This window comes from Triturus cristatus, chromosome 6 (genome assembly GCF_964204655.1).
Source record: "Triturus cristatus chromosome 6, aTriCri1.1, whole genome shotgun sequence".
Lineage (NCBI taxonomy): Eukaryota > Metazoa > Chordata > Amphibia > Caudata > Salamandridae > Triturus > Triturus cristatus.
The window spans coordinates 627,064,342-627,136,430 of NC_140589.1; positions in this window are offsets into that span (position 1 = coordinate 627,064,342).

A 72,089-nucleotide genomic window follows, 5' to 3' on the forward strand; every position below is an offset into this window, starting at 1 on the left:
CCATTTCCTTCCATGATCCAATGTACCATACTTGCGGACATTTTGAACTTGGTAAGAGGGAGATTTTGAAAAAAAATGGGGTATTGATGTTCCCCTTTGAGTTACATTGAAAAAGAGGAGATTGTAGACAGGAGACAGATCAAATAAAGCCCATTTGAGCTTAAAAACATTGGACGTTTCCTGGCTGAATCGGGTCTGTTGGCATGCATGGTTGTACTACCATTGCCTCCTCCTTCTGCCCACAATGGTCTATTACATTGCCACAGCCTCTCTTGCAAGTCCTGTATTGTTGGTTTGTTGCCCCTGCCCCCCTTTCCACTGTCCTCCATAGTCTGTTGTGCTGCCACGGCCCTTCCTGCCTGCTCAGTGGGGTTAAATTGTTGCCTTTGCACCCTCCTACCTGCCTTCAATTTTCAGAGTCCGTGCCCCTGGCCTCTGCCTCTCAACAGTATCCTAATGAACAACTAGATTGCTAACATTCTATATTTATTACAAAAGTGTGAAACGCCTGACGTCATCTTGATGTAATCAAAACTGTAATACCTAGAGCATTTCCTTTAGAAATTACATATATGAGAGGGTCTTATTGGCATCAAAATTATGGTTAGTGCTCTAAAAGACTAAAATAAGGACATATTTTCTGAGTTTTCAAATAGCGACAAAGCACTTTTAAATTATTTGTTATCTTTATGTTTTTTTATCCAGTTGACCACTTGATTAAATGTTGCACTTAGGGGAGAGGATTTGGTGTTACTTCCAGAACTGCAGACTTTGCAACTGGGGAACCAGGTTGGAGTTTCTGCTTCAGCTCGACATTCTGTGATTCTGGTCAAATCACTTAGTCTCCCCATGTCTACAACCAAAATGAATTTGTTCTTGTGTGATGTAACCAATGCTCATGTAAAGCACTCCAATACCTGACAAGTCTGCACTATATAACACTGCAAAAACACAAAATATTAAGTGTTTTGCACACTTCTGTCATTGGGCTATATTTGGGCTACATCTGGGTGATTTTGGGCTATATTTGGGCTCTTTTGTCTCCGGTGGCCATCTTTGGAGATTTATTTGTTATGAAGTTTTCTAATTTCCTCATGTACTGCAGTCTCCTCAGTAGGAAATGCTTTCAGTTTTTTACTTTGATTCCATCATGAAGGTATTCAGATATGTCACACATTTGCCATAAATTCTGAAAGTTAGCACTCTAGTTGCTCATTAGATCACTGTAGTAAAACTACTGTTCACCATGGAAGTCTGCTCCTGGTATTAAAAGTGCATGTTTCAGTCTGCATGTCAGAATTTTTTTAATGAAATAAAAGAGGATTTCAGAAGTCAAAATGTGCCCTATTTTTTCTTTCTGCAGCACTAATCATACTTGTTATGGAAAAATGAACCCCCTCATTTTGTTCCTTTTTAAATTAAATGTTTTAAGAGTTACCACTTTAATCCAAGCAAGATGGCTTCAGGTGTGCCATACGTTTATCATAAGTAGGACTGTTAGCGCTCTAGTTGTTCTTTGGAACACTCTGGGAAGCTGCAGTAGAACACAAAGGAATCAACTGACAGTCTCTGCCCTTGTTGGATGTACATGTTTTACTGAGAATGTCAGACTTCATTCTCACATGACTGAGAAAGATAATGTGAATTTACAGAAAATAAGCTATCAGTTTAGCTTATAGATCACCTTCCAAACCTCTGTGGGAAAAGCATGAGAAAATATTTTTCTCTCAATCATGATATCCCAGCAGAAGGCTTTTTCACATGGTGAAATCACCTTAAAACATACCACAATTCCTAAAATGAGTATGGTACCATCAACAAATGATTTATAATGTAACTAAAGTCTTAAAACCTTCTATTAACTGCAATGCTTTTTAATGAGGTGCTATCATGTATATTGGTCCCAAGATGGCTGCCAACACTTCTTGGATGAAGTGCTGACAGCCAATCAGATCTCAGGATGAGATGTGTGGTTAGGCTCCGCCCACATATATATATGATTTTACTTTTGATTTTCTCAGGAACTACTGAACAGATTGACACCAGACCTGCAAAAGGCACTTCCCTGAGCTGAGGACTACCTCTCTGCCAAATTTCAAGTAATTCTGTTCAGCCGTTCGGGCTGTACCTTGGACTAAAGGTCCCTATGGAAAATTGCATGGGGAATACGCGTTTTGGGACCCCCCTTTTTTCTCAGCCCCCGCTTGACGAATCCCCCCAAGACTTTCAGGGTAGGAGCGGAGCGGAGCCGGGCCCCACCTATTTTAAAAATTTTGCGAGGATTCGTCAACCGGCGCCAAAGTTATTCCAAATAGAATGTTGCGGATTTCCTATGGAAACACGGTCCTAACTATAACTATCTACTGGCGACCGCCAGTAGATAATATATATATATATATATATATATATATATATATATATATATATATATATACTCGCATATGATATGTATGATAGCCGGTTAAAGCCGGTTGCTGAAATGATTGGTCAGGTTATTTGTTGCATTGTTGTGGACCGCACGCATTTTGCACAATCATTACAAAATTAATAAGAAAAATAAAACCGTCATTGTCAAGTATCCTTGGGAGTACGGAATCAGCTTTCTCCGTTTGTGCCACTGCATGGTGGACTGATCAAATTGTGCCGCTTTTCGATTGGATCTATCTATCTATCTATCTATCTATCTATCTATCTATCTATCTATCTATCTATCTATCTATCTATCTATCTATCTATCTATCTATCTATGTGTCCTATACTTGTCTGTTACAATTTTACCACGCATATGCCTTTGCCATACATGCCATTGTATTTGGAGTTTATTACAAAAGTGCATAGTTAAATAGAACCATTACACTATTAATAAAAACTGAAAAATTATTCAACAATAAAATGCATTTGCATTCATTAGAACCATTACATTAATAATAAGATCAGAAAAAAATCATACCTGTCCCACTTCTTACCATACATGCCTTTACAACAAAATGTTTTTAAAGGCATGCTTGGTAAATAGGCCTGGGCGGTAAATTCCGTTCCGCTCGTGGAATTTATGGAATTTGGGTAATTTCGCGTTCCGCGGAGTACGCGGAATTGCCAAAAATTCCGAGATCCGCAGCTTCGCGAAATTTTTTGCTTGTTTGCGCTTTCAAAATGCGTGTTTGCGAGATATTTCCCCCGAGCACGCAAGCAGTGTTCGCGAACAGGAAAAAAGCATCGCGAACGGGTGGAACAAGCAATTTCCGCATGTTCGCGGAATTTCTGCATGCTCACGGAGATTTTTTACCGTTTCGTGGAGCTTTATGTAGCGTGACTACGCAAATTCCGCCAACCACAAGTGGTAAAGGCATATTCGTAATAAAGACTTGTGTTGTAAAGGCATGCCTGGTAAATACGTATGCATTGTAATGATGGTGTGGTAAAGGCATGCCTGGTAATGGAATGCATGGCTCCTCCATCATGCAACCACTCTGGAGTCCATCTGGTATTTCACAACTCCCTTGTAAAGTCTGTCACTAATGGAAAACATCTGCCACTGTACCCACCTCCCTTTTTAGTAGACAATCAGCTTGATTATGAGGTATGAGAAATTCTGAACTTGAAACAAGACTGGAATGGTTGTTTTGTTTGCAGGACTGGAGGGATATGATCTGGAAGACTGAACTTGGGAATTTGGTTTCTACCTGCATTCGCCACACTTCCTGTGACAATTTCACCATCAAAACCCTTCCACGCCAAAATCTGTGAGAGGAATCATCCTAGATTCTGTTCCTACTATATGTATCGTGCCCCTCACTTGAGATTTCAAAGCCCATTCTGTCTCCCATGACAATTCCAAGCGCAAAACCCAAAGGCTTTCATCCAGGACCCTGAAACCAATCTCCGGAGTCATCTCCAAAACAAGTATGCAAGAGCCCAGACCTCAAAATTCTATGTCCACATGCCACTGTTGAGGTTTCTGGGACTAGCTCTACTCCCTCACCACAATCTCACTTGTGGAGCCTGCCTCAAAGGTCTGGTTCTGCTAACAATGCTCTTCCTATAAGAGGTGCTGTTCTGAAAGGATCAGCAGGCATCTTGAACATGGCTTTTGCTTGGGTCGCACACATGACCACACCCATTGCTTGTCTTCAACTTGCTTTGCTTGGTGGTACTCCTGTATTGGATCCCTTGTTCCTGTAATAGGTTGGCATACTTCAGCATCAGGTGTTCTCTGGAACATGTGCATTTTCATATGAGACTGAGCTCATAGGAGCATTTGATTTAAAATCGATCTCAGTTCTTTTGGTTGAAGTGAAGTGCACAAGTGACACATCCTTTTAGGGGATCTTCCATCAACCAGCCCTGGAATGACTGCTTGTATGCACCCAACTGACTAAAACTGTGAATAGCAGTGCATTAATCTAAGCAAAACAATTCAGGTGTATTTACTCATTAGAGGAGGTAGAAAAATACTATTGTAGGAACAGACTGTGCAAATTAGCTGATGAGTGTGTAATCACCACCCTCTGTTTATATTGTTGTATTGAGGGGGAGAGGGGATTCAAAAGATTCCTGCAAGGAAAACAAAGCAGTTCCTGTGACATGCTTCTGCTTTTAATCTTGGCTGGTGCAATCAAGTCAACATGATAACATGCAATATGCCCTATTGTTGAAAATGACCCTTTCTGCAGGACCACCCCAACATTTTTACCTTCCTCCTCCCCTTTTTGCTGAATTAGTTTTTGTTGGCTTTTGGACTCTGAGCACTTTACCACTGTTAACCAGTGCTAAAGTGCATATGCTCTCTCCTCTAAACATGGTCAGATTGACTTATCCACAATTGGCATATTTAATTTATATGTACGTCCATAGCAAAGTACCCTGCTTGTGCCCAGGGCCTGTAAATTAAATACTACTAGTGGGCCTGCACGACTGATTGTGCCACTCACTTCAATAGCCCTTAAACATATCTCAGGCCTGCCATTGCAGAGCCTGTGTGTGCAGTTCGATACTGCCATGTTGACCAGGCAAGTTAACCCTCTTACCAGGCTGAAACGTTTCTTTTTAATACATAAAAGTCTCCCCTAAGGTAGGTCCTGGGCATCCCAAGGGCAGAGTGAAGTGTGCTCAAAAGTTGGACATGCACGTTTAAGTTTTAGATGTCCTAGTTATGAATAACTCTTAAATCCATTTTCACTACTGCAAGGCCTACCACTCCCCTAGGATAGCATTGTGAGTACCTAATTACATCTTATAAGTGTCATTTCGAATTGGGAAGAGATGGAATCCCCATGTTTGGTGTCTCAGGAATCACAACTTAAAATCCCAACTCATGGTGAAGTTAGATTTTAGATTTAATTCTGAAAATTCCACTTTTAGGAAGTTGACATTTTCTTACTCTAACTATTTGGCACCTTCTGCCTGTCTCTGAAAACATGTCTGGGGTGAGTGAGCTGGGCTTTCTGCATTCCCTCTAGATAGCCACACACAAAATGAGCGTGGGTGTGTTTGAAAGGCATCCACATCCTGATAGGCCATCCTTGGCAGGATGGGAGGTAGGAGCCCACAGATCGGTATATGCCGTGTTCTGTCCCCAAACAAAGGGGCGCATACCCCTGGCATTGTGAGTACCTAATTACATCTTATAAGTGTCATTTCGAATTGGGAAGAGATGGAATCCCCATGTTTGGTGTCTCAGGAATCTAAGCAAAACAATTCAGGTGTATTTACTCATTAGAGGAGGTAGAAAAATACTATTGTAGGAACAGACTGTGCAAATTAGCTGATGAGTGTGTAATCACCACCCTCTGTTTATATTGTTGTATTGAGGGGGAGAGGGGATTCAAAAGATTCCTGCAAGGAAAACAAAGCAGTTCCTGTGACATGCTTCTGCTTTTAATCTTGGCTGGTGCAATCAAGTCAACATGATAACATGCAATATGCCCTATTGTTGAAAATGACCCTTTCTGCAGGACCACCCCAACATGTTTACCTTCCTCCTCCCCTTTTTGCTGAATTAGTTTTTGTTGGCTTTTGGACTCTGAGCACTTTACCACTGTTAACCAGTGCTAAAGTGCATATGCTCTCTCCTCTAAACATGGTCAGATTGACTTATCCACAATTGGCATATTTAATTTATATGTACGTCCATAGCAAAGTACCCTGCTTGTGCCCAGGGCCTGTAAATTAAATACTACTAGTGGGCCTGCACGACTGATTGTGCCACTCACTTCAATAGCCCTTAAACATATCTCAGGCCTGCCATTGCAGAGCCTGTGTGTGCAGTTCGATACTGCCATGTTGACCAGGCAAGTTAACCCTCTTACCAGGCTGAAACGTTTCTTTTTAATACATAAAAGTCTCCCCTAAGGTAGGTCCTGGGCATCCCAAGGGCAGAGTGAAGTGTGCTCAAAAGTTGGACATGCACGTTTAAGTTTTAGATGTCCTAGTTATGAATAACTCTTAAATCCATTTTCACTACTGCAAGGCCTACCACTCCCCTAGGATAGCATTGTGAGTACCTAATTACATCTTATAAGTGTCATTTCGAATTGGGAAGAGATGGAATCCCCATGTTTGGTGTCTCAGGAATCACAACTTAAAATCCCAACTCATGGTGAAGTTAGATTTTAGATTTAATTCTGAAAATTCCACTTTTAGGAAGTTGACATTTTCTTACTCTAACTATTTGGCACCTTCTGCCTGTCTCTGAAAACATGTCTGGGGTGAGTGAGCTGGGCTTTCTGCATTCCCTCTAGATAGCCACACACAAAATGAGCGTGGGTGTGTTTGAAAGGCATCCACATCCTGATAGGCCATCCTTGGCAGGATGGGAGGTAGGAGCCCACAGATCGGTATATGCCGTGTTCTGTCCCCAAACAAAGGGGCGCATACCCCTGGCATTGTGAGTACCTAATTACATCTTATAAGTGTCATTTCGAATTGGGAAGAGATGGAATCCCCATGTTTGGTGTCTCAGGAATCTAAGCAAAACAATTCAGGTGTATTTACTCATTAGAGGAGGTAGAAAAATACTATTGTAGGAACAGACTGTGCAAATTAGCTGATGAGTGTGTAATCACCACCCTCTGTTTATATTGTTGTATTGAGGGGGAGAGGGGATTCAAAAGATTCCTGCAAGGAAAACAAAGCAGTTCCTGTGACATGCTTCTGCTTTTAATCTTGGCTGGTGCAATCAAGTCAACATGATAACATGCAATATGCCCTATTGTTGAAAATGACCCTTTCTGCAGGACCACCCCAACATTTTTACCTTCCTCCTCCCCTTTTTGCTGAATTAGTTTTTGTTGGCTTTTGGACTCTGAGCACTTTACCACTGTTAACCAGTGCTAAAGTGCATATGCTCTCTCCTCTAAACATGGTCAGATTGACTTATCCACAATTGGCATATTTAATTTATATGTACGTCCATAGCAAAGTACCCTGCTTGTGCCCAGGGCCTGTAAATTAAATACTACTAGTGGGCCTGCACGACTGATTGTGCCACTCACTTCAATAGCCCTTAAACATATCTCAGGCCTGCCATTGCAGAGCCTGTGTGTGCAGTTCGATACTGCCATGTTGACCAGGCAAGTTAACCCTCTTACCAGGCTGAAACGTTTCTTTTTAATACATAAAAGTCTCCCCTAAGGTAGGTCCTGGGCATCCCAAGGGCAGAGTGAAGTGTGCTCAAAAGTTGGACATGCACGTTTAAGTTTTAGATGTCCTAGTTATGAATAACTCTTAAATCCATTTTCACTACTGCAAGGCCTACCACTCCCCTAGGATAGCATTGTGAGTACCTAATTACATCTTATAAGTGTCATTTCGAATTGGGAAGAGATGGAATCCCCATGTTTGGTGTCTCAGGAATCACAACTTAAAATCCCAACTCATGGTGAAGTTAGATTTTAGATTTAATTCTGAAAATTCCACTTTTAGGAAGTTGACATTTTCTTACTCTAACTATTTGGCACCTTCTGCCTGTCTCTGAAAACATGTCTGGGGTGAGTGAGCTGGGCTTTCTGCATTCCCTCTAGATAGCCACACACAAAATGAGCGTGGGTGTGTTTGAAAGGCATCCACATCCTGATAGGCCATCCTTGGCAGGATGGGAGGTAGGAGCCCACAGATCGGTATATGCCGTGTTCTGTCCCCAAACAAAGGGGCGCATACCCCTGGCCCCTGTAGTGAGTCTGGAGCCAGGGAAGGAAGAGAAGGAACTCTGTGCACTTCAAAGGCCACTCTCTGAAGTCGCCCTCACTTCAAAGGCAGGACTTGGTATAAGTACTGGTCCTCTGACACCACCAAATCAGTACACTTCTGGACCACTGGATACTCTGCGAGGAAGAAGGACAGCTGTGTGGCTGAAAGGACTGTCACTCTGCTGGACAATGACTCCTGCTCGGCAGTGTTGACCTGCTCCCTGCTGCCCTCCTTGCCTGGGAGTGAGAAGGAATGGACCTGCATCTCTCCAAACCAGAACCAGAGTGACTCCAATGGCTTGATGGCTGTTAGAAGTCTTAGTGACATCAAATACTTCCAATCACCCATCTACCTAGAGCACCTAGACTCTGTCAACGGAGAGCCTTGTCCTGCAAATTGGTGCCAATTGAGTCCTGAGCCATTGGAAGTGGGTATAAAGTGCTGCAACTGCCAAAATCCAAGCACAGCTGTCGTTGCGCCACTCGGAACCAGTATACCTCCTTTGATAACAACACATCGCAACTGCTGAGAGGACCGTGTACAGCGCTTCACCATCGGTGATGCGCATCACCTACACCTACCGTCTTTCAGCTCATCTTCAACTTGGTGCGGTTTGGGAAAAACACATCGCCTCCATCCAAAGGTCGACTACGATGCATCACATTCTCTGCTCTCTGCTCCATGAATCGGATCTTCATTGACGACACAAACAAGGTACTTTGCAGCAGGACAAGTTTGGTCCCTGGATCTGACGCACGCTCCATTCTGATTGGCCTGAACGTTTGCTTTTTAGCACTCCAATTCAGTGTATTCTTTAAAAATTAATAACTACAGTTATACTTATTGAGTTTTTGTCATTTTGGCCTTGTTTTGTTCAATACATTAAGCTATATTTGTCTAACTAGGTGTTGTATCTTTTTGTGTGGTGTTTTCACTGTTTTACTGTTTAAAGTGTTGCAAAAATACTTTACACGTTACCTATTAGATTAAGCATGGCCGCTCTGCCAAGCTACCAGAGGGTGAGCACAGGTCAATTTAGGGTGTGTATCTGAATTACTCTGACTTGGATTGTGGTTCCTGGTTCGACAGGGTTCATGCATACCTCAGTCAACCGGAAATCCAGTTTCTAACACCAATGAAATTACCAGTGGTTTGGATTAAATCCAGCTTTTCCACCCAATATTATTTCTTTCTAAATTTGTTTAAGTTTTATTTTCATACAAGCATTTACTGCTCGTTATGTCATAACAGCACTTGCCCACTGTGCCCTAAGGGCTCATGTTTCAGCTCCCTTATTAAGCCAAGCTTTTCTGCACCTGGGTAGATGTTCTGCTCTCTCACATGCACCACTACCTGGCCTGTGGTGAATCACCATGGCAAAATAGGTGATAACAGTTTACTGAAGTGCCCGAGGAATACTAGGGGCCTCTGCTTGCTTTTGGGGCCCTGTCTGTCCTGCTTTTGGAGGCAAAGTGCCAAAAAGCCTAGAAGACAATACATTATTTAGTGTAGCAGAATAGAAGGAAAATAAACTATTGATTCCTACATGTGGTCAGAAGAAGAATATTACATGCAGGCAATTAATGATCAATGACCTTTTTTAGCATCCACTTCCATATGTCCTGAAGGGTAAAGGTGAGCTTCCACCAAATACAAGATGCTTAACATGATTGACAATGCATGTAATACTAGGAGCACATAAAAAAGGACTCTCAAGCTCGGCCCACCGAATTAAAGCCAATGCCATTGCTTTATAATTTAACCAGTTCACTCCTCAGACTCAAGTGACAAATGTATTTTGTCTACAATCTACCGAACATTAGTGTTCATTTAAAAAAAAGAAAATGTGTGGAGGTGGCATACACTATATTTTGTTTGGTATTGGGACCGAGGAATAAACATAAAGTGAAAATATGAAAAAGAAAAACAGAGAAATATAGCAGAATAACTAGATGAAGAGAAACCAAGGGAGAATGAGAAAATAAATCATAATTTAAGTGACCAGAACACAGGAATAGAAATTATTAATTGTTGAGATGAGAAAGATCATAGCTCTACGGAGCTGGAGCTTTGTTTCCAATTGATCTTCCATTATTGTTGCCACCTTAATTCTTTTGTCTAGTCCCCAAATTCTATCCTCACACAGTTTGAATTTCTAGTGGCAATGAAGACAGTCAAGAAAAGGGACAGAGTTTGGGTTTGTGAACCACCATGTGATTGTTAAAACTAACTTGGCCTCTGGAGTGGAATAACGTGGCTGCTGTTGAATAAACTATTGCATTACAGTACTTTGGCATCAATAATTAACATTGGAACATTGAAATGTTGGCAGTTTCTAATGGCTGATAAAAGCCCGGAGCTCTAACATTCCAATGTTTGTTTTTCACATTTATTGCTGTGAACAAAAGCCTGATTGAGGGATTTAAATCTCCCGGGCTCACTGAGGACTTTGTTTTATTAGTTAGAACATTCTGCCTTCTATTGGTGGAATGTTCAAATAGCCTTATAGCCCACAGTACGTGGGCTATACCGTCAAATAAAGGCCTTCGGCTCATGCCTTTAACCGTGGAGCAGACTTTTATTGGCCTGTATAGCCCGCTATGACAGGCTTTAAGGCTGGTTTAATGCTCTTTTGCCTCTCCCTCAATGTTCACCCTCATGAAAAGGGGTGGTGGTTGGCTGTGTGAGCCATACTGTTGAGCCAACTACCAAGACAGCTAGTGGGTGGAACTCTCCATCAAACTGCCGATTTGGATTCAAAAGGTGTTCCGTTCATCTACAATTGTTTGCCATTCAAAGAGGTTGTCTGTGGTATCTAACAGATGGCATTTTTCTAGGGGCTATCCTGGGGTTCTGGGGGTAATGCTTTGAGGGTGGGTGGTCCTGAGTGCCCCACTAATACCCTTGATTGCCTTTTTTTGACACCATAGCTCAGTCGCCTTCTGACTCATATATTTTTCTGTAACCAACTTATAATAGCAATACAATGGAATAGTTATCCATCAACCCTCATTGGTTTCGTATCAGTCTAATCTGCAATAGGTATGTGAGCCCATATCTATAGCTGTTAGCCCTGCCAGGATGCCTGATCTCTATCCTCTCTTGGAATTCTTGTTTCTTGAATCTCCCAAAGCAATTTGAGTGAAAGCCTTGAACACTCCCATTAGTACACACAGGTACTCAATTGATAATCAAGCTCTGTCTGGTAATCCTCCTCTTTCAGTAGGCTTGGCAGTCTCATCAGTCCAGATCATACAGAATTTTATCCATACAATTATGATACTAAAGCCCCTTTCAAAGGCACAAACTTGTTCTCATTTTCTCACAGAACAAAGGGGGTACAGTGGGTGCAGGGAAGGGAACATCACTATTAACCAAAATTATCACTCTTCAGTACCATGTACTCAGTCATCGGGTGATTCTCTCCACCCACCTTGCCATAAGTAACTGGTTCCTCAATTGTATCTTGTAGGCTGGAGACCACAGATTTCTCCCTTCCAAGGGCCTTCAGTCATTATCTTCCTTTATCCTTCCTCGTAAGGCCACTAACATATTTAAATGCACCCAGGCTATCCATTGTGAAAGTTGGTTAACAAAATCTGTGGTTCAACTTCTTTGTAAGATCCCTGGTCTCCACTCTTTAAACCTTCAAACCACAGAAGTTCCTACCAAGTTTCATCCTACATTTCTGGCCTCTCTGGATATTCTTGTTGATTTGACACATAGTCCTTTCTTAGCTGGTTTTAATGAGACCCCATCAGCTAGCTCTAACTGGTCATGGGTGTTGAGCCAGTTCCAGGTCCCGAAAAACATTCCTTCACTCAAGAGTGCTATGCTGCTGCTTCTTCCTGTATTGACTGTTTGGACCCAAAATGTATTCCTGCAAATGTTGTGCATGATCTTAAGGAGAATATTTCATCAATTTTGGTGCAGAATTCCCCTCTCAAAACCAATAAAGGATATACAGATTGAGAGACTAAAGCCCAATTGAAATAAGAAAGTTTAAATAAGAAAAAGGGGAGGTTTGAGAGTTTCTGCCACCGGAGTTTCTGTTGTTTCTACCGTATTCTTCTAAGGGCCTCCACCATGTGGTAAACAGAGGTAATATCTTCAAGCTTTGCAGGTCACTTATGATGACCCATATTTTTTGCCCTGATTTGGACTATATGCATGTTGTGTCTCCACCCTCAAACTGCTTAATGGAATCAACCAAAATTCTGTTTTCCTCAGCTTCTCATGTAGAGTGTGTCTGGGACCATAGAGATTCGACAAGAAGGAAACACAGTTTTTAACTTCTTACATGCACTTAACTGAAGGGCTTTGAATGACAGCTTTTAACATGGCAAGTCTATTTCCTACATTCTTGATTTATCTGCAAGCTCTCATTTACATTGTGTGGAGAGCAGTTAAGCATCCCAGCACATGACTACAGGTCTTTACCTTGATCCTGCCAATAGGTTCCCTATGATGTGTGACCTGGTGGGCCTTGAAGACACTAAGGGCCAGATGTACAAATCTTTTTTGAGGTTGCTAACAGCCTGATTTGCAGAATTTTGCTCTTTGGGACTGCAAAATAATGTTTTTTAATATACAAAACCCTATTTGCAAGTTCTCAATCAAAATTAAGTTCCTTCCCCTTTTCTGGTGAGTTCAATCCAACATCCAGTTTAAAAGACTACATTTTAATTATCATGTGATTGCTTTACTCGACATCAAAGCAAATATTTTTCAAACCCCATCTAACAGAACTTGAGACTTAGGCAGAGAGGCAAAACATGATTCCATTCAATTAGACAGGTTTAGAACAGGTCTCCGCTCTGGCTCAAGCTAAGGAACGGGCATCTCACCCACTTTACTAAATGTCATTGTGACATTATATACCAACAGACTGGCTAGGTTTAAGCTGGACCAAAACTCACAAGTTTTTTAAAAATTATGCACTAATGCTGACCTATAACAAGGTTGTGCGCAGGCCCTACACTCTTCAGTCTTTCGACTCCTGATATGGGGCTTGTCTTAGCCTCAGCTCACTAAAGTGAAGAATTGAAACTATATTATTGGACCAACCACCAATTGGTTTGATATTCTCCTTGATGGCTCTTCAGGGATATAATGGTGCTAATCACTTCATGGTTAATTACTGTAATTCTGCTGTGGTTGCGTTTGGGTACTGGGTCTGTTGTAGAAAATCATGGAGGATAGGTAATTGAGTCCTTGTATGCAAGTCTTGTCATAATCATTGAAGGATGTGTTTGCAAAATTGGGGTCACCAATTCCACAGCTGTAAACCAAAATTCAGCTCTGTGGCATATCGACTGAAGGGGTTACAAGATTCCCCTGTATACTCTTGTAACTCTCCCATCACGACAGTTTTCCTTGCAAAATTTCTCTCCTCACTACTATACGGACACACCCTTTCCGTTTGAAAGTAAAATCTGTTACTGAACAGAATTGCAACGGAATTTTAAACAATAAGAGAGAAAGGTAAGGTAGGGAGTACTTTGTACCACATATAATACTCTATCTGAGAAAATGTAGTGCATGAATTTCTTCTACAGAAGCCACTGAACAGAGATGTTATAGTGACTATTCCTTGAAAAGTGTCCAGTTTCATTGCAATGGGTTTACTCAAAGTTTCATTACTGGACAGCGTTGCGAAAGAGTAAATCTCTTGTATTGCATTGATCAAACCTCCATTGCAGACAGCATCAGATCTCACAGCTACCTCTAACGAGAAACAGTGAAAAAGTTTGTATTGTCTAATTGATACAGCTTTTATTCAAGGTGCATCCTTTCATGGACAGAATTTGATCAATGCCTTTCAGTTGGCAAAGATGTTAGCGAAATTCTCCCAGGTACATTTGATTAGAAATATAAAAGACTGTGATTGTTTGTTCTTGCAGTGTGGAGGATGATTAACATACTACCAGGATTGCAATATGTACCTGGGTAAGATGTTTCAGTGGAATCAACTACATTTTCATAGAAGGCAGTATTGTTTCATGGCCAGTTGTCATGAGATTCAGTAGATTTCAAATCACAACTATGGTTTCAGTTCATGTAACGTATTAGTGCATACCTCAGGAACATTTTTGGAAGTAATATGCCTCTGTTACAAACATGATTTTTACTAAGCCTGGCTTTGTTTGTTTTTGGATTTGTATTTTTGTAGAAAGTGTAGGTGCTCCCTTTTTCATCTTAAAATATGTTAGGCAAATAAGGATCTCTAATGTATTTTACTCTGGCTTAATTTATTTTTCTTAGTCAAACTTGAATAGGATTATGACATCACTTTTTTGTAAGATTTAAGCATCACACTATTATTTTTATATCTAACTCTGTTTTTGTTTCTTTTCACAGGACTCTCATAATTTTATTTTGTTGTTCAAAATTAGCAGCAGATACATTTAGATTTTTCTCATAACTCTTTTTTTTCAGTGTCAGATGGCCTCCAGGACAAACAGACACCTTGAAAAAGAATTGCTAAAATGTCTACAGCAGCCAGAGACTGCTCTGCTCAATGTATTCCTTGAAAAAATCTGCTTGGACTCAGATTGTATATTAAACACCAATTCATCAGAATGTAAAATAGACAGTTCAAGAATCCAACAGCGCTTTATCAATTTCCAGCAGTAATTTAGCATGATTCGAGAGAAGACTAACTACTAAAGTAATTACTAAATAAGATCTAGTCTAGCAAATATAATCTAGTCTGGCATCTTGTTTGAGCATCTCACACCAGAACATGGGCTTCTATGAGAATTCTCTGCGGCATATTATCAAGCCCATTATCGCCGCTTTAGTGGCAGTTTTCTGCCGCTAAAGCGGCGATATTTTTAATGCCGAACCTTGATAATATGCCCCCTTGTACCTCAACCATGCGTTTAAGCACAATTGATCTTTTATAACAGGTTCTTAACACTTGTGAGTGAGAATCTCCCTAGAAGTCAGGAGTCAAAGTCAGATTTCTAGTATCCCTGCAGATTGGCCTAGTTCTATATTTTTTGTGATTAAATTAGCATTTAAATATTGGTTACCTTAGCCTCAATAATCCATTAAATAAGGTTTATTTTATGTGGTAAATTGTATAGTAATAATATCCAGTCTGCTGACCAAATTCGCAACAAGATGAGAAGCAAGCGCCTAGCCAAACTCAGAAAGAATTAGTAGATGACTTTCATTAAGAGCTAAACAGCTTTGGCTGAGCATGCTGAGCATGCTGATTTGCTGTTGAAAATGGTGCTTTGAAGCCTCCTTGGTGGGCACATCAGGTAGGCTAACTTAGAATAGGCAAGAGAACACTCCTGTAGCAGTTTACAGTTACCCTAAAATTTAGCAACACATTTAAACTGACCACATCCAACTTGGATACACCTAAACAATGTATCAGACTGTCTGCTATTCTAAGTTATTAATTTCAGCCCAAATAATTACTTATAACCTCTGTAGTCATGGACGTAATTAGTGGTCACCAGGGAATGCCTCTGCAAACCCTGGCTTGTCCCTTGCTACCCCTGGCATTGCTTTTGCGACCCCTGGCCTCAGAGGTGGCAAAATCAGTACCTTCAACACAGCGGAAGCTCTTCCTAATGGATGCTGGTTGGAGCTCCACTTGCATGGTTTCTGTCAATTATTTTTATTATTATTATTATTGTTCACTATTAGTGTAATACAAACATAGAGGTCATTAACTGGAATATGACCCTATCTGGTAACTAAGGTAAGGAAAACTTGCTGTTAAATGTATCTTGTATGCATGCTTGCGGGTGAGGGTGTTTTTATGTGCGAGAGTGTGTGAATGTGTTCGTATGTGTAAGCATGCATGTGTTTGAGTCAAAGTAAAGGTCACATGGCATGCGATATCACTCCCGCTACCCCTGGCATTTGATCTGTAGTCTCGGAACCTGCCACTAGATATTCCGTCTTAGTTTCCCAGCGTTATATTCTGTGATCCAAAGATATCAAGTTTAAAATGCAATTTTTATCATGCCTCATTCACCCACATGGTGGCCATATCAGAATGCCTCCTCGTGATATTTTTCAATTCTTAGTCTCATGTGCACACAAGTTGCACAATCGAAATTTCTTTACTCACTATTATTTTATTTTTACATTTTATCAACTTATCTTTTTCCTACGAATATTCCACTATCTCAGAGCATTCCCTAGTGGTTTTAACCACCTCTTACGGAACAAAATGTAACTATTCAATATATTTTGCTTTTCTTTTTTCCTTTTAATTATTTTCAAGAGTGAAAAAAACATCCTTTAAAAATGCATCAGCATAAAGAAAGAAAGAAAGGAAATGAAAGGAAAAGGGGTAATTACAAATCAATAATTATTTGCATACATGTTCTCCAAAGTACTGAGTTGTAATCCTTGCCATTCTATAATATACTTTTTCCCAACTCATTAAGTGTTTCACTGTGGGACACCATTCCTGGATTACCTGAGGGTTCTCATCTTTCCCATGTTTGGCAATTATCTTTCTCCCCACCGGTGTTGTAATCTAAATTATATTGTCTCTGATGTTATTGTTTTTCTTCACATGAGGGACATGCCACTAAGGGCAGTCTAAACATATACATTGAATTGTCTTGCACCAAAACCCATATTGCTTGGATCTTCTGACACTCCACAAAAAGATGTTCCCAAGAACCTACTTACCCTCAGTTACCGCAGCCGCACCTGGATACCATTCTTTAATTTTATCTGGTGTGTAATAGAGTCCAAACCGTGTGAAACGTAATAAACACCTATAATTGGGGACTTTTAGTAATTTCTCACTGGATTGAACCAATTCTGACTCTGTTGACATAATGCCATCTCCGGTCATTTTCCTGAGTGGCACAGAATGGATCTAACTCCTCAATCATTATTTTGTATTTTGATTAAACACGCTCTGTCTTGCCCATTTCTCTAACGCCTCCCTTTTGACAAATAGAAGCATATTTCAATTTATTTGTTGGAATACTATCCCCTACTTGTAGATATTTACAAAAACACCCTTTGGGTGACAAGTTGCTCCAAGTTGTGGAAAGGATTTTATTTTGGATCTTTCAAATGTGCCTCCTAGGGGGGAGATGTCACTGAGTTTCGGAGACCTTACCTCCTTCTCGATTTTCTACATTAATATTTGGATTATCGAACATAGGAGTAAGCATATGGAAGATCAGGATTTTTCTTAAAACATACATGAATAATCGTATGTAAGTAAGTAGAATTTGAAGTCTGATTATTTAAAGCAAATAGGACGACCATATTTAAATAAAAAAACATACAGCTACTCCAGGCCAAACTTTGCTCACCGAATAGTATTATCCTGGTGTTCACACCCTGGTAGGATAAGACACTTCAGATGCCCAAGTGAAGCAGCAATTTAAGATTCATTCAGAAAAGTGCGGCACAGCTTGTGTCTCCTGATTCTTCTATGTTTATTGGCCCAAATTAATTAAATTATAATCAAGTTCAATTCTGTATAGTATACTTTCTATAGCCTTTATGGGATTGCTGGAAAAACAAACAAGCACTGTGGTAGTATTGTCATTTTTATTACATTAATTTGACTAATTAGATAGAATCTCAATTGATCCCACCTCTGAAGTAGATTGCTCGTAGCACAACTATATAGATTGTTCAAATTGCTTTATGAATACCAGACCGCTTTGCTTACTGGTATAGTCTTAAGCGGGGGTGGGGTTGATCACGGTTAGTACCAAATTGCAATAACTCTATTTTTCCTTGGTTTATCTTATATCCAAATACCTGCATATATTGTTAAACAACATAAAAAGTTGGCTGTGTGACGTTTCCAGACGTTTAATGATATAGTCATGTATGGGCCGCTGAATGTTCACACGCAATTTGACATTAAGTTTGATCATTTTCACACGTGTTTATTTGATGAACCTCAATCAAAAACTTTAGAAGCTATTTTTTTCAGTTCATCGTTAACGAACTTTAGAAAAGAACATCCAGATAAAATGTTATCCCACTGTCTTGAGAACTTGCAATAATTGTCAGATGATGCATAAGTTATACTTAAACGATCAATCTGTTGCAGTTTTATGGCAAATATGTAGCTAATTTCCCCAACTGTACTAAGCAAGCAAAGAATTCCCACCAGATAAGATTGCACAGACCTAAACTTAATTATGCCCATTTAACATGCAATGTCAAGACGAATCATAATTGCCAGTGAGCAGCCTTTAGGGAACAGCACAAGACACTGTGGCGCTAACTAGCTTAGAGTCCAGATTCGCAGTGAGGTGGATGGAAGTGCTGAATCAGCGCCAAGCAAAGCTAAGCACTCAGGGCTGAATGCTGTGTGACCATTCTGTATGTCACCTGTGGCAATTCAAAGAAGAACATGGATAAACCATCTGTAAATGACTGTTAATCCATCATAAACTGCTAGCCCACACCCTCTCCGGACAGGACCCCAATCAACTCAGAAGTGTTGATGCCCTATTACAAAGCATTGTAGTTGCAGAGTTGCATCACTCTTACACATTTTGACCTAGGCATTATTGGGGAGATCAGTTTCAACACATGGATGGGGCCATGTCTCACTACAATGTGAGCAAAAGAAACCCTCCATGTGTGCGGGGGGTCTGTAGGCCAGTGTGCCGCTGAGTGTGGAGTTCGGGCTGTACTGGACCTGGAAGTGCGTGTCTTCCGTGGCGGCAAATATGTTGCTGGAGGTGGAGAGGTAGAGGGACTTTTTCATGCGCGATAGTGAGGACTCCTGCCGGGTGTTTGGGGCAGTCCTCTCTCTAGATCTTGTAGCCGTCCGGGATTGTGAGGGCGATGTCAGGGGCAGAGGAGTTGGTGGTCCATTGTCCATAAAGAAGGCGATGTTGGGTGATAGTGTGTCCCGGAGGTACTAGATGTCCATGGTGTGTCTGTGGAGGGAGTGCATGGTGATGAGGATGCATCTAGGTGCATTGGCGGTGTTGGCTACCATGGCAGTGGTGAAGGTCATGCGGCAGTGGAGGCAGGATAACTGGCCGTGGGTGGTGTTCATTCTGGCCTGTTGTCAGTTGTACTTCCTTCTGGGGTTGAGTGCGATGATGGTGGATGAGTCGTAGAGGTAGACGTAATGAGATCCAGGGTCCCTGGCGCCGGTTGTGTTTGGGTCACAGACGGACGCAGACGTGCTTGCATTTTGTGTGCCTTTGTTGCACCAATGGTGGTAATGTGCAGCCACCGCTCAAGGCAGCACACATGGAAAAATCAGCTGCGATGAGAAATGCATTGCTTCTCCTCCTTTGGACCAGGATTATTAAGGTCTTATTTCTGGAGCTACCTCATATGTAGGCCACCCTTGCACATAGGGAGCAGCGTCAAATACAATGGGTGTTGCGCTGGAACGATCCAGACAACTCACCTACTGGGCGACCCTTTCACACTAACCATCGTGTGATAGAGTGCCTGACGTACAAGGCAGCGTTAAGCCACGTTACATGTCTTAACGTTGCCTTGTACATACGGTGCAGCCCCTTTCTCCACAATAATGTCACTGAAAGTGACATTATGTTGGCGATATGGGGCTAGTACATATGCCCCTGACAGTCTCATTGGGTTGTGACACTACCAGTCACATGCAATGCACTGTCATGTCAGTGTTGCCACATCTTGTAATTGATCATTGATTCTACATTGCATTGTACATGTTATTTTCAAACTTTACAATCTTTTGTTAGAGTGTAGGCTCCCATGTTTCACTGACCTAGTGTTTCTGTGTTAAATGGAGAGATTTGACATAGTCTTCATGACTTCACATTCAGTCATTGCTCTTATTTAACAGACAACATGTCAACAGAGGAGGCCCATGCATTCAAGGTCAGGAAGGACCGGTATCTCCACATCCGCAAGGTGGCAAAGGGACACCGCAACATGTGAAGGAGGTATAAAGCTGACCATGCAGCTGGTAGATGGAAGTCGGTGCCCAATGTAGGCGAAGGACACAGCCAGAGTGAGACACAGGCCAGACCGGGCACTTCTGGCGACTGGTGTGGGATCTGCACATCCCCCTGGAAGGTCATCGAGACGAGCTGCAGCCTCAGTATACGAAACACAATCTGGTGCCCCCTCACAGACTCAAGGACAAGCTACAATGGCAGCTGCAGGATCTGATCAGGTGGTCCCATTTACCATGCAGGACCATTGTGCTATAATGGACATGAATGTCAGGTTGGGACATTTAAAACGTGAGATGTCGGAGCAGACCACCCACATGCAGGACATAAAGGCTGCCCTGGGTCTCCCATTTCAAACTGGCCAATGGAGACCCATCCTCCTTTTCTACGTTCCCAAAATATTATTTATACTTTTGAGTTAGTAATAGGTTAGTGTTTTTATTGTTAGGTAGTGTAGTTGTAGTGTATTAATAGGTAGTGTTAGATTTTAGCATAGTTTTTTATTTATTATCTTGTAGTATTTGTGGATAAGTTTCCTTTTCCTTTGGGTGGGGGGTTGTTGTATTTGATCTTCTAAGAAATGTATATGTGTAGTTAGTTTATGTTTAGATAAGATGCATCTGTCCTGTCTTCTGAAGTGCTTTAACCCCTTTGCTGCTAAGCCATTTCCCCCGTGCTAAGCCTTTTTTGGCTATTTGGGGTTGTTCGCGCTTAGGCCCCTGTAACTTTCTGACTACATAAGGTGCCAAATTTGCATCCTTTTTTTCCAACATCATGGGAATTCAAAAGGTACCAAGGGATTGTGGATTCCCTGGAGGGGACCAAGAAATTAGCCAAAATACAGCTACATTTTGGAGTTTTTTTGAAAAATAGGAAAAAAGGGCTACAGATGAAAACGTCTGCTTTTTTCCCTGCAAATGGTATAAAAATAGGGGTTGTGGTGCCGAAATCACCATCTTCCCAGCTTTCAGGGACAAGCAGACTTTTGTCAGAAAACCAAAATGTTTTACACAGTTTCGGCATTTTTCTGGGACATAGCCTATTTTTGCTATTTTTGTGCTTTCAACATATTTCCAGTTAATGGTAGAAATGGGTATGAAAGCAATAATGTATCCTGGACAGCTATACATTTTAGAAAAGTAGACAAAATTCTATATTCAGCAAGGGGTCATTTGTGTAGATACTTCAAAGTTTCTTCATAGAAACTTACTGTTGAATATAGGAAAAATTGAAAATTAGTTGAAAAAAGCAGCAACTTGTGTCAACATTTTCACCTGTAACTTCTTCTAATTATGACAACTGTTTGAAAACAACATGCCGTTACATCCGCTGGACCTTTCTGGATGTGGGGATATATAGCACTTGGAGGTTCACCAAGAACCCGACGAACCCAGAGCCAATAAGTGAGCAGCATCTTGCAATGGTTTTTTATTATGTACCAGGTAAATAGCAATTTATTTGGTAAATTATATACATGGAAAAATCGGTATGAAAGACACCAATGTATTTCTGAATTTGTAACAAAATATAGAATTTAGAAACAGTAGATATTTGAGCATTTCCCAAATGGCGAGTACCCATACTAGCATGAGAATGATAGGTCATTTTTCAAAATGACTTCTTTTTTACACATTGTCTTTCATTTAGAAGGCTAAACTGCATCAAGAGTCAATAGGTAATAAAAGTTGCTCTACAAATCTATGTTACCCTAAGTCTCCTGATAAAAATGGTACCTCACTTGTGTGGGTAGGCCTAGAGCCCGCAACAGGAAACTTTTCAAAACCCAACGTAGACACACTTTATTTTTACAGTGAAAACTGTCCCTTTTTTTGTAAAGTGCCTAGCTGTAGATTTTCAACCCTAGCTCTTGCGGCACCTAGGGAAACCGAGCAAACTTATACATTTTTGTAAACTAGACACCCAGGGAAATCCAGTATGGGGTGACATGACTGGCTCTAACCAGGTTCTATTAACCAGTATCCCATACAAACCTAAATCTTTGTAAAGAAACCCACATTTTCCTCACATTTCCGTGGTGGAATGTTCTGGAATCTGCGTGAATCGACAAAATTCCAAACACCCCGCGTTCCCCTAAGTCTTCCGAGAATAATGGTACCTCACTTGTGTGGTTAGGCCTAGTCCCCGCAACAGGAAACCACCCAAAACGCAACATGGACACATCACATTTTCACAGTGAAAAAGGATCCTTTTTTTGCAAAGTGCCTAGCTCTAGATTTTGAACCCTAACTCTGGCAGCACCAAGGGAAACCTAGCAAAATAATACATTTTAGAAAACTAGACACACAGGGAAATCAAGAATGGGGTGACCTGACTGGCTCTCACCAGGTTCTGTTACCCAGAATCCCTTGCAAACTAAAGATTTGTCCAAAAAACACATTTTCCTCACATTTCTGGGGTGGAAAGTTCTGGAATCTGCGTAGATCTACAAAGTTCCACCCACTCGGCGTTCCCCAATGTCTTCCGAGGAAAATGGTACCTCGCTTGTGTTGGTAGGCCTAGTATCCGTTACAGGAAACGGCTCCAAATGCAACGTGGACACATAACATTTTCACAGTGAAAAGGGACCTTTTTTTCCAAAGTGCCTAGCTGTAAATTTTGAACCCTAGCTCTGCCGGCACCTAGGGAAACCTAGCAAACCTATACATTATTGAAAACTAGACATTCAGGGAAATCCAGTATGGGGTGACTTGCCTGGCTCGCACCAGGTTCTGTTACCCAGAATCCCTTGCAAACCTAACAATTTGTTTTAAAAAAACTAATTTTCCTCACATTTCTGTGGTGGAAAGTTCTGGAATATTCGTGAATCCACAAAACTCCACCTACCCCATGTTCCCCAAAGTCTTCAGAGAAAAATGGTACCCCACTTGTGTGGTTGGGCCTAGTGCTCGAGACAGGAAACGGCCCAAAATGCAACGTGGACACACCACATTTTCACAGTGAATATGGACCCTTTTTTTTGCAAAGTACCTAGCTCTAGATTTTGAACCCTAAATCTGCCAGCACCTAGGAAAACCTAGCATACCTATACATTTTTTTAAACTAGACACGCAGGGGAATCTAGGGTGGGGTGACCTGACTGTCTCTCACGAGGTTCTGTTACCCAGAATCCCTTGCAAACCTAAAGAATTGTCCCAAAAACACATTTTCCTCACATTTCTGTGGTGGAAAATTCTGGAATCTGCGTAGATGCACACAATTCCACCCACTCACCATTCCCCTATGTCTTCCCAGAAAAATGGCATCTCACTTGTGTCGGTAGGCCTAGTGCTCGCGACAGGAAACGGCCACAAACGCAACGTGAACACACCACATTTTCACAGTGAAATGGGACCCTTTTTTTGCAAAGTGCCTAGCTCCAGCTTTTGAACCCTAACTCTACCAGCCCCTAGGGAAACCTAGCAAACCTATACATTTTTGTAAACTAGACACCCAGGGGAATCCAGCATGAGGTGACTTGACTGGCTCTCACCAGGTTCTGTTACCCAGAACCCCTTGCAAACTTAAAGATTTGTTCAAGAACACATATTTCCCTCACGTTTCTGTGGTTGAAAGTTCTGGAATCTGTGTAGATCCACAAAATTCCAACTACCCTGCGTCTCGCAAAGTCTTGCAAAAAGAATGATACCTGACTTTTGTGGGTAGGGCTAGGGCCCGCGACAGGAAACCACCCAAAACGCAACGTGAACACACCACATTTTCACAGTGAAATGGGACCCTTTTTTTGCAAAGTGCCTAGCTCTAGATTTTGAACCCTAAATCTGCCAGCATCTAGGGAAACCTAGCAAACCTATACATTTTTGAAAACTAGACACCAAAGGGAATTCAGGATGGGGTGACCTGCCTGGCTTTCACCAGGTTCTGTTACCTAGAATCCCTTGCAAACCTATAAAATTATTAAAAAAACACATTTGCCTCACATTTCGGTGGTGGAAAGTTATGGAATCTTCGTAGATCCACAAAATTCCACTCACTCAGTGTTCCCCAATGTCTTCCGAGAAAAATGGTACCTCACTTGTGTGGGTAGACCTAGTGCCCTCGATAGGAAACGGCCCCAAATGCAACGTGGACACACCACATTTTCACAGTGAAAAGGGACCTTTTTTTTACAAAGTGCCTAGCTGTAAATGTTGACCCTAGCTCTGCCGGCACTTAGGAAAACCTAGCAAACCTATACATTTTTGAAAACTAGACATTCAGGGAAATCCAGGATGGGGTGACTTGACCGGCTCTCACCAGGTTCTGTTACCCAAAATCCCTTGCAAACCTAAAAATTTGTGCAAAAAAATAAATTATCCTCACAATTGGAAAGTTCTGGAATCTGCGTGGAATCACAAAATTCCACCCACTCCGTGTTCCCCATAATCTTCCAAGAAAAATGGCACCTCACTTGTGTGGTTAGGCCTAGTGCTTGTGACAGGAAACGGCCCAAAACGCAACGTGGACACACCACATTTCACAGTGAAAACTGACCCTTTTTTGGCAAAGTGCCTAGCTCTAGATTTTGAACCCTAACTCTGGCAGCACCAAGAGAAACCTAGCAAAACTATAAATTTTAGAAAACTAGACAACCAGGGGAATCCAGGATGGGGTGACTTGACTGGCTTTCACCAGGTTCTGTTACCCAGAATCCTTTGCAAACCTAAATATTTGTAAAAAGAAAATATATTCTCCTCACATTTCTGTGGTGGAATGTACTGGAATCTGCGTGAATCCCTAAAATTCCAGCTAGCCCGCGTTCCCCACAGTCTTCCGAGAAACATGGTACCTCACTTGTGTGGGTACACCTAGGGCCTGCGACAGGAAACCGCCCAAAACGCAACGTGGACACACCACTGTGAAAACTGGCCCTTTTTTTGCAAAGTGCCTAGCTATGGGTTTTGAACCCTAACTCTGCCAGCACCTAGGGAAACCTAGCAAACCTATACATTTTAGAAAACTAGACACCCAGGGGAATCCAGGATGGGGTGACTTGACTGGCTGTCACCAGGTTCTGTTACCCAGAATTCCTTGCAAACCTAAATATTAGTTTAAAAAAATACATTATCCTCACATTTCTGTGGTGGAAAGTTCTGGAATCTGCGTGAATTCACAAAATTCAACCTACCCCGCATTCCCCAAAGTCTTCCGAGAAACATGGGAGCTCACTTGTGTGGGTAGGCCTAGGTCCTGCAACAGGAAACCGCCGAAAACGCAACGTGGATACACCACATTTTTTACAGTGAAAACTGACCTTTTTTATGCAAAGTGCCTAGATCTAGGTTTTGGACCCTAACTCTGCCAGCACCTAGGGAAACCTAGAAAACTTATATATTTTTAAAAACTAGACACCCAGGGGAATACATGATGGGGTAACCTGACTGGCTCTCACCAGGTTCTGTTACCCAGAATCCCTTGCAAACCTAAATATTTGTAAAAAAAAACAAATTTACCTCACACTACTGTGGTGGAAAATTCTGGAATCTGCATAGATCCACAAAATTCCACCCACTCAGCACTCCCCAATGTCTTCTGAGAAAAATGGTACCTCACTTGTGTGGGTAGGCCTAGTGCCCGTGAATGAAACGGCCCCAAACACAACGTGGACACACCACATTTTCACAGTGAAATGGGACCCTTTTTTTTTACAAATGCAGAGTGCCTAGCTCTAGGTTTTGAACCCTAACTCTGCCAGCACCTAGGGAAACCTAGCAAACGTATACATTTTAGAAAACTAGACACCCAGGGGAATCCAGGATGGGGTGACTTGACTGGCTCTCTCCAGGTTCTTTTACCCAGAATCCCTTGCAAACCTAAATATTTGTCCAAAAAAACACTTTTTCCTCACATTTCTGTAGTGGAAAGTTCTGGAATCTGCACGAATCCACAAAGTTAAACTTACCCCGCGTTCCCCAAAGTCTTTCAAGAAACATGGTACTTAACTTGTGTGGGTAGTCCAAGGGCTCATGACAGGAAACAGCCCAAAACACAACGTGGACGCACCACATTTTCATTGTGAAAACTGACCCATTTTTTATAAAGTGCCTAGCTGTAGATTTTGAAACCTAGCTCTGCCAGCACCTAGGGAAACCTAGCAAACCTATATATTTTAGAAAACTAGACACCCAGGGGAATCCAGGATGGGGTGACTTGACTGGCTCTCACCATGTTCTGTTACCCAGAATCCCTAGCACACCTAAATATTTGTAAAAAAAAAAAAACCACATTTTCCTCACATTTCTGTGGTGGAAAGTTCTGGAATCTGCGTCAATCCACAAAGTTCCACCTACCCCGCATTTCTCAAAGTCTTCCGAGAAACATGGTACCTCACTTGTGTGGGTAGGTCTAGGGCCTGCGACAGGAAACAGCCCAAAACGCAACGTGGATCTACCACATTTTCACAGTGAAAACTGACCCTTTTTGTACAAAGTGCCTAGCTGTAGGTTTTGAACCATAACTCTGCCAGCACCTAGGGAAACCTAGCAAACCTATACATTTAAGAAAACTAGACACCCAGGGAAATATAGGATGGGGTGACTTGACTGGCTGTCACCAGGTTCTGTTACCCAGAATCCCTAGCAAACCTAAATATTTGTAAAAAATAACACATTTTCCTCACATTTCTGTGGTGGAAAGTTCTGGAATCTGCGTCAATCCACAACATTCCACCTACCTTGCATTTCTCAAAGTCTTCAGAGAAACATGGTACCTCACTTGGGTTGGTAGGCCTAAGGCATGCGACAGGAAACAACCCAAAACGCAACGTGGACACACTACATTTTCACTGTTAAAACTGACCCTTTTTTTTGCAAAGTGCCTAGCTCTAGCTTTTGAGCCCTAACTCTGCCAGCACCTAGGGAAACCTAGCAAACCTATACATTTGTGAAAACTAGACATCCAGGGGAACTTAGGATCGGGTGACTTGACTGGATCTCACCAGGTTTTGTTACGCAGAATCCCTTGCAAATATAAAAATGTGTCCAAAAAAACACATTTTCCTCAAATATCTGTGGTGCAAAGTTCTGGAATCTGCGTGGATCTACAAAATTCCACCCACCCTGCGTTCCCCAAAATCCTCCAAGAAAAATGGTACCTCACTTGTATGGGTAGGCCTAGTGCTCGAGACAGGAATCGGCCCCAAACGCAACGTGGACGCACCACATTTTCACAGTTAAAACTGACCATTCTTTTGCAAAGTTCCTAGCTGTAGATTTTGAACCCTAGCTCTGCCTGCACCTAGGTTAACCTAGCAAACCTCTACATTTTTTAAAACTAGACACTCAGGGAAATTCAAGATGGGGTGACTTCACTGGCTCTCACCAGGTTCTGTTACCCAGAATCCCTTGCAAACCTGAAAATTTGTTTTAAAGAAATCCCATTTTCCTCAAATTTCTGTGATGGAAAGTTCTAGAATCTGCGTGGATCCACAAAATTCCACCCACCCCGTGTTCCGCAAAGTCTTCCAAGAAAAATGGTGCCTCACTTGTGTGGTTAGGCCTAGTACCCGCGACAGGAAACGGCCCAAAATGCAACGTGGAAACACCACATTTTCACCGTGAAAACGGACCCTTTTTTTGCAAAGTGCCTAGCTCTAGATTTTGAGCCCTAAATCTGCCAGCACCTAGGGAAACCTAGCAAACCTATATATTTTAGAAAACTAAACACCCAGGGAAATCCAGGATGGGGTGACCTGTCTGTCTCTCACCAGGTTCTGTTACCCAGAATTCTTTGCACACCTAAATATTTGTAAAAAAAAAAAAAAACATTATCCTCACATTTCTGTGGTGGAAAGTTCTAGAATCTGCGTGAATCCACAAAATTCAACCTACCCTGCATTCCCCAAAGCCTTCCGAGAAACACGGGACCTCACTTGTGTCGATAGGCCTAGGTCCTGTGTAATAAAGTATCGGTCCGCTTGATGAAGTTGAGATAGATAATTTATTGGTAATACAGCGGGATCAATAGGACAGCACCAACTCTTCAGCCGTTGCTTCTCTCTCTCTGGAATGAATGATACATCACCTGATGCATCACTCCATTCCATGACATAGAGAGTATTCTACAGCATAGATCACAACACATCCCCTCCCCAATAAAACAGACAACAACACATGTTAACAATAAGGTTCAACCCATAAAGCACAACAAAACAACTACACAAAATAACACACTACAAGAAAACAAAAATTAAAAACATAGCAGGTAAATATGTGCAACACACAGTTTCCATTATAGCCACAATGCGGCACCTGTAAGAACATGAACAATGAACATAAACACTAGTACAACACATAGTCTTTCATTTTGACAGGCACCTTCCTGCACCTTGGAGAATAAGAATTAGATTCCCCTCTGACAAAAGTACTCTCTCCATTCGAGCTATCCGCATCAGTCAAAACAGGTTTAGGAACCCCCCCATTCTGGAAACCACCTGAGTGTTTGACCAACCTAGACATACTCCACCAGCAATCAGTGTCAACCTTTACCACATTCTTCCTGATGGCCACAATGGTAAAAGGACCCAGAAAACCAGATCTACCTTTGAGAGGATGTCTAGGATTCTTCACAAGCACTCGATCACCAACGCGCCACTTCTTGTACTTCACATTCATCCTAGAATCATAACTAGACTTATATCTTCCCTGATAATCAGTAACTCTGGTTCGTCTTGTGGCTGCAGATATACCACTACCATCACTCGGAGGCAGCCAACTAGGATTCAGCTTAGAAAAAGCTTTCCTTCCTCTCAAATCTTCAAAAGGAGACTTTAGTGTAACAGCATTCGGTGTAGTGCGATGAGCCCACCAAGTGTCCCTCAACACAGTACTAAAAGGTATCTTCAATTCCAGAGCTCTCTGAGCACAACCTTTAACCATCCTGTTCATCCTCTCAGCTAGTCCATTGGCCTGAGGCGAATATAAAGCTGTCTTCTGATGAACAATGTTAAAATCCTTAAGGAAATTGCCCATTTCATGAGAGACAAACTGAACCCCATTATCAGTGACTAAAAACATTGGAACTCCTTCCGAAACAAAGACATCCTTAAGAAAATCCATCACCGTTTTTGTGTTAGCCACCGACACACACTTGGTGATCACCCACTTGGAGGTATAATCCACAAGCAAAAGAACAAACCTTTCAAAAGAAGGTAACAGTTCAAACAGGCCTACTATATCCAAACCCAACTTCGTCCACACCCTATCGGGAACCTCAACAGGGAACAAAGGAGCATTGTTAGGAGTGTGAGATTTATCATTAGAAGCACAAGACAAACAATCCTTAACCACACTCTCGATCATACGATCTATACTAGGCCACCAGTACTTCTCCCTCACCCGGGCTTTTGTTAAACTCCTGCCCAAATGACCCTCATGAGCAAGGTTAATTATTCTGTCCCTAAAAACACTGGGAGGAATTACTCTATCACCTCTCATGAGCTTATCACAACAAAAAGACAACTCCTCCCTCACAGCCCAATATGGCCTCAAGTTTGAATCCAAAACCTTATAATCAGCCCACCCATGATTTACCCACTCCTTAAGAATAACAAAATCCTTGTCACCGCCTACACCCTCCAGCCATTCCTCAGATGAAAAGGAAGATTCAGCAACCCAAAGTACACCCTCGACCTCACTGCAGTCTGAGGTTGTTGAAAACTAAAACAGCTATATGATTAAGCATTCACTAAAGACATGAATTCTCTCTAGTTAAAACATGTTTCTTGTCTTATGTTGACTAAAGTCTGGACTCCATTTTGTATTGTCATGTCTCCACGTGCTTTGCACGAGAAGGGTCCTACCTTTTCGCTAGTTGCTCTTGTAATCTGCCTAGTAACAGTCTATAAATAAACAGTCTATAAATAGCTCCTTTGTCCGTCTGGCGCATGCCCAGACTTGACCACATCTGTTATCAGTTAGTCCTTGTTTGACCATGTTTTCGCGGGCTCAGGAAATTGTTAACTCCGCCCATATATTGATCCTGTATCGAAGATGTCCATAAATGGTAATGAATTTTGCTCTATGTTGTATCCACCCACTTATGAGCCCCTCTGTTGTGTATAAAAGGGGACCACGTACGCAAGTTCTTTGTGCTACTCTATGCAATACTGAAGAGTGTTGTGTAGGTTGTAGGACCGCCCTTAAGGGTTAATAAACTCTGTCTTTGTATTTGCAGTTTCCGTGCCAACTTCCTTCTAGCTTTTGTTACAGGAGAGCGAACCCTTGTATTCTGCGGGCCTAGCTGGGGCCTGTACTCATCAATTGGCGCCCGTCACGTGGGGCTCATCGGCGGCTCGGATGCTCGAAGGACTGGTCGTGACGAAGGTGAGGAATTTGGCCGGGGATGTGATCACTGCCAGCGGCGTCTTTTAGTCCTGGCATCCCGAGGTTTCTTCCTTCCCTTCCGAGCTGACCATCTAGGTGGCGTCGGTCCTCGACTGAGACCTCTTCTGTCTGTTTGCCGTGTGACAGCCGTTTGGGCGAATTTTGGAACTTAGCAGTTGGAATCTGGACACTCTTGATTGGTAAGAACCGTTGTACGGTACTTGCTCTGAGTTTTGAAGCCTGGGTTGGCTATTTGAGTTTGATTTGTGATGACCGGTCATATTTTGTATTGATTACTGTGAGAATATATGCGTTGCAACACATATAGGCAGGTAATGTGGAGATATTTCTCCGGAGTTGTTTAAATCTGAACGGCGCAAAGTTTAAGCGCCATTTTTGATAATACTGCATATTTTGCATTATTTTTGAGCATGCCTGCTTTTAGCGCACTCCGTAAGTGGTGCTGCTGCTTTGGAAACCGGTTAAATCTTGAGGAATCTGCTCCAGCCCCCCCAGAAGGGACTCCTAATAGGGATATGTATGTGAAGCATGGTCTTTCCTCTATAATGTACAGCACAGTGTGGAGGAAATACACCAAAAAGGATCCTGAGTTGCGATGGCCTTTGTATGGATCGTTTGATGTGCGTAAGATTGAGTATGTGGAACAGTGTATGTGTAAACGGCGTGCTCGGCAAGACATGTTTGAATGCGTACGGTTATGGGTGAAGGAAGTGCGTGAGCGAGAGAAACGTGAGAAAGCGATGATTGATAAAGAGCAACGGAAAAATGATCATGTGAGAGCGCAGGAAGCGAAGCGTCGGGAGGAAAGAGAACTGGCGGAGAGACAAGAGAAAGAGCGTAGGTTGCAAGTATTAGGTCAATATGCTGTCCGCCAGCCACTTTATCCTGTCCTTACTAATCTCGAAGATGATTTTCATTTATTAGATCGCTCTCCGCCCCCTTATGTTGGCGCGTCTGCTCCGAGGTCACAGGATTCTGGATCGGTTTCGGATAAGTTAGACACGCGGTCCATGTTATCAACTGATCGTATGGGTGAGCTTCGGAAAATTTCTTTTCGCGCGCTTAAAGGCAAGCTATCTCTTACTGAAGTATTGGAATTTTTGGGAAGTTGGCAGGATAGAGAGAAGTTGTATTTTGTTGAAACTTTTTCTGAAGAAGTGGTTACTGCCTTTCGGAAATATTCTGATGTCTTTGAGCCTGAAGATGTAGTATCAGATTCTAAAGCATTACGTAACGGTGTCTTTTCTCCCTCCAAGGTACCCGATGCGGTTCGACGGCTGTTTACATTGCGGGACGCGATGCTGGAACTTAAAGAGAGAGCGCGCCAAAAGACAGGGGAGAAGGAGAAATCGGATTCACACGTCGGCGGAAAACAATCGTCTACCTCCCATTCAGATAAGAGCGAACTAGTGCATGCTAAACCGATGCGAGAGGCGGCACCTTTGTATGTTCCTCCTAAAGGAGCAGGAACTAGTCCAGACATGTCTTCCCCCGATGCTAGGGGATATTTTGTGTATAATTGGGTTTATACTCCCTGGCATAGGACTGATGTTATGGCATTAAAGAATGCATTGCCTGACCCCCGCAAGAATCCAGCGGCCTTTTATGAAGAGGTCGAAGGGGCCTTGAATTCTTGTACTATGACTTTAGCAGATATAGATTTGTTCTTTGGGCTCATTTTACCACCGGATATGTGGCGATCTGTGCGGAAGGTGGATGATCAAGCCGCTTTTAAGGCTAAGTGGTCTGAGATTGAGGATGAGGATAGGGAGAGAAAACCCTCGCAAAAACCGCCCCAGATTATTTTAGATCTCCCTGCCGCTATCTTGACCAAGTTGAAAACAATTATTCCCCCTAAAAAGATTGACTGGAATATGTTAGCCTCATGTAAACAGAAGGTTGATGAATCAGTTTCAGACTTCTTTACGCGCTTTGAGGAAACATTTCATGATTTCAGTGGTCAGTCACTTACGGATGATACGGGTCGACATCTTTTTGTTGATAAATATGTGGCGAATTTATTACCGAGAATAGCAGCTCGATTAAAGGCGAGTGAAAGTTCTTGGTCCACCTCGTCTCCGGCATCCCTCCTGACTATGGCTCAGTATTATGAGCGTCAGGAACAAGAAGCGAAGGGGAATGAGGAGAAGAAATCGAAAGATTTGAAAACTAAGGTGATGTTAGCACAAGTGTATGGTCCGCCTCGTCGTGGTGTTGAAAGAGGTAGAGGAGGATTCTATGGTCCCCCTTCGGGTCGGTCAGATGTTAATAGAAATCAATGTGTGTATTGTAAACAGTTGGGTCATTGGGCCAGGGATTGTCCAGTATTGTATGCATCTCGTCAGGGACGTGGTCAGGGACCGCCGAGAGGTAGAGGGGGCTTTTCGAATTTCAGAGGGAATTCCAATAATCGTGCTCGATTTGAGCCTAACGTGCAGCAACGAGATAGACCTAATGTATTTGATCGGCAAAATCAGTATCAAATGTCTGGGAATGACAGTTCTGGGTACCATGATTCGCAGCATGCGTAGGATTGCGTTGGATGGGGGTTGGAATCAGTTGAAGTGCCGGTTGATCAGAGGGGTCCCTATGTTTCAGCAAATGTTCTGGGTTCTACTGATCAGTTCCTAGTTGATACAGGAGCTACTCGCAGTGCGCTGTCCAAACAATTGGTTCCGAGGGCTCCCCCATCTGGCTAAATGGTTACATCGGTAGGGTTTGATGGTACACTCTCTCGAAGCCCTCTATCCCAACCCCTTGCATTCCGTGTTGAACAACTTTCTGCACCTTGTCCGTTTTTGCTTGCCCCGAACACGCCTGACAACATTATGGGTCTTGATATGCTCAAGCACTTCAGAGCTACGATCCGCTGCTCCCCTACTGGAGTACGTGTGATATTAAACGATAATCACCCTATGACAGAACGGATGTGTGTGGTTGCAGAGGATGCTGTATTAGCTTCTCTCCCTCGTACTTTGTGGGCCACTTCGGATACTGATGTGGGACAGATGGTGATTCCGCCTGTCCACATTAGTGTCCAGGAGGGTGCGGTATTACCACGCCTCCCTCAGTATCGTATTTCCCAGGAGGGGGAGGAGGCACTCATACAGATTGTGCAGGATTTGATTAAGGTGGGAGTAGTGGAGGAAGTTCCCTACAACGTCTGCAACAGTCCTATTTTACCCATTTTGAAGAAAGATACCGATACTAGGGTTTATCGTTTTATCATTGACTTAAGGGAGGTGAATAAGATAGTGATACCTCAGTATCCAGTGGTTTCTGATATCACGACGTTACTTACTCTGGTCCCGCCAACGGCGACCACATTTTCGGTTATCGATTTAAAAAATGCTTTCTTTTCAATTCCTATTCATCCTGATAGCCGATACCTTTTCGGCTTCACTTTGAATAATCGGTCTTATAGATTTTGTAGAGTCCCTCAGGGTTATACAGAGAGTCCTAGTATTTACAGTCAAGCATTGAAAAGACAATTGGATTCCTTTGTTCTGCCTGATGGTGTCGCCCTTATACAATATGTCGACGACCTTTTGTTGGCGGCCGACACTCCTGAGCTGTGTGAGAAGTACACGTTATCCTTGCTTTCCTTTTTGGCATTTCACAATCACAAAGTGTCGAGGAAGAAATTGCAATTCTGTAGACCAAAGGTGACTTATTTGGGTCACCTTTTGTCGAAGGAGGGGCGTGCACTCACACCAGATCGTATTCAAGCAATTTTGGACACGCCAGTACCTTCCACATAGAAGGATGTGCGTGTATTTTTGGGTCTTGCTTCTTTCTGTAGGCAATGGATATTGGGGTTCTCACACATAGCTAAGCCATTGTTAGCACTTTTGACAAAAGATACCCCAATTCCTCTTCCCTGGTCAAATGAGTGTGAAATTGCCTTTCAGCAATGCAACAAGCCCTTTGCTCAGCACCAGTGTTAGGGACCCCTGATTATACGAAGCCCTTTACATTGTATGTACATGAGAAAGATGGATGTGCATTATCAGTTTTAGTGCAGATGCACGGCGACAAGCAGCGCCCTTGTGCATATTTTTCGGCTGTACTTGATCCTGTTGCCCGAGCATTGCCTGGTTGTTTTCGCTCGGTTGCGGCGACAGCTGTGTCAATACGCCAAAGTGAAGGAATTGTGTTATCTCATAAGCTGTTGGTATTAGTCCCCCATGCTGTTGATGCCCTGCTTAATCTGACAAAGACGCAGCATTTGGCCAGTGCTCGTTTAACGGGATATGAGTTGACGCTTTTGGCTCCTCATATTACGTTAAAGAAGTGTGCAACGTTAAATCCAGCCACATTGTTGCCGTTCCCGGAAACTCAGTCTGAAGCACGGAAAGCACACGACTGTATTCTTGTGACTGAGGAACAGACAAAGGGTCGTATTGATCTCCAGGATACGCCCTTTACAGATGTAGATGGAGAACTATGGGTGGACGGATCATGCCTGAAGCTACCAGATGGTACGACTTCAGCAGCGTATGAAATTACCACATTACAAACAATAGTGGAGACAGCACGCATACCGCAGAAATCAGCTCAAGCAGCGGAACTGATAGCATTAACACGAGCATGTGAGCTCAGTGCGGGATTGTGTGTGAATGTTTATACAGATAGCCGCTATGCCTTCGGAGTAGCGCACGATTTTGGCCTACTCTGGAAGGAGAGAGGGTTTCTAACGTCACATAGAGCACAGATAATGTATGGGGAGTTAGTTCACAACCTTTTGACTGCATTAACATATCCAAAGAAGATTGCTATAGTTAAATGTAGTGCCCATAAAAAGGTGGTTGATAAAGTTGGAGAAGGGAATGCTTTGGCAGACCGGGTGGCACGAAAGACGGCGATGCAGCCTGGCTCTACTGCAATGTATGTTGTGAAGTCACAGGCAGAAAGATGGCACGATGCTAGGAGAGAAGTGCTGGAGATACAGAGGACTGCTTCCGATAAGGAACGGGAGCAATGGTCCAATGATGGAGAATTAGATGATGAAGGGTGTTGGAGAAGTAAGCAGATGGATAAATGGAAGTTACCCACAGCTTTCGTACAACCTATGGTTCAGATGGCACATGGACTAGCGCATGCCGGAGCTTCCGCAATTGTAAAATTACTCACACGAGTTTGGGAGCATCCGGAGATCGCTAGTACGGCAAAGAGGGTAGTGCAGACCTGCATGATTTGCCTGAGGTACAACCCAGGAAAGGGTACACGAACTCCAGCAGGAGGATTTGCAACACCCACTGCACCCTTTGAGGTTTTGCAGATGGATTACATTCAGCTTGAGCGCTGTAACAATCTGAAGTATGTTCTAGTAGTGGTTTGTGCCTTCAGCAAATGGGTTGAGGCATACCCTACGAAAGACAATATTGCAATGACTACAGCCAAGATGCTATTGAAGGAGTTCTTCCCTCGATATGGTGTTTGTAGATTGTTGTGGAGTGATAACGGACCTCATTTTATAGCAGACGTTATCAAGTATGTCCTGAAAGGACTGGGAATTACCCAAAAATTCCATGCAGTGTTTCACCCTCAGTCTGCGGGATTGGTTGAGAAATATAACGGTACTTTGAAGCTTAAGATCGCTAAGATCCAAGCTTCGACTTCTTTGACTTAGCCAGACGCTTTACCGCTGGCATTATTGTCAATTAGATCGATACCGCATTCTCGGACCGGTCTCACGCCATATGAGATCGTGTTCGGACGCCCAATGAATATTTGGGGTCCACCGAAACCGAAGTCAGTGTATGGTGTACCTTGTGTAATGATGAATGATTATCTGGCACAGTTAACGGATAATTTGGTTTCTATTCATCAACAGGTTCGAGAAGCGCTCCCTGATCGGTCCACAGGTGAAGGACATAACCTCCGGCCTGGAGACCATGTCATGATCAAGGTGTTCGAAAGGACGAACAGTCTGGAGCCGAGATGGGTTGGTCCTGAGCAGGTCTTGCTCGCAACGAGGACAGCTGTGCGAGTCTCCAATCGGAAGAACTGGATCCATTCCTTGCACTGTCGCAAAGTGCCGCCTGGATTAGTGGAGCCTGCTGTATTGATCGACCATCGAGAAATCCTGACTGCAGAGAAAGGCCGTGCTGTGGAACCGAACGACACTGAGGAGCTCTTCCCGGACCAAGCGATTCCTGGAGGAGGAAGATATCATCTCAGACCGAGGAAGTGATTTCTTTCTGTATCAGGATACGTTGTCAGGACGGCCCTTAGGTTAGTGAAACAGAGAGCCAATGAGGCAAGGGGGGGGGGATCAGCCCTGCATTAGTGTAGTGACACCCGTCTTGGCCCGCTGGTGAAGAAATCAACGGCTGCCTAAGGGGAAGAGTTCTGACAACCTTTTAGTTTCAGGAAGATATTGACTTTTACCATAAAATGGAGAAGAAGAAGATTTTTTGTGCGACAAGTTTTATTATCATTGTAGCCATTGTTGGTATAACCACGTGGTTTGTTGAGGATGTAACTCCTGCCTGTGAGTTGCTTGTTTTGACTACTCCAGTGCCTGAGGAGCACTACTTTTATACCCTTCCGTATCAAGAATTGAAGCATTATCAGTCTTATTTGAATAATACTTTTATCCAGATGTTGCATCATACCCATGTTGCTACAAATGCTACGAACTGTTGGATATGTGGTATGATGCCAGCTCATCAGAAGAAAGGAGGCACGCCGTTTATACCTCTTCCTTTCTCCCATAAGAGCATGGTACACTTTGATTTTGCCACTCGGAAACCTACAGTGGGACGACTACTTTTTAGACTTAATAGGGAATGTCATCAAGATAAAGAAGGCTATCCACAAGCGAATGGGACAATATGGGAGTGGGAAGAATATCGACCAGACAATGAATCAATCCCCTATATCTTCACGAACACAAGAGACACTGCTGGGAATGAACAATTTGTGATTCAAGTGGCACAAGCTCAAGCGGACCTGTGTGTTCAGAGTGTGGGTCATATTCCTGTTGGTGTTAGTGACTGTATTATTGTTTTGAATATAGATGGATTAAATAATAGTACTTTCTTAGCTTCCCATAATACGTATTTCGTATGTGGGAATAAGGGTTATTATCGCTTACCAGCCGGCTGGTCCGGAGTATGTTATGTAGCGTTTTTATTGCCCCCTGTATTCTTAGCGCCTGCATCCTATCATAAAGATTTGAAGTTATTGAACAATGTAACTGTAAATAGGTATAAACGTACTTTATCTATTGATGATGTTGACCAAACTGACACTAGCTTACAGCAGTATGTTGATTTTAGCTTAGGATTGTTTTTCTTTGTTGGAGCTGCCCTAAATAGTAGGAAGGTTCGGCGATTAACAATAGTTGTAGAGGCTGTAACGAATCAAGCTGCTGTCGCTCTTGGGAATCTTACGGAAGAATTGCCAATCACTAGAATTGTTGTGTTACAGAATCGTATGGTATTAGATGTTATGTTAGCAGACAGAGGTGGAGCATGTAGAATTATCGGAAGTAGTTGTTGTGTATTTATTCCTGACCACACACCATCAGTCTATAACGCTATTAATAAATTGCATAAAATCGCAGCTGAAATTCATACAGAAAATGGCACTTGGACCTTTTCTGGATGGTTTTGGGCATTGATTACTACATGGGGATGGAAAGTTTTAACTGGTCTCTGTATTATTGTAGCAGTTCTGTTTTCCTGTTGCATCTGTGTTCAGTGTGGTCCTTTACTCTGTTCCTTATGTGTGTCATTCTGTATTCCTGATAAGAATGCTATTGCCAAAGTCACCTATCAGAAACATTTAAACAAAGAGGTGGAAGAGATGATGAAAATTGACATATATGACGATTATCCCAACAAGCCGAATGTCTTCAGTAAATGCTGAAAGGGTCGTCTGTTGAAAACTAAAACAGCGATATGATTAAGCATTCACTAAAGACATGAATTCTCTCTAGTTAAAACATGTTTCTTGTCTTATGTTGACTAAAGTCTGGACTCCATTTTGTATTGTCATGTCTCCACGTGCTCTGCACGAGAAGAGTCCTACCTTTTCGCTAGTTGCTCTTGTAATCTGCCTAGTAACAGTCTATAAATAGCTCCTTTGTCCGTCTGGCGCATGCCCAGACTTGACCACATCTGTTATCAGTTAGTCCTTGTTTGACCATGTTTTCGCGGGCTCAGGAAATTGTTAACTCCACCCATATATTGATCCTGTATCGAAGATGTCCATAAATGGTAATGAATTTTGCTCTATGTTGTATCCACCCACTTATGAGCCCCTCTGTTGTGTATAAAAGGGGACCACGTACGCAAGTTCTTTGTGCTACTCTCTGCAATACTGAAGAGTGTTGTGTAGGTTGTAGGACCACCCTTAAGGGTAAATAAACTCTGTCTTTGTGTTTGCAGTTTCCGTGCCAACTTCCTTCTAGCTTTTGTTACAGGAGAGCGAACCCTTGTATTCTGCGGGCCTAGCTGGGGCCTGTACTCATCAAGGTTTGACCAACCGGTAATCGAGAAAGACAATCTGCAGATTTATTGCTCAAACCAGGAATGTATCGAACAACAAAATTAAATTCCTGGAGTCCCTCACTCCAACGCTTGAGCCTGGGTGTAATGTTCTCATTGTGACAGCACGAAAAAATTTGCACCAAAGAACGATGATCCGTACGGACCAAAAAGGGAATCCCCCAGAGGTAGAAGTTAAAATGTTGTACTGCCCAGAAAACACTCAAGGCTTCCCTCTCAATACATGAGTAATTAGCCTCCGCATCCTTAAGAGCCCTGGAGGCAAAAGCAATAGCCCTGTCCTCACCATCCACTACCTGAGAAAGCACAGCTCCCAACCCTTTAAGACTGGCATCCGTCGTCAGAACAGTCTTACGGTTAACATCAAAATGTCCTAAAGTGGGCATCTTACCTATTCCAGTTTTAATACAATCAAAAGCCTTTTGACACTCATCAGACCAGGCAAACTGTGTCCCCTTTTTAAGCAAGGTCCTGATGAGGGGAAACATCCACTAGTACGCAGACATTTCTTCGCATACTGTTACTACGCAAGCGTTAGTACGCATGCGATGTAACAACGCGTCCCTTTAGTACGCATGCTGTTACATCGCATGCGTTGTACAACGCATGCGTAGGGGGCGGGTACTAGTCACGGCGGACATTTGCAAAGAGAGTCTGATGGAGGAAGCCGGTGGAATCATGAAGGGGGAGAAGATTTGAAACACGTGTGTTAAGAGGTAAGTGGGGCTGTGTAGGGGCTGTGTAGCGTAGTGCAGGGTTGTGTACTTGTATAGTGTATTATGGTTTAGTGAAGTGTCGTGGGGTTAGTGTTTTAGGGTTTAGGGTAGTGTTGTGGGTTATTGAAGTCTAGGTTAGTGTTTTAGGGTTTAGTGTAGTCTCGGGGGGTTATTGTTTTAGGGTTTAGGGTAGTGTTGTGGGTTAGTGTAGTCTAGGGTTGTGTTTTAGGGTTGAAGTAATGGCATGCGAAATAACGTCTCATATTCCCTGATGGGTTCAGCTACACTTGCAAAACCTTGTATGAATTTAGAATAGAACTCAGCGAGTCCCAAAAATAACCTCACCTGGTCCTTGTCTTGAGGAACGGGAGCTTTCACTACACTTTCAGCTAGCTCCAACTTGGGTTGTATGCCCTCTCCGGAGATCACGTGTCCTAAATACGTCACAGAATTCAACCCTACACGGCACTTTTGTTTTTTAACCGTGAGTCCAGCATCCTTCAACTTCTCTAACACAGTATAGAGAGTTGTGCAATGTTCTTTTTCATCCTTCCCATATATTAAAATATCGTCTTGGAAAAACATAACATTAGGTATCTTCCCAAGCACCATTTTCATGACCCTTTGGAAACATGCCGCGGCCGACGCCAACCCAAAAGGCATCCGCAAGAAGCGGTAAGCCCCCAAAGGCATCACGAAAGATGTAAGATGTCTAGAGTCCTTGTGCAACATAACTTGGTGGTAAGACGAAGATAAGTCCAACACACTGAACATTTTAGCTCCTTTGAGAATACTGAGAGACTCAGCTATATTGGGCAAGGGTTGACGATCCACCCAAATCCACTCATTCAGTCCCCTCAAGTCCACACACATCCTGACACTTGCCCCCCCATCCTTAGGGGCAAGAACAATGGGTGCAAGCCATTCCGAGGCCTCAATCTCTTCAAAAGACCGAATCTCCTGAGGCGGAAAGCCGGGAGAAACACTAACTGCATTTGTCTGTGTTTTTAAACAAACTTTATTCTGTTGCTATTTTGCGCTGTCACACGACCTACCTGGGTATTCCTCCCACCTTCACCGACGCCGAGGCTGCGGCCACGCCCACTCTTAGGCCACGCCGCCTCCCGCCCTCCTAGCTTCATAAGCGCTGATTGCTAGCGCTTCGTGAAGACCGAATCTCCTGAGGCGGAAAGCCGGGAGAAGCACTAACTGCATTTGTCTGTGTTTTTAAACAAACTTTATTCTGTTGCTATTTTGCGCTGTCACACGACCTACCTGGGTATTCCTCCCGCCTTCACTGACGCCGAGGCTGCGGCCACGCCCACTCTTAGGCCACGCCCCCTCCCGCCCCCACGGGCGTATATAGATGTGTAACTTCAGGAAGCACAGCGGACGAGCGCAGCGGGCGCGCCATTTGCGCGGCGAAGGCGCGCCTAAGGCAAGCCCGTCTGCGCCCGTCCGTGACGGGCCCTTTACTAGGGGCTTTGATCCTTGGCCCGTCACTCCCTGGTACGTCACACACTTACTCTAGGGAAGCCCTGTTTAAGTTTAGGTCACCACCTTGCGTTTATTCCACCATATTGAATCCTTTCCATGCCCCTTCCTTTTGTCCAGCTTGTCATCTTTCCCTTACGTCCCTCCCCTGCCTAACTAACACTGCACTATCAGACTTTCCTCCTACATGTGCCACATCCACTCCCGCTTTATGCAAATACCACTCTTCATGTAAAATTGCTAAAGTTGAGCATGTTAATATGACCATTGTTGAAGCAAAAAATAGCCCTAAAGCTCTCTTTAAGGTAGTTCAGAGTTTGTCGGGCGCTCTGTGTCAACCCAAACAACCTAGCCTAGATGCTGCGCAGTGTAATTCATTGGCCGAATTCTTTGTAGCCAAAATAGATACCATTTATTCCAATTTTGAGAAATCTACCCCTTCCCCTTCGCTGTCTTACCCATCCACCCCTATCTTACTCACTGAACAGCTGACACTAGAGGACTCGTCTTCTACTTCAGAACGATATACTCCCTCCACTCCCCTAGTACTCATGATCATTTGTGATTCCAGAACTCATCTTGACATCAGTTCTCCTTCCTTTCCTCTGATCGACACTTGCGAATCCCAAAAATAACCTCACCTGGTCCTTGTCTTGAGGAACGGGAGCTTTCACTACACTTTCAGCTAGCTCCAACTTGGGTTGTATGCCCTCTCCGGAGATCACGTGTCCTAAATACGTCACAGAATTCAACCCTACACGGCACTTTTGTTTTTTAACCGTGAGTCCAGCATCCTTCAACTTTGTGGTAAATAAAAATTCCTTTACCGGGACTGAATTTGATACATAATCATAATAAAATAGCTCAGTAAAATGAGAGGCAGAATCCGTGATATTAGAGTTTCGGAATGGGCTTTATTCCAATAAACGATTATAATCGGATGCTTCAAGTTCCATCACCACGGGGTTCAGGAAGTGAAGTACATACTTTATTGACAAGAAGTAACTTTTATAGTACATACGTTATAATGGAGCAAATACAGTAGGCGTAATAATTGATAAGGAACTTGACGTGGTACCTGCGTAACCGAAAAATGGGTGTTTACAAGGAGTAAAAAGACACATGATTGGTTATGATATCATGCATAGGTGGATCTATAAGATAATACTTGACATAGATGCGCGCGCAGCAGCATGACGTGTAATTGACGTGTAACTAGGGGGTGAAGGGAACTTGACGTTAGCTCTACATGTGGAGACGAAAAGTCTGGGGGTCAGATCAACCTAATCCCAAATCATATCTAACATCCTATGTTTAAAGAACTATGTTATCCATAAAGAAGGACTCTCGGACAGAATCTATTCTATACTGACTGTGCGTGTGTGTACAAGCGTCTAAGTGTCTACACTGAATGCGAGGGGATGGGAATATTCCATGGTGACAGGGCTATGAATTACTTGCATGAGGGCAGAGAAGCCGGGCCTCTTACTTGGTAACTGGAAGAATGTTTACTTAAGCTACTAGGCAGGAATGCATCGGCTGAGGGGGAAGCAGATAATTCGAAGGTGAAATACAGCTCTTGGCAGAGAATAGGCTGATGTCAGGCTTCGTGGGCCGCGCAGAGAATGAGACAGAGTTCATGGTCACAGATGCAGGCTCAGACTGGAGCTTTCAGAGGCAGAAGGCAAAAGGAGTTTGATGACAGAATCAGGGCCTACTTGCCTTGGACTGTAAAATGGCATAAGTGAACCATATAAAGCCGGTGGCCTTTCATATTTAGAAATGGAATATCCGACATATTCATGGCGGATCTGACAGAGGACATGTTGACGGTGGACGCACATGTATTTGCGTCTTCATAACTGGAACTGGAGGGAACATACATGTACTTGTGACATGCACATAGAACCGTTGGGGTCCAAGATAGGGGACATAACTGACCAGGAAAATCCACATTTCCACATTCCCTCCTTGTCCCCCTACTTGCCCTTCAAGAGATATCGATCTTCATCAATCCATCGATCTGTTCATATAGCATCATTTGTTCTTCTTTCTTCTTCCGGGATCTTGAATGAAAATCTTGATGTGGAATGCACGATGTGGCACACAGACCACAAATTGCTGGTCCACATTGTAGACATAGACAGCAACTGAATAGTATGAGAAGGCCAATACCTAGGAAGGATAAAACTCTCCATCCCCAGGCTGATACCACATTCCAAAACCAACTGGACCAAGTCCAAGTGCCTGGGTTCTGGTGTATCTGGCTTACAATCTTATGAAGGCGAGTGATGGCTTTATATACAGATGGCGAATTTTCTGGTATGAATACGCAGCAACTTGATCCGATGACCCTACAAGCTCCGCCCCTATCAGCCAGGATGACGTCAAGGACAAGACGATTTTGAAGCACAACAATCCGCATAGCAGACTGCTCTTCTGTTAAATTGCCTAAGGCGGAAATAGTCTCATTCACTACTGCTTCAAGGGTTCTGGTTAATCTACGTATCAGCTTACTATTAGTAACGGTACCTATATAGGGAAAGATGCCTTTATTAAAATCTACATACTTGTCCCATGCCGTCTCAGTGTAATCGACAATGGGGAGATCTCTCCGCTTTCTGTTGTGTACTAAATGAATATTTCTGTAGTAATCAGGAGGAGCTAGAAAAACAGGTGGCAAAAGGAATGCAATGTAGCAGGTACCATCCCAATCTGGAGGTAGACGCATATATGCAGTCTGACCACATATAAAGTAGGAGTGGCGAGAAGCTCTAAATGAAGATTTTCCTTGATCACTGAATTCTACCATAGTAGTGCATTTACTATGGCCCATATGTATGGAACCAACCTTTCTTACACATAATTCACCCCTCGCTGGGAATACTGACATGGTGGGTAAGACTAGTTCAACTTCGGATACGACATTTAGAATCATGGGATTAGGTGTAAAATTACCTAATCCATATACTTCATTTTCTAGATCAGTTCCTGTTCTTTTGGGGCGACCCTCCTTGTCAGGGTAGCAGACCTTGAGTAAGACTAGGTTCAGGTTTCCCCATATCCAATGATCTTGGTAAACTGCTGTGTCTGAGTCTATGGAATTGATTAAACTAAACCATGCTCCACAGGAGCCATTATGTGTAAATGGATGTGGAAAGAAAGGCAGGACTCCTTCATAATTCTGATAGGGAGGGAGTCGGCCACACACCCAACAATTGGTGGCATTACTAGTCTGATGGGAATGATGTAACATACTAATGAAAGTGTTATTGCGCAGCGCAAGTCTATAAGACAATTCATGCGGAGGTAAGTCACTAAAAGAATGTTCAGCAGCAACATTATAAACATGTCTAGAAATAGGGTAATATATGTGCAACAACATACTTGTAATAATTATTAAAAGACTCAATAAAAACAAAATTAATAATGTCACTATGCAGTGGCTACGCAGTGATTTACAATACGCCTGTCGTTTCATCATTTTTCGCGACTGTTCATGATTCAGGTCTAGAGGATACATGTCAGAGACAGATTCAACCGCTTCACCTAGGGGAGGACTTAAACAATCAAACCGTCTGACGTCCTAGGCCTTAACTTAACTTTGTAAAGTTCGCTTTCAGTTTTTTCCACCAAAGGAAGTTTTGAATCAGTCTGTGAGGGAGTGCAGGGCACAATGTCTATATCCGAAGATAGTCCATGAAATTTCTTGATGTGGCTTGAATGAATCCAGCCCTTACGGCCCTCGATCTTCACGGCTGTCCTCGTGGTCAACAGGACCAACTTGGGTGCTTTCCACCTGGGCTCCAGCTGGGTCTTTCGGTCGAAATTCCTCACAAAGACAAGATTACCCGGAACAACGTCATGGGGTTTCACCTCAGTGTTGTCGGGAAAGGCTGCAGCTACCTGTGAACGAGAAGATTGTAGTGCAGACATCAAGGAAGCCAAGTAATCTGTCAGCATATTACAGTCAATATCAGTTATTTTGCGTGGTATGGGCGTCCCCCACATATTCGGTGGTCTACCGAAGATCACCTCATACGGGGATAGCCCTGTTCGAGAGTGTGCTACCATTCTCATGTAAAAGAGTGCAACTGGTAACGCTACTACCCAGTCGACACCTTTCTCTCTGCATATTTTGGACATTCTAATTTTCAGTATCTGGTTATGTCTTTCTACGAGACCTGCTGCCTCGGGATGTCGGACACAGTGGAATTTCCACTGATATCCTAACAGAAGTGAAACGTGTTTCATTAATTCGGATGAGAACGGCTGGCCGTTATCTGAGTAAACAGCACGTGGTAAACCGTATCGTGGGAAGAATTCTCGAACCAACTGTTTGGCAGTAGTCGGGGCAGTGTAATCTGAAACCGGGTATGCCTCCGTCCAACGGGACAGAGCGCAGACAACTACAAGAACATATTTGAATCCTCGACATCGTTCCATCTGGATATAGTCCATCTGGAGTACTTCAAAAGGATGGTTAGGAGTATGAAATCCACCCTGTTCTACGGGAACGCTTTTTCCTGGGTTAAACTGACAACAGATCATACAGGTACGGACCTTTTGTTTTGCTGCTGCTCGTAAATGTTTATTGAACCAAATGTGTTGAATGCTGTCTAGCATAGCTTTTTCTCCTAGATGCGCTGGACTATGTATAGTGTTTATTATAACTTGGACCATTGAGTCAGGAAGGAACCATACAGACTTTTCCTTCATCATCCATCCTTGGTCCGTTTGGATCCCCCCTAATTCAGTCCATTTCTTTATTTCACCTGGTGTGGCATGTGTCTGTATGTCAATTACGTCAAGAGTAGGATCTTTAACTGTCATGCAATGTGTCGGGACTATTGTCTTTGTCACGTCGGGGATTTGAGTTTGAGCAGTCTGTTTAGCTGTTCTGTCGGCTAGATCATTGCCTTGAGAAATGATATCAGTAACCTTCGTATGAGCCTTACATTTCATGATTGATATTGCAGTGGGTAAATGTATTGCATCTAATAAGGCATGAATGAGGGGTCCGTGCTGAATGTGGGCACCGTGGGAAGTTAAATAACCTCTCTCTCGCCACAGCACGCCGAAGTCGTGTACAACTCCGAATGCATAACGTGAGTCAGTGTATATGTTGACTTTTTTATTCGTGGCTTGAATACAGGCTTGTGTCAGAGCGATGAGCTCTGCTGCTTGAGCTGACAAAATATTTATACGATTAGTTTCAATGACTTCAGTATCTGTTGTGACTGCGTAAGCGGCCACTAACTCTCCTGTACTTGTTCTCATGCACGAACCATCTACATACAATGTCAGGTCTGGGTCTGATAATGGGACATCGGTTAAGTCTTGTCTGGGTTTCGTTGTTCGTTCGTAATAACTTCAATACAGTCATGGGCTAGTGGGTCTGTTCCTATTACAGGTAGAAGTGTGGCAGGATTCAATGTGTTACAGCGTCTGATTTCTATATGTGGCTGAAACAATGTAAGCTCATATCCTGTAAGTCTGGCTATGGTCAAGTGTTGTGTTTGCGTTCTATTCACAAGAACCTCTACTGCGTGTGGTACTTGAACTGTCAATGGATGTCCTAACACTATGGCATCGCTTTGTCTGATTGCTAAAGCTGTTGCTGCTACTGATTTTAGGCACGCAGGCAAAGCCTGAGCTACGGGATCTAATGTACTAGAAAAATAAGCACATGGTTTGTGTGCTCCTGCTTGTTCCTGTGTGAGTACTGACAAGGCCGTACCTTCGCGTTCTGTAACAAAGAGTGTAAACTGTTTTCTGTAACATGGCGTTGCTAAAACGGGTGCTTGACATAAAGCTTTCTTTAAGCTTTCAAAAGCTTGTGTGTGTTCCTGAGCCCAAGGGAGAACAGTCGGTGTGGCTGCCTCCTGTGTTGTCAACTGAATGAGTGGTTTTGCTAGAAATGCATATTGCGGGATCCACTGTCTACAGTATGAAGTGAGGCCTATGAAAGCCCGCACCTCCTTCTGTGTCTTGGGTATTGACATGTTAGCAATTAACTGAATGCGGTCGGGTGTAAGCTGCCTTCCCTCCTTGGACAGCGAGTGTCCAAGGTAAACAACTCGCTGGACACAGAATTGCAGCTTAGAAGGGGACACCTTGTGCCCCTTTTCGGCTAGGAATTGTAAAACTGTCAGTGATGCTTTTTCACATTCAGGTTCGCTTCTTGCGGTGATCAGCAGATCATCGACGTATTGAAGCAGAGCGGTGTTAACTGGCATGTGGATACTGTCAAGTTCTCGTTTCAGTGCTTGGCTATAGATGCTGGGGCTTTCTGTAAATCCTTGAGGTGCGCGTGAGAATTTAAAGCTACGCCCATTTAAACTGAATCCGAACAAATATTGACTTTCCGGGTCTATTGGGACGCTGAAAAAGGCATTTTTGAGATCAATTACAGTAAAGAATGTTGCTTCGGAATCAATAGCTGTCAATAATGACGAGATATCTGGGACCACAGGGAATTGTGGCACAATGCATTTGTTTAACTCGCGCAGATCAATAACCAATCGATATACTGGCGGGGCTGTAGGATCTGTTCGTTTAAGAATCGGAATTATCGGTGAATTACATACATTGGAGTCTGTTTCTACAACTACTCCTTGGGCAATTAGCTCGTCAATGATTTGTAGTAAAGCCACTACAGCATCTGGTGGTAACTTGTATTGTCGCATTCGTGGTAGCACCACTCCTGTCTTGAGTGTGACTCGATATGGTGTAATATTCATGCAACCAACATCAGTAGGGCCTTGTGCCCATAGATGTGTAGGTAGAGTCTGTAGTCGGGGATCCATGTCTCTAGATACATAGTGACCTTTAAAATCACGTAAAAACAACCTTACTCCTTCCGGAGAACAACATATTATGGCTCCTAGGGCTTTCAGAGTTTTAATTCCTAACAGATTTTCTGGGCATGATTTAGTAAGCAATAAATCTGTAGTTCGTGTCAAAGGTCCTATCGTAAGTGGAAGAGGCTGTGATACTTCATTAACAATAGGTTTTCCTGAAAAACCAAGGGAGATATTCTGAGAGCCTGAGAGGGGTGCCCCTGGAACTTCACTACGTTTTATAGTTGTTCGACTTGCCCCTGTATCGAGTAAGAATTTTCTATCTTGACCTAATAATTCACTATGTACATAAGGTCCTTCTTGATCTACAGGAATCTCGATAAGGGGTAAGTCAACTTCCCTCTCTAGGCTAGTTCATGCGTAACGCTGATACTCAGGATATTCATACTGTGCAGTCTGATACATTTGTCGTGTTGTGGTCTGTGTGGCAGCAGCAGGCAACGGTGGTGCAGCTGGCACAAACTGTATTGGCTGTTGTGCGGCTGGCATGGCCTGGGCATGCTGCATAGCTCCTTGTTCATTCTGATCCTGTCTGAGTGGCCGTGGTCTTTCTTGTGTTTTACCTATGGCGATATTATGTTTTAAAACTGGACAATCGTGTACGTAATGACCTGGCTTCTTACAATAATTGCATGTCCCTTTTACCGGTCCTGCTGAATCGGAATGTGTCATACCCTTTTTATGTCCTTCAGCTGGTATTGTCTGGGCAACTAGCATTTTCATTTTTGTGTCTTTCATGCGTCTGTGTTCATGTTCCTGTTCCTCTTTAATTCTATTGTGATGGTACTGTAACATTTGTAACATTTGTGTTGGAGTGTTACCTTGCCAGGTACTCTCGAATTTTAATACTCTATTCTTTACCGGGGACAGAGCATTTTCTACTAATTTTGTTACGAACAGATGCGGGTATGATTCGCTACTTGCTTTTATGCCACTATTTATACCAAAACATTTTTCAAATCGGGCATAGTAATCACTAGTGTCTTCATCTTGCTTCTGTTTACAGGCTGAAATTGTACCCCAATCTTCCTTTTTCGTAGTTAATAAACGTGGCAGTACCTGTACTAGCAAACCTGGTAGTGCTTTAGTTTTATCCCCGAGTCCTGCTCCTGCAGTTCGGGCCTTTTCTTCCGCTTCTAACACTGACCATTCTATCTTTTGGTCTCCTACCTCCCACTCTTTTTCCTTGAGTTTCTCATAAATGCCAGCAGGCATCAACACCTTTAATATCGTCATAATGTCGGGATAGGTATACTCTCCCATGAGTAACATGTCTTTAATTTCTCGGTGAAAACCCGCTGGGTCTTTGTCATGACTAGGTACCACTTTCTTCATTTCTAACAGTTCTATTTTTGATATGGGCGTGTATACAAATACGCGCCTAAACTCGTCGCCCTCGCCTTTTATTGGGTGTACTTCTCGTAAGGGATTCTGTCTATCCATGTGATACGTTGTTCTTTCCTTGCTGGGCAATGAGGTATGCTCTGAGCATATAAAAAGAATATACTGTTTTCTTGACATTAGAATTTCTTTAATTAATTCAGTACCTGGACCCCTCCATTTATTTGTAAGCAATTCAGTCAATATGTCAGGTAACGGACCAGGGTCCGAATGCTGACTCCGATATAGTATAATGAGTTGTTGAATCATATAAATCCCAGCCAACCTCTGTTCATCTGGGGTGAGATTCAAAAATGTGCGTACTACTGTAGCATCACTATATTTTCCGGGACTGTCCACCCAATGAACAGCTGCCCTCGCTAAATCTTGTTCATCCATAGAATCGAGAAAATGATAACCTCTTCGTTCTCGGAGTAGTTTGTCGGCGGTTTGGAACGAATGCTCGTTAGACCTTATGTTAATTATAGGTATTTGGAGATTCCTGTCATCATCTGGACATATTGGACGTATTGGGTCAGTATGACATCTAGTCTGATTCCTATTACAAGATCTTCCTCTACCTACATAGGCTATGGTGTCTGACTGTCCGGCGGGCAGTCCTGACCCTTCTTCCTCGCTTTGCTCGAACTCGTCTGTCTCTAATCTCTCTTCGTGTATGCGTTCTATTTCTTTACGGATCTTTCGGCACATGGCTATTATACAATTTTGCTTATCGTGTCTCCCTTCTGATATATTCTGGCTCCATTTTGTAAGAATTTTCATTGCTTCCGGATCTACCCCCGGTCGGTCTTGATTTCTGATCATACAGTTTATGAGGAAACGCAACAGTTCCCCCTGTATCTCTACTTTCTGGTATTCCATAGCTCTGTTAATACATTCTGGATCTCGCCCTGTTTGAACAAAATGATATATTTTATCTAGATGCGCAGTCATTCCTGGTAGCTTCGCTAAATACCCTGCGGCTCGTCTGATACGTAATGATGCCAGGATCATTTCGTCCTCTTTACCGAGCACCGGGTCATATCTACAATCTATAAGAAGTTCCTTAAGCGTACGATCACTTACGAATTTGGGTGTACGTGAATGCGCTGACTCTTGGAAAATAAGTTTATTTATTCTAGGTGGCGTAGAAAAAATATTGGTAGCACCTCCCGTGGCCCCGTCTGGGGCGTCGGGTGTGAAAGGATTCGTCGAACGTGACACAGCAACTATAGGTGTGGACTCAGCTATAGAAGTACTTGTAGGAACAGATGCAGAAACAGATGTGCTTGCCGGAACTTGTGACTCGATTTGTTGCTGCAGGGATACGGGTGCTGGATCTTGGCGTTGGACCTCCCTGGTATGCGGTCTACGTGGGGCGGAATTAGCATACTCGGGAGCTGCGTCATCTAAATATGAGGAAAGAAAAACATCTTCTGCGGTTCTAGGATGCCCCTTAGGATGTACCTTGATTGGGAATAATGGGGGTGGCAAGTCTTTCGGTATCTCTGGAGTAGCCTTAGGTAATCCTTCGGCCAGAAGGGGATACATACCATTCATAAGGGCATTTCTTTGTCTGTCTACTTGTTCTGATTTCACTCGGATACCTTCCTCAATTAATATATTCTCTCGAACTTTATTGGAATTCTCTTTACTCTTCTCTTCCTGTCTACGTGCTTTTTCTGTTCGTCTATGTGATTCTTTACGCCATAATTCAACGGCGTCTTTCTGTGACTGTCTGACTTTTCTTTTCCATAACTCTTCCTCGACTTTCATGATGCATTCTGCATCCCAGGTCCCCGCTGTGGGCCACCTCTGACTTTCTGGTAATCCCTTGGTATAGTCTACCCATAAATCAAGAAATAATATAGCGTCTAAGCCATGTTTGTGATACATAAAGTGCCCTGGAGTGTCCCTAGGAGGAATAGGGACGGCTTCTTCGAGAACCCCTTTTCTGGTAGTGATCTGTCTTAATTTCGAAAAGAGCGGCATATTGAGAACTGACCTTATACTTGATTTTGACCTGATACTTGAATTTGAACAGACTTAATACAATAAACACGATAATGAACAGTCATTCATACCACGATATACAGAACATACTTAAACATTTTAGACATTTAACATTAAACCTTTAACTGAAACAACACTGATGATCGTCTGCATAACTAAATCACCATGCTTAATTCTTGACACTTACTAGATACTTCGGAATACTTGATATACTGCTAAACAGTACAGATACACTGCTAAAACAGTGCAGACCGGATTTGTGTACCCAAACCCGTCTTGACCGGCACAACCTATGTGCACGTCAGAAATGCCTCCCCAGCAATGGTACTCACCGGGTAGCTTCGGAAACGGAAGGCCTCAGTAACTTGAACTTGAACCGGACTGGACTCGACTCGACTCGACTCGTCGGACACTGGGCTTGACTTCGGACTGGTGGGTCTCTGTATACCTCGGATCTTGCTCTCTCAGCTAGGCTCTGGTCGGGATACTTCGCACTTCTCACCGCCTCGTCTGGGTGTTGATCGCAGTCTCAGTCGCCCCCGCTTGACCGGAGGGAGATACAGGAAATCCTGCTGGTACGCGTTATTGTCCGTCCAGCTGTGGCAGGAGACCGGGCCTACAACTCACCGCCGGCGCGTGAGATGAGAAAGTGTCCCTATTCGGGCGCCATCATGTGGTAAATAAAAATTCCTTTACCGGGACTGAATTTGATACATAATCATAATAAAATAGCTCAGTAAAATGAGAGGCAGAATCCGTGATATTAGAGTTTCGGAATGGGCTTTATTCCAATAAACGATTATAATCGGATGCTTCAAGTTCCATCACCACGGGGTTCAGGAAGTGAAGTACATACTTTATTGACAAGAAGTAACTTTTATAGTACATACGTTATAATGGAGCAAATACAGTAGGCGTAATAATTGATAAGGAACTTGACGTGGTACCTGCGTAACCGAAAAATGGGTGTTTACAAGGAGTAAAAAGACACATGATTGGTTATGATATCATGCATAGGTGGATCTATAAGATAATACTTGACATAGATGCGCGCGCAGCAGCATGACGTGTAATTGACGTGTAACTAGGGGGTGAAGGGAACTTGACGTTAGCTCTACATGTGGAGACGAAAAGTCTGGGGGTCAGATCAACCTAATCCCAAATCATATCTAACATCCTATGTTTAAAGAACTATGTTATCCATAAAGAAGGACTCTCGGACAGAATCTATTCTATACTGACTGTGCGTGTGTGTACAAGCGTCTAAGTGTCTACACTGAATGCGAGGGGATGGGAATATTCCATGGTGACAGGGCTATGAATTACTTGCATGAGGGCAGAGAAGCCGGGCCTCTTACTTGGTAACTGGAAGAATGTTTACTTAAGCTACTAGGCAGGAATGCATCGGCTGAGGGGGAAGCAGATAATTCGAAGGTGAAATACAGCTCTTGGCAGAGAATAGGCTGATGTCAGGCTTCGTGGGCCGCGCAGAGAATGAGACAGAGTTCATGGTCACAGATGCAGGCTCAGACTGGAGCTTTCAGAGGCAGAAGGCAAAAGGAGTTTGATGACAGAATCAGGGCCTACTTGCCTTGGACTGTAAAATGGCATAAGTGAACCATATAAAGCCGGTGGCCTTTCATATTTAGAAATGGAATATCCGACATATTCATGGCGGATCTGACAGAGGACATGTTGACGGTGGACGCACATGTATTTGCGTCTTCATAACTGGAACTGGAGGGAACATACATGTACTTGTGACATGCACATAGAACCGTTGGGGTCCAAGATAGGGGACATAACTGACCAGGAAAATCCACATTTCCACAACTTCTCTAACACAGTATAGAGAGTTGTGCAATGTTCTTTTTCATCCTTCCCATATATTAAAATATCGTCTTGGAAAAACATAACATTAGGTATCCTCCCAAGCACCATTTTCATGACCCTTTGGAAACATGCCGCTGCCGACGCCAACCCAAAAGGCATCCGCAAGAAGCGGTAAGCCCCCAAAGGCATCACGAAAGATGTAAGATGTCTAGAGTCCTTGTGCAACATAACTTGGTGGTAAGCCGAAGATAAGTCCAACACACTGAAAATTTTAGCTCCTTTGAGAATACTGAGAGACTCAGCTATATTGGGCAAGGGTTGACGATCCACCCAAATCCACTCATTCAGTCCCCTCAAGTCCACACACATCCTGACACTTGCCCCCCCATCCTTAGGGGCAAGAACAATGGGTGCAAGCCATTCCGAGGCCTCAATCTCTTCAAAAGACCGAATCTCCTGAGGCGGAAAGCCGGGAGAAACACTAACTGCATTTGTCTGTGTTTTTAAACAAACTTTATTCTGTTGCTATTTTGCGCTGTCACACAACCTACCTGGGTATTCCTCCCGCCTTCACCGACGCCGAGGCTGCGGCCACGGCCACTCTTAGGCCACGCCCCCTCCCGCCCTCCTAGTTTCATAAGTGCTGATTGCTAGCGCTTCGTGAAGACCGAATCTCCTGAGGCGGAAAGCCGGGAGAAGCACTAACTGCATTTGTCTGTGTTTTTAAACAAACTTTATTCTGTTGCTATTTTGCGCTGTCACACGACCTACCTGGGTATTCCTCCCGCCTTCACCGACACCGACGCTGCGGCCACGCCCACTCTTAGGCCACGCCCCCTCCCGTCCCCACGGGCGTATATAGATGTGTAACTTCAGGAAGCGCAGCGGACGAGCGCAGCGGGCGCGCCGTTTGCGCGCCGAAGGCGCGCCTAAGGCAAGCCCGTCTGCGCCCGTCCGCAACGGGCCCTTTACTAGGGGCTTTGATCCTTGGCCCGTCACTCCCTGGTACGTCACACACTTACTCTAGGGAAACTCTGTTTAAGTTTAGGTCACCACCTTGCGTTTATTCCACCATATTGAATCCTTTCCATGCCCCTTCCTTTTGTCCAGCTTGTCATCTTTCCCTTACGTCCCTCCCCTGCCTAACTAACACTGCACTATCAGACTTTCCTCCTACATGTGCCACATCCACTCCCACAGTTACTCTCTCAACTCGGACATTGATTAGCCTAAACTGCAGATCCCTAGTGAAACACAAGAGGGAAATATTTGACCTCCTTGTCTCTGAGGAACCTGCAGCTATATTCCTAACGGAGACATGGCTAAAAGATCATTCTGGTCCAGATATTGCTGCGGCTCTCCCTGACAACTACACCTATGTCGGCAAAAACAGAGCCTTGAAAGATGGCGGAGGAATAGCTATAGTCTATAACCAACGGTATTCTTGCAAATGGGAAGACATTGTAGTGCCTAATTGTGAGGTAGGCCTCTTCAAGCTTTCGCTGTCTCCCAACTTTACCTTTTCCGGACTGCTCATATATCGTCCCCCCGGACCAGCGAGTTCTTGGGCCACCTCCCTCCCTGAGTATATAGCGCCCTTCATCCAGAACTCCACCAATTTTTCAATTCTTGGTGACCTCATCCTTCACTTAAATGACCCCTGTTGCTCCATTAGTAGAAATTTTTTACAGGACTTGGCTGCATTAAACATCACCCTACATAACACAGGCCCTACGCATATTGCAGGACATCTTTTCGACCCCATTCTTTCCAATTTAGAAACTATTGATTGTGAGGCCTCACTACCGATCCTATGGTCGGACCACTTCCTGGTAACTTTCACTATTACCATCGGTCACCAATCTAATATTCCCCCGAAATTAACTGAATCCAGTCTTTCTAGAAACTGGAACAAACTGGATATAAATGAATTCAATCTCTGTCTTGAGAACACTAGACCTTCCAGGGAAGATAATTGTACTGAAGCTGCTGAGGCTGTTGACGCCTGGCTAGCTAAGGCTGCAGATGCTTGCCTACCCCAACGTATGCAAAAATATAATCTTCACCATCCGCCCGCACCCTGGTTTACAGCTGCCTTAAAAGCAGAAAAAACCATCTGCAAAAATCTTGAACGTAAATGGCGCTTAAAATACGATCCTTGTTCAAAACAAATTTATAAAGCCGCTTTATGCAAATACCACTCTTCATGTAAAATTGCTAAAGTTGAGCATGTTAATATGACCATTCTTGAAGCAAAAAATCGCCCTAAAGCTCTCTTTAAGGTAGTTCAGAGTTTGTCGGGCGCTCTTTGTCAACCCAAACAACCTAGCCTAGATGCTGCGCAGTGTAATTCATTGGCCGAATTCTTTGTAGCCAAAATAGATACCATCTATTCCAATTTTGAGAAATCTACCCCTTCCCCTTCGCTGTCTTACCCATCCACCCCTATCTTACTCAGTGAACAGCTGACACTAGAGGACTCGTCTTCTACTTCAGGTCTATATACTCCCTCCACTCCCCTAGTACCCATGATCTTTTGTGATTCCAGAACTCATCTTGACATCAGTTCTCCTTCCTTTCCTCTGATCGACACTTGGGAGCCATTTGACATCACGACTCTCTCTGACATCATTCGCAAAATTAAGTCCGGCTCTCCTCTGGACCCCCTTCCTCCCCACATACTAAACAAACTAGACCATTCTTCTCTTGCACTGATTGTGGATCTTCTTAACACCTCCCTTAACACAGCTTCAGTACCCGCTGCATGGAAACATGCAATGATAGTACCCCTGCTAAAAAAGCCTAATGCAGACCCTAGTATCCCATCTAATTTTCGCCCAATCTCACTTCTTCCAGTTTTTTCCAAAATTATGGAAAAACACATCAACTCCCAATTGTCAACACATGTTGAGGCTAGTGGACTACTTCATCCATCTCAATCTGGGTTCAGACGTGGCTTCTCGACTGAATCCACCCTGTTAGGGGTCTTGGAAAACATCAGGGGCCGAGTTGATAAGGGTGAAAACGTGGCACTCATTTTACTTGATCTGAGTGCCGCATTTGATACGGTTTCCCATGCCATCCTTATCAATGCCCTCAGATCATCTGGTATCATCGGCACAGCTCTCAACTGGTTTATTAGCTTTCTTTCAGACCGCACCTTTCAAGTTTTCTCCTCGTCTTCTGCTTCTCAAACCTTTACATCGGCGTACGGTGTAACGCAGGGTTCCATCTTGAGCCCCTTGCTGTTCAATTTGTATGTCAGACCTTTGGCTGCTATTGCAGAGCAAGCTGGGCTCACTATTTACTCGTACGCCGATGATACTCAGATCATCTACTCCCTTTCCTCTGACTCTCATTCCTCATCATCCTCCCTCCGTACAGGTCTGAGTAACATCGCAGCCTGGAGGTTGGACAACAAACTACAACTAAATGGGGGTAAAACTGAGGTTCTTCTGTTCGGTCCCAACACTACCTTATGGGGAACCCAGCATTGGCCTTCACAAATAGGCCCTTTACCCACCCCATCTATAACTGCTCGCAACCTTGACGTCACCTTCGATAATCAACTGTCTATGAAGAACCATGTAGTTAAAACATCATCCACTTGTATCACTATCATTAAGTGGTTGCGAAAAATCATTTGGATGCTTCCCTTGGACACTCAGAAGACAGTGATCCAGGCTCTTATTACTTCAAGACTGGACTACGGGAACATCCTTCTTCTGGGAGCCAGGAAAGAGGTGACGCGTAAGCTGCAGACAGTTCAAAACATGGCTGCGCGACTTCTCTGCAAATTACCTAACACTTCTCCTATCTCCAATGCCCTTCGTTCCTTGCACTGGCTCCGAATTGAAAATCAGCCAAAATTCAAGGCCCTCTGCATCATCCACAGAATAAACTCCGGCTTAGCCCCCTCTTATCTCAACCCCTTGGCACAATCATACCATCCCTCTCGTAATCTTCGATCTTCTAATCAAAACCTACTGTCGGTTCCTAGAATCAAGAAAGCCAGAATGGGTGGCCGCTCATTTGCTTGGCTGGCTCCCTCACTCTGGAATTCTCTCCCTCTTCAGATACGTACTGAACCTAACTATCTCAGGTTCCATGGACAGATAAAAACCTGGCTATTTGACATCTAACAGTTCTCTTCTGACTCTTCCCTCTCATTTTTTGGTTTTAGCGCCGGGAAACCTACGGGTAGCTGAGCGCTTTAGAAATTTAAGTATAATAATAATAATAATAATAACCCCCAAATCAAGCAATCTCTGCAACTCAGTTTTGAGTGATTCAACCATCATGTTAGGTACCCTCCTCACCTTGTGTACACAGGGTATAGCTCTTTCCTTCAGGACAATGCGATGCTCAAACCCCTTAAGGCAGCCCAAAGCATCAGAAAAGACCTCTGGAAACATATCAAAACATTCATTACTCGTATTTAAAGAGTCCACCAACATGACCTGATCCTTGGGACCCTTAGCACAGGGGTTAAGCATAATGCCAAGGTCACGTTGATGTCTCCAACCAAGCAAATTGTTCCCTCTTTCAGCCACATAAACCTTGCCCTTTGTGTGCCTGTCCTTGAATTTGATAAGAGCTTGAACATAACCAAGGACGTTGATCTTAGAACCACCATAACTAACAGGATTGATATCTGGTGTCAATAAGGTCACATTGTCCAATCCCACACACTCATCCCACTGCTTATTACCAATCATGGTAAAAGGCGACCCAGAGTCAGCTAGGACAGAGAAATCATACCCATCAACCATGATTTTGTATTCAGGCATTACTATTCTATCAGCATCTATATCCCCATCATCAGCCTTAACACTCAAAAGAATAGTGCGTACAACTTCAACATTCTTCTGTAGATTATGGGCCTTGTCAGGAGCCTTGCAAACTCTAGCGTAATGTCCCTTAATACCACACTTGTTGCACACCGCCTCCCTAGCAAAACAGTTCGGATAATTGGAAAAATGTGAAAAACTACCACACCTCATACACTTAGGTTTAGGGCAAGATGATGTGGTTTTGTCACTAGGATTGCTATTCCCCTCAGCGGGATGACTGTCCCGTTCCCCTTTGTTATGAACACTTTTAGGAAGAACACGCACAGGTGTGTCCTTTTCAACCGATGTCTTGCTACTATTAGAAGGAGAAATCTTTGCCAGACTATTGCAAATCTCAAAGCTTTCACCTTCATCTATAGCATGTACTTCACTAGGTTTCTGCCCTTTCAATGGTGAAAAACTTATGTCTTTCCAGAACCACGTTGATGCGGGGACCAAAATATTTCTCTAGCATTACTAAAGACATCTCATACACATCACCAGGAGACCCATCACCATCACCAACAGGGATTAAGTCCATGCTGTCGTAGGTATTCCTTCCCTCCACACCTAAATTGTGAAGAAGAATGCCTTGTTTCCTAAAAGCTGAGAACTTTTCTCCCCCAATGGCCACAATGTATGAGTCAAAAAGGTTTTTCCATCTTTTCCAGGGTAAAATTGGATCTACTTCTTCAGACAGAAAAGGTGGTGGTTGCGACATACTTGAAGAAGAAGCTAACGCCATCTTCCTTTCTGTTGTGCTCAACGAGAAACACCCAACTTAACTTTAGTTCAAATACTGCTTATGGATGTATGTCCCATTGAATAATTTCCCAGCAAATGCAGAAATCCAGCTGTGACCACCCCTTTTTAAACTTTTACCCTTGTAACATGTAAAATGGCAGCTCTGACATTTTACATAAAGTTTTATCCAAAATACGCTTCCTTCGTTTTTTTTATAAGTCTTGCTGAATTACCGTCTATACAAACCTAGGAATTCAGGCGTGAGTTCCTCTTTATAAACTTTTACCTTTGCACATATAAAATGACAGCATCAACCTTTCACATCGAGTTCATTCCAGAAAACGCTTCCTTCGTATTTCGCTCACTCCGTGTGAAGACATTGCCATGGTAACTGAAAACAAGATGGCCGCATAAATGACGAGGCGCGTAGGCGCGTAGCGTGCGTTTCAGGACGTGCGTTCCACACGTAAGCGATGCAGTGTGGAGGCTCGCGGCTCGGCTCGCGGAGACCAACGGTAAGATTTCTAGCAAATCTAATCCAATCCAATAATCTTGCCAATAGTCCTCCAAAGTGCGCTCCAACTCACGCAAGCGTCAATCCTCCCTCAGTACATCAGGAAAATGTGTCCGAGTCCGAGACCAAGGCTAGAGAGAGTTTCTTCGTTTCTTGGGGAATTGGTGCTTCACCGCGTTGCCTGTCCCCAATCAGGCATAGACAACTCGTCACCAGTGTAATAAAATATCGGTCCGCTTGATGAAGTTGAGATAGATAATTTATTTGTAATACAGCGGGATCAATAGGACAGCACCAACTCTTCAGCCGTTGCTTGTCTCTCTCTGGAATGAATAATACATCACCTGATGCATCACTCCATTCCATGACATAGAGAGTATTCTACAGCATGGATCACAACACACTGCAACAGGAAACCGCTGAAAACGCAACGTGGATACACCACATTTTCACAGTGAAAACTGACCTTTTTTTTGCAAAGTGCCTAGATCTAGGTTTTGGACCCTAACTCTGCCAGCACCTAAGGAAAACTAGCAAACCTATATATTTTTGAAAACTAGACACCCAGGGAAATCAATGATGGGGTAACCTGACTGGCTCTCTATAGGCTCTGTTACCCAGAACCCCTTGCAAACCTAAATATTTGTCTAAAAAAACACATTTTCCTCACATTTCTGTGGTGGAAAGTTCTGGAATCTGAGTGAATCCACAAAGTTCCACCTACCCCTCGTTCCCCAAAGTCTTCCGAGAAACATGGTACCTCACTTGTGTGGGTAGGCCTAGGTCCTGCAACAGGAAACCGCCCCAAACGCAACATGGACACACCACATTTTCACTGTGGAAAGGGACCTTTTTTTTACAAAGTGCCTAGCTGTAGATTTGAACCCTAGCTCTGCCGGCACCTAGGGAAACCTAGCAAACCTATACATTTTTTCAAACTAGAGGCCCAGGGGAATCCAGGATGGGGTGACCTGACTGGCTCTCACCAGGTTCTAGTACCCAGAATCCCTTGCAAACTTAAAAATGTGTCCAATAAAACACATTTTCCTCAGATTTCTGTGGTGGACAGTTCTGGAATCTGCGTAGATCCACAGAATTCCATGCATTCGGCGTTCCCCAATTTCTTCCGAGAAAAATGGTACCTCACTTGTGTGGGTAGGCCTAGTGCCCGCGACAGGAAACGGCCCCAAACGCAATGTGGACATACCGCCTAGCTGTGGATTTTGAACCCTAGTTCTGCCGGCACTTAGGGAAACCTAGCAAACCTATCCATTTGTGAAAACTAGACATCCAGGGGAATTTAGGATGGGGTGACTTGACTGGATCTCACCAGGTTTTGTTACCCAGAATCCCTTGCAAACATAAAAAGGTGTCCAAAAAAACAAATTTTCCTCAAATATCTGTGGTGCAAAGTTCTGGAATCTGCGTGGATCCACAAAATTCCACCCACCCCGCGTTCCCCAAAGTCCTCCGAGAAAAATGGTACCTCACTTGTGTGGGTAGGCCTAGTGCTCGAGACAGGAAACGACCCCAAACGCAACATGGACGCACCACATTTTCACATTTAAACTGACCATTTTTTTGCAAAGTTCCTAGCTGTAGATTTTGAAACCTAGCTCTGCTGGCACCTAGGGAAACCTAGAAAACCTCTACATTTTTGAAAACTAGACACTCAGGGAAATCTAAGATAGGGTGACTTCACTCACTCTCACCAGGTTCTGTTACCCAGAATCCCTTGCAAACCTGAAAATATTTTTAAAAAAATCACATATTCCTCAAATTTCTGTGATGGAAAGTTCTGGAATCTGTGTGGATCCACAAAATTCCACCCACCCCGTGTTCCGCAAAGTCTTCCAAGAAAAATAGTGACTCAGTTGTGTGGTTAGGCCTAGTGCCCGCGACAGGAAAAGGCCCCAAACGCAACGTGGACACACCACATTTTCACAGTGAAAATTGACCCTTTTTTTGCAAAGTGCCTAGCTCTAGATTTTGAGCCCTAAATCTGCCAGCACCTAGGGAAACCTAGAATACCTATACATTTTAGAAAACTAGACACCCAGGGAAATCCAGGATGAGGTGACCTGACTGTCTCTCACCAGGTTCTGTTACCCAGAATCCCTTGCAAACCTAAAGAATTGTCCAAAAAAACACAATTTCCTCACATTTCTGTGGTGGAATGTTCTGGAATATGCGTAGATCCACAAAATTCCACCCACTCGCCATGCCCCTATGTCTTCCCAGAAAAATGCTACCTCACTTGTGTGGGTAGTCCTAGTGCTCACGACAGGAAAAGGCCCCAAACGCAACGTGGACACACCACATTTTCAGTGAAAACGGACCATTTTTGTGCAAAGTGCCTAGCTCTAGATTTTGAACCCTAACTCTGCCAGCACCTAGGGAAACCTGGCAAACCTATACATTTTAGAAAACTAGACACCCAGGGGAATCCAGGATGGGGTGACTTGACTGGCTCTCACCAGGTTCTGTTACCCAGAATTCTTTGCACACCTAAATATTTGTAAAAAAATACATTGTCCTCACATTTCTGTGGTGGAAAGTTCTGGAATCTGTGTGAATTCACAAAATTCAACCTACCCCGCATTCCCCAAAGCCTTCCGAGAAACATGGGAGCTCACTTGTGTGGGTAGGCCTAGGTCCTGCAACAGGAAACCGCCGAAAACGCAACGTGGATACACCACTTTTTCACAGTGAAAACTGACCCTTTTTTTACAAAGTGCCTAGCTGTAGGTTTTGAACCATAACTCTGCCAGCACCTAGGGAAACCTAGCAAACCTATACATTTAAGTTAAACTAGACACCCAGGGAAATATAGGATGGGGTGACTTGACTGGCTCCAACCAGGTTCTGTTACCCAGAATTCTTTGCACACCTAAATATTTGTAAAAAAATACATTATCCTCACATTTCTGTGGTGGAAAGTTCTGGAATCTGCGTGAATTCACAAAATTCAACCTACCCCGCATTCCCCAAAGCCTTCCGAGAAACATGGGAGCTCACTTGTGTGGGTAGGCCTAGGTCCTGCAACAGGAAACCGCCGAAAACGCAACGTGGATACACCACATTTTTTACAGTGAAAACTGACTTTTTTTATGCAAAGTGCCTAGATCTAGGTTTTGGACCCTAACTCTGCCAGCACCTAGGGAAACGTCTTCAAAGAAAAATGGTACCTCACATGTGTGGTTAGGCCTAGTGCCCGTGACAGGAAACGGCCCGAAACGCAAACTGGAAACACCACATTTTCATAGTGAAAACTGACCCTTTTTTTGCAAAGTGCCTAGATCTAGGTTTTGGACCCTAACTCTGCCAGCACCTAGGGAAACCTAACAAACCTATACATTTTTGAAAACTAGGCAACCAGGGGAATCCATGATGGGGTAACCTGACTGGCTCTCTCCAGGTTCTGTTACCCAGAATCCCTTGGAAACCTAAAGATTTGTAAAAAAAACACATTTTCTTCACATTTCTGTGGTGGGAAATTCTGGAATCTGCATAGATCCACATAATTCGACCCACTCAGCCTTCCCCAATGTCTTCTGAGAAAAATAGTACCTCACTTGTGTGGGTAGGCCTAGTGCCCGTGACAGGAAACGGCCCCAAACACAACGTGGACACACCCCATTTTCACAGTGAAATGGGACCCTTTTTTTAACAAAGTGCCTAGCTGTAGATTTTGAACCCAAACTCTGCTGTCACCTAGGGAAACCTAGCAAACCTATACATTTTTTCAAACTCGAGGCCCAGAGTAATTCAGGATGGGGTGAACTGACTGGCTCTCACCAGGTTCTGGTACCCAGAATCCCTTGCAAACTTAAAAATGTGTCCAATAAAACACATTTTCCTCAGATTTCTGTGGTGGAAAGTTCTGGAATCTGCGTGAATCCACAAAATTCCACCTACCCCGCGTTCCCCAAAGTCTTCCGAGAAACATGGTACCTCACTTGTGTGGGTAGGCCTAGGTCCTGCAACAGGAAACCGCCCCAAACGCAACTGGGACACACAACATTTTCACAGTGAAAAGGGACCGTTTTTTTACAAAGTGCCTAGCTCTAGATTTTGAACTTATCTCTACCAGCACCTAGGGAAACCTAGCAAACCAATACATTTTAGAAAGCTAGACGCCCCAGAAATCCAGGATGGGGTGAATTGACTGGCTCTCAATAGGTTCTGTTACCCAGAATCCCTTGCAAACCTAAAAATGTGTTTAAATAAAAAAAAAATCTTCACATTTCTGTGGTGGAAAGTTCTGGAATCTGCGTGGATCCACAAAATTCCACCCACCCCATGTTTCACAAAGTCTTCCGAGAAAAATGGTACCTCACTTGTGTGGTTAGGCCTAGTGCCCGAGACAGGAAACGGCCCAAAATGCAACGTGAACACACCACATTTTCACAGTGACTATGGATCCTTTTTTTTTACAAAGTGCCTAGCTCTAGATTTTGAACTTATCTCTACCAGAAACTAGGGAAACCTAGCAAACCTATATATTTTTGAAAACTAGACATCCAGGGGAATCCAGGATGGGGTGACTTGACTGGCTCTCAATAGGTTCTGTTACCCAGAATCCCTTGCAAACCTAAAAATGTGTTTAAAAAAACAAATTATCCTCACATTTCTGTGGTGGAAAGTTCTGGAATTAGCGTGAATCCACAAAATTCCACCCACCCCGTGTTTCCCAAAGTCTTCTGAGAAAAATGGTACCTCACTTGCGTGGGTAGAAATAGTGCCCGCGACAGGAACCGGCCCAAAACACAATGTGGACACAACACATTTTCGAAGTGAAAACGGCCCCTTATTTTGCAAAGTGTCTAGCTGTAGATTTTGAACCCTATCTCTGCCGGCACCTAGGGCAACCTAGCAAACCTATACATTTTTAAAAACTAGACACCCAGGGAAATCCAGGATGGGGTGTCTTGACTGGCTCACACCAGGTTCTGTTACCCAGAATCCCTTGCAAACCTAAAAATTGTTAAACAAACAAACACATTGTCCTCACATTTCTGTGGGGGAAATTTCTGGAATCTGGGGGCAGAAAGACTGACATTTCTCTTGGGGGGCATTGCCGTGCCCTTGTTTGGCAGCCCCTACCCCAACATCAATAAAAAAAACAATCCCTGTTTTCTAGTGGGCTTTCTGCCCCCCCGGGGTGCCCCCTGTGGGGGCAGAAAGACTTACATTTCTCTGGGGCGGCATTGCCATGACCTTTTTGAGCAGCCCACACCCCAACGTCAATAAAAAAAAAATCCCTGTTTTCTAGTGGGCTTTCCGCCCCCCCAGGGGGGCAGATTGGGGGCTACTGCCCCCATGTGCCCCCTAAGGGGGTTCAGAAAGACTGTTGCCACCCAAAAAATATGGGGGGAGCAAAGGCCCTTGCCCAAGAGGCTGCTCCTCCTTCCCTGGTGCTAATGGGTGGATCCCTGATTGGGGATCGCCCTCCTGGGGTGATTCCCAAGCAGGGATCCACTAGGGAAGGGTACCATTGGAAAGAGTAGATTCTCCTCTTTCCAACAATACCTCTCCCATCTTTTGTGGTACTCGGGGGGCTGAGATAGCCTCACAATCATCGAAACTGAGAAACTGAAACTAAGTTTCAGTCTCGATTATTTTGCAATGACAATAGTGCGCCATGCGTGCGATTGTCATTGCAATGAAATCCCAAAATATGCCTGGGGAGGTTGGTTGAAGCTCTTCCCCACCTCCCCAGGCAAAAAAAAAGGTAAATCCCTTTGCGGTCAGCAGCAGAGGGATTTCCTGAGCATGTGCTCATGACGGAATGGTTCCATCATGAGCACACTAGAACTTGTGCTTGTGACGGAACCATTCCGTCATGAGCATAGAAGGGGTTAAGGGTGAGAGTGGGGTTGATGTCTCAGATATGTTGTTGCTTGTTGAATATTAGTTACGTTAGATAGTTTAGGTTATTATTCACTTTGTCACAGTTAGTTAAGATTTGATCAGTTGTAGTAGTGCTTAGTGTCAGTTTAGAGTAGTTAATTTTGTTAAGTGTTAATAAATTTATACTGTTTTGGAATTCGGTTAGCACTTATGTCTGAAGTGGTTTGGTGGAGTGCTGCCTTTTACCTTGTTTCCAATTTATTCAATCTCAGGGCAATCATTTGAAGGTGTATGTGTGGTCATGACATGTTACTTAGCTGGACTGATAGTGTCAGGATCCTTTTGATTTGAGCATGGTAATCTTGCATGCATTACAGTGTTGCAAGTGGGAGTTATGGCCTAGGCTATGGACACTCTTTTGTGAAGTTGAAGATCCTATTTGTGACTCACAGAGTTGGACTGCACATTGTTGCACATTTACAACACAATGTAGGAACATGGCCTTGAACAGACATTGACATTGCAACTCTTGTTCATCATGATGATGGATGTCTGCACTGTGTTCCACAGATTACTTCCACACCCTGCATATCACAAGATCCCGGCGCTGAGTCCATCTAACATGCACAGACATGGACACACTTGCTGCATACTGCAAGTGTGTCATCATTATGGAAATTGGTTGTTCCTGTGGCTGGAGGCTCACCCTCTTGTCCATGCACAACGTTGTGAATTTGCAGATCAAATGTGCATGGTACCAGCAGAACACAGCTCTGCAGCAAACAGGACGGGAAATGTAGCATTGCTCCCTGTAGTGCCAGTGTCATACCCACTTTTCCCAGCTGTTACTTTTGTCATTGCCTCATAGTGATGCCACAGTTGAAATGGTGGTACAGCATCTGACTATGTGCTAAGTGCAGTGCACTACACATCCCTGGACACATTGCCCTCTCCTTTCACAGTGAGCACAGCATGAGAGGGTTCCTTGTTTCAAAGGCATTGTTAAGCCATAGTAAGTGTCTGACTGAGGACTTGCACTTTAGGCTAAGTCCCTATTGCCAACACAGCTTCACTGAAACAAACATTGTGATTACAATAGCAGGTGGGCGATATGTGCCATAACCTATTGTCATCTATGTGCATATGGTGTGCTCTATCTTGGAATGTGACATGCAATGACCACCATCACAACAATCTTTGTCCACTCTGTAGAGTGTGAGTAGATCTTCAAAATGAGACTTGTTTTCAATGCTAAATGGAGACACTACTTGTGGCATGCAACAGACTTGGACCTATTTCCACATATGCCTATTGCCATCATGTACGGAGGGCAATGTTGGAGTATTGCTAGTAGGTTATATTTGATCAATGAGGACACAGCTAGATCTCACATGCCCAATCATCGCACTGCCTATCTGTGACACAGTTGAACATGAACATTTATCATATGTCACTCTCTGTACATTTGGATGGATTCACTGCTCAAACATTACTGAAGACTACTATACCTGAATGGTCATGATAAACACACATCTGTGTAAATATTTCATTTTGATTAGCATGTGCATTGGCTTTGGTGAAGACTGTCACGGTACTTGGTCAAACAACCCCCAAATTTCATATATGCCCAGTGGAGGGCCTGACAGAGCCCTTTGGGTGGAACATGTCCAGAAGAAGAGGCACAGTTCAGTCAGCAGGCTGATTGCAGTGTCTTTGGGAACAACACAAATTATGGCAGTCCATATTGAGGTCCAAGGTGAGTGTCACAGTGTGTAGCAGAGGACATTGGAAGATGATGTTCCGGGGCATGATGCTAAGCACAGAGGCAAAACTGACCATTTGGCATAGATGAATTCTACCGCTTTCTTCTTAGCAATATTGCAGAATCATCAACATCTTCGTCCTCTAATGTGTCATGTGCCTCCGGTGTGCGTGGCGGTAGATTGCCAGTGGCACAGTGAAGCACTGACACATCAGGGGCGGAGATGTGGATGTTGAAGCAGCAGCAGCATTCATCTGTGCTAAACCTTGAAGCAGTACTGCTGTGACGAGCAGCTGCAGGGCATGAAAGATTCCAGCAACGTGTCTGTGGTGTTCAACCGTGGCTGCCATTAGCGAGGCTTGCATCTGCTCCATGTTCTCCATGATCATTCGCATGTGATGCAACTCCTTGCTGACATCGCTGGAGCCACTTGGACTGGACAGTTGTTCTTGTCTCTGAGTTAGTACTCCTGTGATGTCGGCCATGGAATGCTGGAGAGCATGGAGTGGACTGTGGGTGTCTGTGATTGTATGTAGGTGGTCCCGAATGGGACTGAGACACCCACATAACCCATCTAATTTGGCAGCCAGGCTGTCAAACCCCACCCGCACCTGACCAGCCATCTCCTGCTGGACCTCTACCGCACAACGTTGAAATGCCAGAAGTGGGTCCTCAAGGTCCTGGGAGACAGCTGTGGTGGTCGGTGCTTGCTGCTGGGTTGTTAGTGTGGGGATGTAGTTTCCACAACGCTGCTTGATGGCCCTGCTTTCGGAGCGTGGGTGCTAATTGAGTCGAGCAGATGTTGGAGTGTGTCCTGGTCGATGGTTGCTAGGTCTTCCTCTACATCATTTAAGAGTGGGTCAGGCTTCTGTACAGGAGGTGATGTTTCTCCCTCTGCAATGTAGAGGGGAGATGCATTTGTATGTGTGTTTATAGTATGATCATGCATTGGATTAGTGTACAAGAAGTAGCATGACAATGTACATTCATAGGTGCATATGTACAAGCCCCTATTGCCACAACAACATCACCTATATTGATGTTGTGGTGGCAGTTGGGGTTGCGCCTTATGTACAAGGCAGCGTTAAGCCACTTAACATGTCTTAACATTGCCTTGTACATAAGGCACCCTTTCACGTTGTGCTTAGCGTGAAAGAGGTGGGCAGTGGGTGTTTTGGAAGCCATTGCACCGCAACACCAATTCATTTTGATGCTGCCCCCTATGTACAAGGGTGGAGTACATAGGAGGCCGTGCAAAAATTAAGACCAGGTATAAACTGTTCTTAAGATGGCAAAACAAGGAGAAATCATTATTTTGCCTCAATTTAGCTTTTTCCATGTGTGCTCAATTCAGTGCACATGTACATACAAATAGCTTTGGGTCTTGTGATTTCTCTTGTTTGCATGGTGTCATGCATGTTTTCCATGGCTTAACCATTGTGAGACTGGTGCAGTGTGACTTTCTATTGTTGGTTCAGGCTGAACAGAGCTGCAACACCCATTACCCTCAACATTGACATCACGTGTAGTGTGTAAGTGGGTCTAGATTTCAGGGCTATGTATTCCAAAAGACTTATTTGTGCTGCTCAGGCCCTATCACCCCACACCCACATCACATCATATGAGATTGGCAGGGTGATGTGTGTTTGTGAATATTACACGCAGATGCTAACATGGATTATACATGCAGTACAATTTCAGACTTTTTGCTGCCAGTGTTTGTATGCAGATGATAACTGTCATGACTGTATATTTGTTCACTGGAACTGTGGACTTTCCCAAAATACTAATGTATAGTACAGTTTTAGGTATGGCACATGTGCGCACTTGAGAGTGTAGGAGTGCTTTTAGAGCTAAGGGGTGATGGTGCCATTTTTCTATTAGACATTTTTTGTTGCTAAATTGCTATTCTTGCTTGGTGTTCCCCTTGCCTCAACACCACGCACATACAATTTGTCTGCACAGGGCTGCATCTCTTCGACAAGCATGACACCACCTATATCAGCACACATGCACCATTGTGCACATCTGTCTGAGTTGTGTCCAAGAATGTGTATGTGCAGTAAGGTCCCCCTTCATGCACAGATAAAATCTGTAAATCAAGTCAGAAAACTTTGCACAATGGTGCATGTGTGCTGACATCGGTGGTGGCCTGCTCACTTGTGCACATTATATTCACAGTGCATTGTCATATTGTCGTCAAAGAGATGCAGCCCTGTGCAGACAAATTGTATGTGCGTGGTGTTGAGGCAAGGGGAACATTTTGCCAGCCTGCCCCATCTCCAGGCAATGTGCCCCTTTGCTCTTTCATGTTGCCCTTATATTCTGGTCTGATATGAATTTTTTGCTATGTTTAGAATTACTTTCCTGTGCAGATTTCCAAGTCTATGCCCCACCAATATATCTCTTGCAATATATTTGTTGACTGGGGTGATATGTGTCTATACCCCCAGGGACAAGAGTATCTGTGTCAAGATCTACAGTCTTTGTGGATGTGCACTGGTAGATGTATAATTGTGCATGAGTGACATTGGGTCCATCCACCCCTGTCCCCTCAGTCCCTGGTTGTTACTCACCATGTTGCTGATGTTGCTGGTCATGTTCAACAGTATCCTGTCCCTGGACTCCAACCACCGACTCCTCGCAGATAACTGCGGACACCTGTTCCTCCAACGCATCCAGCTCCTCCTGTGGCACGGGACTCCCATCTCCGGTCTGAAGTGCTGTATTGCGATTGGCCAACATTTTCTCCTTGGTCTTGAGCTTAGCACCATGCCAGCGCTTCTTGCAGTCAGTCACAGTCCTCCTCACCTCTCCGACAGCATTCACCTTGTCTGCGATGGACTGCCATATTCCATTCTTGGTCCCCGATGACACAGTGGAGCTGAGAAACAGCTGGTGTTGTTTTTCAGTCGCCTTCACAATCAGGACCTGGTTTTCCTGCTGGCTGAATCTGGTTTTCTTCTTCCTCTTCCCTTTGCCCTTCTCCTGGCTCTCTGGCTGGTCCTCCTGGCTGTTTGGGGTGTTGTTTTCTCCTGCAGTACTGGGTCCAGCTTCATCCATGGTTCTTCACTTTTTTATTTTTTATTCTCAGTTTGTGATACTTTGCGGGCGTTTTGAAGTCGCTTTTCTGGCCTAACGTGAAAAAAGTGGCGTCACGCTAATTTGCGTGCAGTTTCTGGCCACTGACTGGCCTACTGCCACTTTTTTCATGTTAGCGGAAAGATTTTTTCACCGTGATGCTGTTGGTAACGTTGACAATTTCCGCTTACATGAGAAACTATTGCCACGTAGTGTCGGCTTGTATATACGTCGCTAACGTGGAGATAGTTTGCGGCGGTACGCAGCGATAAAAAATTTGCCGCTAACTAACGGTAGCAATATTTTTCACCAATCCTTGTACATATCCCCCAAGGTGTTTCGGCTCTACTAGAAAGACTTGTAGTAGTTTTAAAGAAAACTGTGCTGATATAAACTAAAAGTAGACTCAAGTGCCATCCATACACTAATGTGGAAGCCAAAGTTTTCAACTTTAACTGTACGAGTTACAGAATTCTTTTTCTCACGTACTTTATGTAAGATGGTTGAATTGTCTCAGAATTTGTTAGGCACGAAGACCTTCATCTCACTACTTGCCGGGCTTAACTTCGAACTTTACTCAGCATCTGTTCAGCAATAAGGCCTGGAAGACTGCACATATACATTTTGCTCCAGATTTGCTAAAACATACATGAAACCCTACCCTGTCAGTTGGCAGAGGGTTGTAACTACTGAATGATTAATAGGAGCCAAGCTGTGGAGATTTATTATATGCCTGATGGGCGAAATGACATTGTATTGCCCTCTAGAAATTCTGATTAGTGTGGGTGGCTGCAGCATACTAAATTAAAATGGAAGCGAGCAACTGCTGATATAAATGGAAGGAAGCATCCTAAACTGTGGAGGGGAGAGCTACAGGGTCCTACGCTCTTCCAGCTGCTGCCCTGTGAAGAGAAAAATGTGGCACGTTCTAGCATATCAAGTTAGCCGGCATCCAAGACCTAAGCGCCATATTCCCCTTCTTACTCACATGAGGTCAGTAGTAAGTATGATACATAAGCAAAGGGGGTATTACATTACGTTGCTGCTTTGGCACGATACCAGATGCTACTCTTGCATCCGAGTACACCGAATTTGATGAAACTAAAAAGTCTGTTTACACTTTTTGATAATTATTTAAGACAAAAATGTTTAAGAATACTTACAAGCCGGGTTAAATTCAGGCTTTTTATATGATGAAGTAAAATGAATTACTTACATTCAGACAACAGCAATCTAATGAACATAAAAAGGCCTATCCACAACCTATATTTTGCAGTACATTTAGTAATACTGCACTAGTACTACTCAGGTACTGCAAAATGCTATTCACAAACTTACCTGCGGAGGTCTCCACATCTGTCTCTCTTTTTTATGCGCCAACTGCGGAGATCACTGCACAAGACTAAACATATTTTTGTAGTAAATATGGACTCAACAGGGGAGTGGTTTTAAAATGGGAAATACTTATGATTAAGGTGGTGGGGTTTAGGGAGGAGTAAGGAGAGGTTAAGAGAGGACAAAGAGGTGGTTTAGGGAGGGACATGCATGCTCCAACAAAATAACAAGCCCATTCCTATTCACAAACGGCACTTCTAGAGCCAAAAAGGTCCAGAAATATTTGAAATGTACTCTAGCTCAAAGCTGGAGCCAGGACCACACATGGCCAAGCACTGGTACTGCAACACTGACCTATAGAAAATATAGGAGGCAGGGACTCAAAATATGACTGCATATGAAATAATTTAAAAATACATTAATATATTATAGCTTGTTAAAATGTATCTAAATGTAATTTAATGTTAAACAATTATATAGAAATAAATGTTATTTAAGTATGTGATATTTTAATAACTTTTTACATATAAACATAAATGTAACTATTTTGTTTAAGTTATACAATTAATTTAAATCGAATCTATGCCTTACTTTTTGTATTTTTAATACAAAATAAATACATCTTATTTTATTTAGGACTTTTTTTTAAAATAAATAAATAATATGAATTAAAATTAATATATTGAAATAAACTAAATATTT